The following is a 72,089-nucleotide window of genomic DNA, read 5'->3' on the forward strand; positions in this document are numbered from 1 at the left end:
AACCTGAAACCTAAAGAAAGAAATGGCTCCAAGAAACCTAAGTGTGTGGCTTCTTCCCTGCTTTATTCTTGCATTTCTGTTCTCCCACAAATCTTTAGGAAAGGTCACCAGCGCGACATGCTGTAGTCACAGGATAAGTGAGATGGCCTCTTGCTCTCAATGAGTTTAGGATCTAAGAGTAACAGAAATAAATGCAAACGCAGGTAGCACTTCCTGCAGCAGAGGTGGGTCCTATATTCAGAGTTAAGGTTCAGAGAGAAAGGCAATAAGGAGACCAGTTTGGAAGAAGGTTTAGGAACTCTTTTGTATCAGAAGCTTTTTAAGTCATACCCCAGAGATTCTAATGTAATTGCTCTACTGCAAGACCCTGTACTAGAAACCTAAAGACTTCTAGATAATTCCTGTGTGTAAGCAAGACTGGCCCTCACTGCATCAGTGGGTAGTTGATTTAATGGATCTCAAATAGCTACGCATGGGACTTTTTTACTGATGGATGGAGGTGGAGAGAGTGCTTGGCGCAGGACAAGGCCCTTGGCCACAAGCTGCTGTTATTAGGAAGGGACTAGGGGACAGTCTCCCCTGCTCACCTTTTCCTGTGCCTGCCAACCACAGTGAGGGTTATGAGTGTTTGGATAAAAAGACTGACAGCAAACGTGTGCTGCCTCCTCAGAAGCCTCCGGCTTGGTCGCAGAGAGACATGGAGCCTCAGTCCCACAGTGGAAATGAGTGGAGTGGAATTGTTCTGCCTGAGGTTCGGGGAAAGTCGCAGAACTCCCAGAAGACTTGCCCTGGCTCGTGCTTCTCCACCCTGCTAGCAACAAGGTTGAGAGATATGCTACATTAAAGAGAGAAATCCTGGGGAAAGGAAAGTGGAGTTGAAACTTAAGTAACTGCCAAAAAAAAAAAAAAGATGGGTGGTGCTGGCTGGGGCGTGCCTGTGCCTACAACCCTCCACAGAGCAGGCTGGCTGGGGCCTAAGCCTACAACCCTCCACAGAGCAGGCTGGCTGGGGCGTGCCTGTGCCTACAACCCTCCACAGAGCAGGCTGGCTGGGGCGTGCCTGTGCCTACAACCCTCCACAGAGCAGGCTGGCTGGGGCGTGCCTGTGCCTACAACCCTCCACAGAGCAGGCTGGCTGGGGCGTGCCTGTGCCTACAACCCTCCACAGAGCAGGCTGGCTGGGGCGTGCCTGTGCCTACAACCCTCCACAGAGCAGGCTGGCTGGGGCGTGCCTGTGCCTACAACCCTCCACAGAGCAGGCTGGCTGGGGCGTGCCTATGCCTACAACCCTACACAGAGCAGGCCAGGCTAATCTCTGAGCTCAAGGCCAGCCTGGTCTACAAAGCAAGTTTCAGGATGGGTAGGGCTACACAGAGAAACCTTGTTTCGAGGGGAAAAAAGTTAGGGATGACCCTTCTCTGAGGTGTCTAGGCAAAATACCCAAAATACTGCCTAGAAGTACAGGCTGGCTTAGGTTAAAGGAAGAACACAAGACCTTCCCTCACTTCCTTCCTTACTTTTGTTCTTTCTCTCTCCCTTCTTTCTCTCTTCCTTTCCTCTTCCCCTCTCCTCCCTCAGTCCCTCCCAGTCTTCAGTTCTCTTGCTTAGCTTTAGTCTAGAGAATACTTCAGGGATTATGATGTGCCAGACGTAACCTGGACATCAGTAGTTCACAAAACTCCACCCTGTTGTTTATAGTCATGATTTTTTAAAAATATTTAAGCTATACTCTTTCACATTCTTCTCTCTTTTTCTAGAACCAGAACATATCAAACTCTAGACAACATGAGAATCACATGACTACCTAGCCTCATCTACAGTTCTTGCCTACAAGAGATTGTATGAAGATTTTCCTAATGCAGAGTAAGCTCAATCCCCCATGATAGCGTATACCTGGCAGAAAATGGTTCAGAACTGACGTGACATGTGGTAACAAATTGACCAGCAGATCTTAAGTCTCCTCCCTGGTCTATGAGCTCTATTTCCAGGCACACATGGCCTTACTGAGGCCGCTCCTTTGACTTCTTACCATAAACCATAATGTGAGCCCAGTTACTTATCTTGACATTTGACCTTTTGATTCTTATAGCAAATAGAAGAGAAAAAAGTTTAAATAACATGTCTATTGGGAAAGCTGGGAGTTTTTAATGTTTTCTTTTAAAGGTTGAGAACTGCCCACTGTGAGGCCAGTCTGTAATTTCACATGAAGCACTCCACCTCAGCCAGTGGGACAGCAGACATCTCAAACTGGAACAACCAGAGGGTGAAGAGGAGCACCTCACAGCATGCTGAGTGAGGAAGGAAGCAAAGCAGTTTATCTCTTTAGCGGTTTCTGAAGATGCAGCTCAGTGAGCAAAGGTATGTGCTGCCAAGTCCGACAACCCAAGTTCAATCCACAGGACCCATGCAGAGTAAATGAAAAAAAGAAAAAGAACAAACTCCCTCAAATTATCCCCTAACCTACACACACACACACACACACACACACACACACACACACAAATAAATGTAATAAAAGTTACCTGTAATGGTTTCAGATGGTGAGAAGGATTGCAGGTCAAGGCCAGGGCCATGATGGTTTCTCTTCTCTGGTTTGCTTATATACACCATATGTGTAGAAAACAAAGGTGTGTAAGGGAAACCTCTCTCTTTCAGCTCTCAAGACAAGACCTGTGGGTTGATCAAGATCCCTTGTAAAGGGTTAATCCAAAGTGGAAAAAACTGTCTAAATGTTTGAACATCTTCAACAAACTTTCTATACTGAGAATACTTTTAATTTTAATATTTCTCGCAGAGAAGCCCCACACCCCTGGGTTTCATGTAACAGGGCTCTCACCCAGCAGTTACAGCACAAAGGACCCTGTCAGCACACTGGTGACAGTCCTGACGAGGCCGGGTTGTCTGTACCATAGGAAACACTGTCTCTGAGAAACTAAAAGTGTACCGCAGTATGCTTGGTGAACATCTTACATGCCTGTTTCCTGTGTGGCCAACTGCACTGCCCATCACTGGGGTCAGTAAGTGGGTGAATTAGGAAGCTGATTCAGTTGTACTTAACCACAACTGGATATTCAACCAACAGGACCCTGTTAATACAGTTAGACTTAGATAACTGCTATTTTAGGACTTTTGGAGCTGAGAAGAAAATAGATTATTCTTACAACAAGATGAAATCAGGTGGAAGGGGGAGAATAAAAGCCATTGGCTGTGGTGTGTGTGTGTGTGTGTGTGTGTTGTAGAGGAGATGTTTCTGAAAGAGGAAATAATACAGGGTCTCATGGTCAATCTCCTCCTATAGTTCAATGACAGAACTAACAAAGCTCAAGGGGATGCACCATAGGCAGCCATAGTGCCTTCAACAAGAGCAGAGACAAAGGTGGGGGCACAGAAACGTCACTGTGATGCCCTTTTGGTAGCAGAAAGGTACTATCAATTATTACTTCCACCATGCATAAGAGACCACTATCCACAAACCAGGCATTTCCTTTGTACATCAAAACTACACACAGAGTGGGTCAAAAGATGACCTCATTTCATAGGTCCCTGGGTAGCAGTCACAGCCATGTGGCTTGATGCTCACCAGTAGAGAAATGAAGGAACGGATTCGACTAGCAGCCTGCGCATGCCTGGGTTTGCCTGGCCTCCCCTCAGTCTGGAACACAGATGAACCTCTGACCACCATGGACATTAAAGCAAGGCTAACACACTGAGGGATGAACAACAAAGTAGAAATCTACAACCGTGAAAGGTGACATGGAACAAAGCTAACGGAGCATGAACTCACAAAGGTTATAAACCGATGTATTAAGGGGTGCAATGAAAAGAACAAACTCACAAATACAGAGTAGGGCTGAAACCACCTCTGATCCCGTTTGTCTGCCGCTTGGGTCTCCAGCCACACCAAGCACCAGCCAGAGCGAGAGAGCCAGCAGCTTTCCCTTACAGTTATCAGTCCTCAGGTAGCAAACAAGGCCACACCCTAAGGCCGGTACCCCAAAGCTATTGGCAGAATGAGTTCCCACAACAGCTAACCTAAACTAAGATAAGTGCATTATTCTCTCCTTCCACGATGTGCCTGAGGTCCTGTTAAGCCCAAGTTCCTGGTCCCCAAATGAATTCACAGAGCCGGATTTCCAATGCAAATTACATGAGGGTTTTTTAATAATATTCAAACTCGAGTTTGGGCTACACTTCTACCATGCCAACAGTGGGCGAGGGAAGAGGAGCTCCCCAAACCCTGGGAAGGAGCAAACTTTTAAAGGGGAAACACCATCATCAGGGGAGTTCAAGTTTTGTCGTCTTGGGATTGGGTGAGGAGTACATAGGATAAGGTAGTTTCTGAAACCATTGGTCAGGTTTTGGGCACGAGAACCTAACAAAGAGCCACAAATTACTGACAAAGTATCTTCAAGAACAGGATGCATCCCAAGAACATCTGGACCGCCTTAAATTTTATGGCCCCCCCCGCTCCCTGTCTTCTTAATTGGCCATTTTTAGGGTATCTGTTCAAATTTCTGTTATGGCAGCACATTTTTGGAGATGAGATCACCCCCCTCAGCTCATTATATGTCTTAAGATGAAGCGCCCTCTTTAAAATGGAGTTTGCGACCCACCTATCCTCCTGCCACCTCAGTGGAACTCTGAAACACAACTTGCAGGGGGGACCAAGAGGTAAGTGACCAGCCACGCAGCAAGACACCCCATTCTCTAGAACCTCCATAGTGGGGCAAAATCCCGGGCCCCTGCCCCAACTGTCTCCATTTCTCTAGCCAGCCAGCAGGAGTTTCCTGCAGGTAGAGGCTGCCCCAATACCCACCCTCAACCACTGGACCCCCACAAATTAGAAGCCCCATCGGGACCCCAAACTCACCTATTCCCCGGCAACCTCAGTGGAAATCTGAAGCACAGCTTGCTATAATACTGAGAGGACCAAGAGGTGAGTGACCAGCCATGCAATGGGTCTCTAGGCCCTCCATAGTGGGGCAAAACCCCAGGCCCCTCCCCGAACTACATCAGCTTATCTAGCCAGCAAGAGAGTTTACGGCTGAGAGGACCAAGAGAGAGGACAAAGGGAGGAACTATAAAGCACAAGCTGTGACTGCTCAGAATGGACAGAGACAGCGAACCAGGAGAGAAGTCTGCGAGAAAGCAGACTAAGAGAGACCTCAAACACAGACATTGACAATACAGAGCAGACCAAGAAGAATTCACAAAGACGCAGACATTCACTGCAAAGATTGGACCAAGACACAAAGACACTGCCAGCATCAACTGAGGGAAGAGATTGGAAGGCGCCAATACAAGAATTCCTCCAACAACCTAAAAAGCAACATGGTAACACCAGAACCCAGTGGTCACACAACTGAAGACTTGACCATCCTAGCCCAGAAGAAAACGACTTTAAACGTAACTTTATGAAGATGATGGAAACCTTTAAAGAGAAAATGAAAAACTCCCTTAAAGAAATAGAGGAAAAGACAAACAAAAAATAGGAAGAAATTAATAAATCACTCAAAGAAAATCAAGAAAAAAAAATCAAACACATGAAGCAAACAGTTCAAACTTGAATACTGAAATAGAGTGACTAAAGAAAACACAAACCGAGGGAATTCTGGATATGGAAAATCTGGGTAAACAAACAGGAACTACAGAGGCAAGTATAACCAATAGAACACAAGAGATGGAAGAAAGAATCTCAGGTGTTGAAGATACTGTAGAGGAACCGATTCTTTGGTCAGGGAGCGTGAAACCAAATCTCCAAGCCACAATGCCAAAGCTGCTTGAGTTTTATTTAATTGATAGCCTAGGAAAGTTAAGAGACAGGAGAATATATTCGCAATATCTGAAGCCAGAGATTAGTAACTAAAATCTACCTGCCAGGAGACCAATAAAACCTGTCAACTGACAAGAAAATAAGGCAAAAACAAACACAGAAATGACTGTCCATAGCTAAAATTCAGTTGTCTGGCATGTGTATGAATAAAAGTCCAACACTATTATCATCAACAACAAAAACCTGAGGGTCTCAACATCAATGGAATTCTATGCCATTCATTAAAATGGTAAATTTAGAATATTAGACAATAAATGCTGGACAAGTAAGGATGGCAGAAACTGATAGGTCCCAACAGAGACAAAATAAACTAGTCCAGGAGTTCTAGGAAGCAATATAGCAGTGTTGCAGAAATTAATATTGGGGAAATTAATTTTGAGATTGTCCTACGATCTAGAAGTTGACTTCTGGTATATATAGAATGGTTATAGTTTAATAATAACAATAATAATAAAGAAGGAGGAGAAGAAGCAGCCTAGGCCTGGAGAGAGTGCTGACTGCACATCCATGAGGGTGGGAATTCAGATCCCAGCAGCACATAAAAGTCAGTGTACAGACCCACAATCCCAGCTTTGGGGCAGGAGGACACAGGAGAACCTCTGGGACTGAGCTGACCATAGCCAAGGATCTCCAGGCTCAGTGAGACACTCTGTCTCAGGGGAACAAGGCAGAGTGACAAAGGACACCACAGCTCCCTCTGGCTTCCCCACAGAGTCAATGGTGCTGACGCAGGAGCTGATGCAGGAACTGGGCATGTCGTTATGCCGTCCACGGACATAAGCTTCTCAGGTCTTTCGGTCACCAACACTCACCTTTCAAACTCCCTCCATCCTGGCATTACTCTCATCTTTCTGTCCGCTGTAATCTGTTCATGCATCGTCTCCTGAGTCGTTTCTGTTGTAGGCTGTTAGCATGTTTAAATGTCGCTCATGTAGACTGCGATGGGATATCATGACTGAGCTTGCCCTAATAACAGAAAGAACGGCTGATAAGCAAAAAAGCCTCAATCTCCTTTTCCTTTCCTCTCTTAGACATTTTCCTCCAAGTCTCCATAGTCCAGCTTAAATTCACTAACTCTCCATGATTGTGCTGAGGGAACTGAGCTAATGAATTTTCTGGGAGATCAACTTATAAGAAGGAAAAAAATCTGGAACGCTTAAGTTAGTCTAAGGCAGAGTTTGGGGTGGCCACTTCACAGCAAAGAACCAGAGACCACATGAGAAAGGGTTTCCGAACAGTGGGAGGTATGAGGCCCACTAATCAAGACAGACAGGAAAGAAATGACAATTTATAACTTTTTATTATATCCCCTCTCGTGTTGGGGGTGCTTGTGTGTGGGTGTCCATTGAGGCCAGAAGAGGGCACTGAATCTTCCGGAGTTTTGTTGATTGTCCAGTATGGGTGCTGGGAACCAAACTATGGTCCTCGAGAGTTGCAAGAGCACTTGAACCCCGGGCATATCTCCCGCCAGGGACAGACGTTTGAACTTGACTCCCACATTCTTTGAACAGAGAGGGCACAATGCATCCCAGGTAGGATTTAATTTCCAAAAAAAACTTTTCAAACAACCACAATGTTAAGGCCTGAGATGGCTCTCCATTCTTTGTCCTTATTTTTTAAAGGCTTCAAAATAGTATTAGAATTCAATTTAGGCTAAGAAGCAGACTAAATTTCCTAAGAGCAGAAATTTGAGTTTTTGCATACATTTCCCGATGTTTTGTCCACCTGTCACTTGGTGCTTTGTCCCCAGCCTCCACAGTGCCTCGAAGAAAAAGTGTCCCCAAAGTATTTAACTCAGCCTGTTCTACAGTGATAGTGCAGGTCGCGTGTTTCCTCCATGATCACGTCTGTGTCTCCTTAGAAGCGGAATTTAAAGGTCAGAAGGTGTCTGCAGAGGGAGGGTGTTTAGATTTGAAAGCAATCCTTTCCTTCTGCAGGTAAACGGGGCTTCGAACTCCTGGGATCTAAAACTGAATCTGCTTTCTTTAACAGCGTGTTTATAAATGAAGGTAGTAGGAAAGTGAGGCCCCCATCACCTCTCCCACGCGGGAAAAAGCGGCAGAGAGCACGTTGTCTTTAAGACGCTGAAGTCGGGAGGCGGGCCTCCGCCTCAGCGTGCCTGCTGATTGGCCAGGCAGACAGGAAGTGGGCGGCGAACGCGCTGAGTCTGTTATTGTCGGCACTGCGCGGGTGGCGAGGGCCGCTGAAGAGAAGCACCGACCATTTCGTCTGCTGTGCCTCCACTCGTGGGCGTGGGACGTGGGTGGAAAACGGGCCCCCTTCCTCCCGCGGGGCTGAGGGCCGCCGCCGTCCCGCGTGCGTGCCGCGCCGCCGTGGGCCGGGGTCCGCCAGCGGGCAAGGGGCTGCCGGCGTGCCCGCCGTCGCGATCGCGTCCCCGCGCCGAGCCCCGGCTCCACTCGAGATCTCTCTTCCCCCTCTTCTGCAGGTTCGCCAGCGGCGTCATGGCTCAGAGGGCCTTTCCGAATCCTTATGCCGATTATAACAAGTCCCTGGCCGAAGGCTACTTCGATTCTACCGGGAGGGTGAGTTGACGCTTGCCTGCCTCGCCGTCCACCCCTTCCCCTCCCCGGGGCTCCAAGGACTTCACTCCCGCCTGGGAGATGGGGGCGCTCAGCCATCCCCTGCCCGGGATGCGCGATCCGAGCAGACTTACATAAGGGTCTAAGTCAGGATGTACTGGGTAGGGGATAAAAAGCCTTTGTCAACCTCGTTAACAGTGGAAGAAATAGCCTCAGGTATTAAGAATGTCATTTATAATGGTTGTCCGCGAAGTTCCCTCCCTAAGTGGCGCTAAGGTAGGCGAGGGACCTGGTTGTATTTCTTCTATTCCTTAGTGAGCGTGCGCAAGTCTGGACGGAATAGTTGGAGCAAATGGGCCTGTCGAGAGGATGTCCGTAAAGGGAGGGTGCTGAGAGACATGTCACCGACAGGCCTGAAATCTTTTGTAATTTTACGTTGTTTTTTTTTTTTTTCGAAGCCATCTTTAAAGCCGAGAGTGGGGAGCCAAAGTTTAGAAAGATCATTCGTACCTAAAACACTGGTTTGAGCATCACGGGACTCTTGGAGAGGAGAGCCTGGCGTGCGTCACCAGGGGCTTGTTTCCGCGTGCCCTTCTGGCGATTGGAGTATTGGAAGGAATACCTAGTTTTGGCAAGTCCCAGAGAGGGGTCTGAAGAGTGTGCGCTCACTGTGTAACTCAGGCTGGCCTTGAAATCACTAACCTCCCACCTCAGCCTCACAAGTTCTAGGATTAAAAGCGAATGTTGCTGTATTCAGTGGCCATAGATTTTTAAAAATTTTACCAGCTTATTTCTTTGAAACTTGTCAACGCTGCAAAGATACATTTTTAGGTGCTGTTATGGTAGCTGAGTGGGGTTCACACCTGTCGGGTTTAAGAGGCTCTATCTCCTCACCTCTGAAAACACCTTAGTCAGCCATTCCATAGGAGGAGCAGACATTGGAGATGCGGTGTGGGAGGGTGCTGACAGATGTGTGGAGCTGGGGTCCCTTATTTAAGGACTGGATTGGCCTGCTGGGACAAAGCTGTGTGTACTCTGGAGCCCCATGGCCTTCTGTCGCCGTCTGGGCCTGTGTTCTGCCTCCTTTGCACATCTGAAGTTAAGGTGTGAGTTAGTCCTATCTGGTTGGAGGAAGACATGCTGCTTCATGTACACTTGGTAGAGAGAGCACTTGAGAAAGCGTCCTAATGATGGAACTCCACTCCTAGGCCTTAGGCTGCTCGTAAATCTGTGCTTTTATACATTTAATTTGTGTGGGCTTGAGTCTCTATTTGTCAGTATCTCGTATACATTATACGATCTCTATTCATGAATTTTTTGGTTTTGTTTTACTTTTTTTGCTTCAAAAAAGTGTATCTACTTGTGTGTGTGATGGGCAGGCTTATCCATGCTACAACCGTGTAGAGATGGGAAGAGTCAGCCCTTACCTTCCACCTCGTTGAGGCATGGTCTACTATTTCTGTTGCTGAGCAGAGTATTCCAGGCTAGTGGAACCACAGGCCTCTGGGTGTCTCTTGTCCCTACTCCTCATTTTGCTGTAGGCATACTGGGATTAAGGCGTGGGTTACTGCATTCAGCGTTTCATGTGTTCTGAGATCAGTGCTGATTGTCAAGCTTTCTTAGCTAATGCTTTGGTGCGCTGAAACATCTTGGCCCATTTTCTTTAGATTTTTGAAATGCTAAGCCAAAACTTACTTTGTAGCCCAAACTGGCTGGTCTTTAACTCAAAATGATCCTCCTGCTTCAGCTTCCTGGGTTCTAGTATCAGGTGTGAGCCACCACTTCCAACTCTCAACATTAATTCATTCTTTTATTTCTTGAAGTGTCTCACTATGTAGCACTGGCTGGCCCAGAACTTACTGTGAGGTCTGGGATGGCCTCACACTCACCCAGGTCCGTCTGCCATTGCCTCCTAAGTACTGGGATTAAAGGGATGTGCCGCAGAAGACAAATCCAACTCCAAACCCGAATAGCAAGGTGACATATGTAGAATACAGTTTGGGAATCTTACAAAGAAATTGGCATTCATTTTTTGTTTTTTAAAAAGTTCTTTAATGTTGACTCCAAATGGTCAAACCCAGAGCCCTGGCTGCCTGCTGTTAACCCGGGACTATGGGAAGAGCTTCCTGTCATCTGCAGGGACTCTTCACACTTGCAGTTTCAGTGATGGGTGCTGGCCATAGTCAGTGTCTTCAGGCAGGTCACCTGAATGTGTGTGCCAAGGAGAAAATGACTCCTGTCCCGGGGACACGGTGTTCTCACTAGCTTCGGGCCAGCCAGGACCATGAATTATACATAGCCTCTGTTCAGAAGATGGCCTTGGTCACGTTGAGCTACCCCTTGGCCTCTGTGAGACTCACAGACCTTTTATATTAACATTCAAGTCCATTATACCTTACTGAATGGGTTTCAAGTCTTGTTGGAGTGCTAACCTTTCGGCAAAGATTGTTAAATATTAAGCAAGTATATGTTCATGTGTGCGCAGGGAGGCATGCATGCGTCAGGGTTAGAGGATACTGCCTGTTGCTCCGTGTGCTGCCCTCTGTTTTGTTTTGTTTGTTGTTGTTTGTGTTTTGAGATAGGGCCGCTCTGGCATGGAGCTTGCCAGGTAGGCCATGAATGGTTGTCCAGTGAGCCCCAGGAATCAGCGTGTTTCCTCCTCCCCAGCTCTGAGATTATAAGCACATCCCAGCATGCCCCGCTGTAAGCATGTGCCATCTTGCCCAGCTGAAAGTACATGACAGCATGCTCCATTATAAACACGCGACAGCATACCCAGCTGTAAGCACGTGCCAGCATGCCTTACTTTTATGTATACTGGTTCTAGAGGTCAAATTCAGGCTTTCATGCTTGTTAAGCAAGTACTTTACTATCAGAGCCTCTCCCTAATCCAAGATGCAAGATGTTCTTAAAAGTGAGCTTGTAAGGCCCTTGACGTGGCTTTGCTGAGAAACGCTTGCCAGGCCAGGTAAGGACGCAAGCAGGAGAGAACTGACTCCTGCACTTGTCCTCTCACGCACCCACGTGCTTGTCATGCGTGTGCATGAGCAGGACACACACCCAGACTCAGAATAATAAAATGGAGACTTTGGTGGTGCCTGGTGTAGGTTTGATACTACCGCCTTTCCCTGATGAAGCATGTTTCTGCACCTGTAGTGTTCCTCAGCTCTGTTTTGAAATCTTACTGGTTTTGTGGAATCCCAGTATGAAGTCATAGCAAGTTCCTGCTTAGGTGATACATTGAAGTGACTTTTTAAGGCACTCGGTCATTAACGTATACAGTACTTTGAAAATGCGTTCCAGGTCCTTCATAAAGAATATGTCTTTGCGAGAAGGCAGAAAAGAGGCTCCACAATTAAGAGTACTTGTTGCTCTTCATAGGACCTGAGTTCTATTCCCAGCACCCACGTGGCAGCTTACAACTATCTGTAACTCCAGTTCCAGGGGACCAGACACTGTCTTTGGCCTCCCAAGGCACCAGACACACACACACACTGCACAAACTATCACAAACCCATACATATGTAATAAAAATAAATCGCATAAAATTTAAAAGAATGTGCTGTTAGGAATATGACTTGTGAACCTCGGCTTGCCCATCAGTTGTATAGTTCTATACATAGTTGTATAGTGACATGGTGTCACTAACCCCAGGACCCCAGCATTAGGGTACACCCTTGGCACAGAGTGGGTGGCCTGCAAGAAACCATGGGGCAGGTGTGTCCCTCCAACTCCAGGAAGGTAGCTGCGGTATAAAGAAGTCAGGAGCTGAGCAAGGTCAGTCGGCCAGTAACAGGTGAGGAGGGACACAGCCAGGCCTCTTCTGGTCACACTCCATGCTGGGCAAGGGCCTCATAGTCTTGACATTTGTCCTTGTGGTTTCTGATCATCATGAACATGTTTTGCTTTTTAAATGCTGCAGCTTTATCCATCCTTAAAAGTAATAGAAACAAGTAGACTATGCCTTGTGTTAAGAACATGACTTTTACCTGCCACAATGAAACACCTTTCATCCGAGCACTCGGGATTAAAGAGGAAAGGGGATCTCTGAGCTCAAAGCTAGCCTGGTCTTTTCTTTTGACACAGGGTCTGACTGTAATGCCTAGGCTAGCCTCAAAGTAGCTGACCTTCTGCATCAGCCTCCCAAATGCTGGGCTTGCAGACATGCACTGCCATAACCTGACTCATTAACTTTTAAACATGTTGGTTTTAATAGTATGTGCCCCCTATGTGGTTTCTGGAAAACCTAAACCTTTAGGGCTGCTTTAAGTTTTACATGATAATATTTTATTCCATAAATAGAAAATGTCATCATGAAGGTACTATTAACTCTGTTAACGTGATTGATTTCTACTCTTTTTAAAAATGTTCTTTAACTTCTACAGCTGACTCCCGAGTTCTCGCAGCGCTTGACCAATAAGATCCGTGAGCTCCTTCAGCAAATGGAAAGAGGCCTAAAGTCAGCAGATCCTCGGGATGGCACTAGCTACACCGGCTGGGCAGGTATAGAGCGCTGACTAAGCCAGCATGTACACTGGTGAGAGCCAAAGCAGGCCCTTCCCTCAGCAGTTAGGTGTGGGCACAGCCTGCAGGCCCTCCTGTGTGTACGTCCTGGGGGTGCAGTGTTCCCAACCCACAGTCACCTTTTGGTGTGAGCATTCTTTAAGCGGTGGGGGGGAGCAAGCACACTGTGGGTATTCATGCCTGGCATTGGGGTGTTTACTGTTCTTGTGAAGAGAAAAACTGGAAGTGAGAGAGAAAGCAAAGGAGAGCCAAGAGACCATGGCTAACCTCCCTGCTGTGGACAGGAGGGTACTGTCAGAATATCGAAGGACACAGTCTAGGGGCACAGTGTCTCCCATGCACTTTTAATAGTAGGGAAGCTCCATTTTGAGCGTTAGGACTTTGACTCTGAAAATACAGGTTCCTGGGCTCCACAGCAGAGCCTCTCAGTGATTCATAGCTGAAGCTAGGAATGTGCATTTTGCAAACACATATGGAAGCTGACGTGGACTGCTACCTAGAGCTGCTGTCTGAGAGACTGCTAGCAGCAAACTCACAAGATTCTGTGCAAGTGGGGATGACAGATGAAATCTATAAATTAGAGGGAGGGAGCATTAGGGCAACTTTTTTTTTTTTTTTGAGACAGCATCTCACTGTGTAACAGTCCTTGCTGTCCTGGAACTCACTATGTAGATGAGGCTGTCCTCAAACTCATAGTGATCCACCTTCCTCCGCCTTCCAAGTGCTGGGATTAGAAGACATGGCCTAAAGCAAGATAACGTTGGGCCAAACAGTTGAGTTTTAAGTTTGTTAAGTGTTTCAAAGGTGAACATAGGAAACATTAGCAGAGAGTAAGATGAAAGTGTGTTGTGTCAGGAAGTTATTGACGTGTCATCTATTACCTGCTGTAATTTCAGCTTTGCTGTAATTGACAGACTCATCTCTAATAAAGACCTTTGCCATCTTATTTTAAATGAACAGAATTTGGAGGAAGCAGAATAAGTCCCCTGCACAGGTGCCGTGGCGTGGCCTTCCCTGCCAGGTTGTGTACTAAAGGCCTAGGCTCAGATGCTTTCCTAAAACATTAGAAGTTTCCATTATTTATGAAGTTTATTTTATTGTCTCTGGACAGAGAAAGAGGCATGGGCTGACCTAAGACAGATGGCTAGACATAGTTACAGGGCAGATTACATAAGGGGACTTAAATCCCTAAGTCACCCATTCCCGTGGGCACATATCATTGTAAAGAACTTCGCTTAGTGAAGGGGAGAGATGGTGGTTGACTGGTTTCTGGATTGAATGACAAGCTTGACAAGGTCAGGAGAAGCCATCCATCGAACACCCTGAATCTCCAGGGTTAGTTGAGACGCTCGAAGTCACACTTCCTTCAGCAGAGTTTTTTCTCCAAAGTGAAATGGGCCTGGTTTAAGATTTTTGGCTGTTTGTCACTGTCTTAGTCTCAAGCAGCCCACTCTCCATGCTGACTTGGGGAAGCAGCTTTCATGGCAAGCGTCTGAGTCAAGATTGGCACACTGAGCAGTGAGGATATCTTCAGCTGCTGGTGGGTTTCTGAAGAGGCATAAATCTTGTAGATAAATTTGCTAATGGCTTTTGAGGCAAGGTTCCTAGTATCCCCTCATCGAACGCTGTTACAGTACCATTATCCCTCATAAAATAAATCATCTCCAGCGTTCTGATATATAAAAGGCTGTCCTGTGCCGGAATTCAGTCTGAGTTGATTAAGTTAGAATGCCAATTTGACCACAGGAAATCGTCTAAGCCTTCTATAACCTTACAATTTATGGGCTACTGTCTAGTGACAGCTAGTTTCTTACTGAGCACTGCATTGATGAACAGCGTGGTACTGTGTGTCGCAGCAGTGACTACCTGATGGCATGCACCCTTCTTTGTGATTTGTGTGTGCCCGGGTATTTTTCTAAAAATGATGTTTTTTAAAAAACAAGGTACTTTATTTTGGCTTTGCTCAGCAAGAAATTTGCAACTTAGGACCTTTTGTAAACACTACCTTTTTGCTGCTTGTTTTGCTAAGTTATCCACAAGTTTCTTTAACACTGACTTTTATTGAACATCAGTTGTCAGTGGACAGAGAAAACTGTTAAAAGTTGTCTTTATGTTACAGTGTTGTTTATGTGAGGCAAGAGTTATTATAATTAATTAGATTATAATTAATATCTTATTTTGTAATGGAAATATGGCTGGTACCCAGTTCTGATTCAGGTGGAGTTGGGATTTGGAATGGATTAGATCATCAGTTCAAACACTGCTTGTCCCGTGGAGAAGGCATGAGGGAAGTTGAAGGCTGACACAGTAGCCTAGGGTGTTCACGGCCTGGCTCCTCTGCTGCTTTGTCAGTCCTCAGCCACTAGTTCCACCTCTTGGTCACCATGGCTGCTAACGGCCAGGTGGTACTTCAGCTTTTCTGGCTGCTCCAAGGAAAGGGAGCAAAAGGAAAATGCATTCCCTTCCCTTAAAAAGATTTCCTGGCTGCTCCACTCGGCTCAGAGGTCCTGCGTAGTGTTCGTTGGTTGGTTTACCATCACAGGGTCACTGCTGTTACAAAGAGGGTGTGGCTCATGTAGTCTGCTAGCTGGATTTCCTTAGAGAAGAAGAATATAGACTTCCAGATAAAAGATACTCAGAGTGTCTTAGAGCAGAACTCTCTTAGTTCTGTCATACAGCCAGTTGGACCTGGTCCTCCCTTTTATTTTTCCATCTGCAAATTCTCTCTAAGGTCTGTCTACTTTGGTCAGGAATTTTGTAAGAGTGAATTTATGAATGTCTTAAAATACTTTTAAATCGGGTAAGCAATATTGTTCCCCTCTTCATTTACAAAGGAACCCAAAACAATTTTCTTCTTTTGGAAAAAAAGTCTTCATTTCACATGTAGTGTTTTTTCCATAAAGCCTATTATAGAGAAATATTTCAGAGTGTGAAGTCCTAAGTAGTCCCTAGTTCTCAGTGAAACTTGAGACTAAAAAAAAGGACATGGTACTTCAGCTTTCTGCCAGGGCACCTCTGTGTGATGCATGCTTTGGAAGATAACCATTATAATTACAAGCTTTCCATCTGATCCTAATAGTGCAGTCTGATAGTCAATTCTGGCTCACCCAAGAGTAAACTTTGGAGTATCCACATGTGTACAAAATAAGTTATTAGTAAGAATTACTATGTCCTTGGTTAAACGAAACTTGAAGTAAATAAGGGGCTGGCAAGATGGCTCAGGGTAAAGGGCATCTTCCCAAGCGTGGGGACTGGAGTTCCCCAGCTCCCAATATAAACCGAGAGAGCATAGCAGCCTACTGGTAATCATCCCAAATCCAGCACTCTCTTGTAATTCTAGCACTTGGAAGGTAGAGATGGTATCCTTAGGCATAGTGGCTAGCTAGAATACCCAAATCTACCAACTGTAGGTTTAGCGAGGAACACTCTCTCAGCAAATAACGTATAAGGGGCCAAGAAAAATGACTGCCATCAACCTGTATCCTCCACACACAGGTGTACATGCGTGCAAACACATGCACACTCCACATAGATACACTAAAGAAAGTGGGAGAGGAGGAGGGTGGGCAGGCCTCACTTTCCACCCTGTTCTGCTCTGCAAGGACTATCTTGGCTTTAAAATGGATTGAGAGTCTTAACTGTGGATTCAGTTGAATTAAATGTACCCCCATGAGATGCCATCATTAAGCCTCACACCCCTGGCATTTATCCTTCTACACTTGTGGTAGAGAAGTGGGGAAAAAAGAGTAAAGGTCAGAGCAGTGCTACGAGTGTCAGTCATGTGACATTCGCATGACAGGAGTGAGAAGGTGCACGGCCATCAGTGCCTAGGGGAGAGCAGACCCATCCCAAGAGCTTTCCTTTAATCCTCTGCTCTGCCCATGTGTCTCCCCAGTGTGGAGTCTATAGAGGGCCTCCATGTCAGAGCTGAGAAATGGAAGCAAAGCAGGGCAAAGTTCCTGGGTTATAGAACCAGCAGGCGACTTCATGTGTCTTCTGCCTTTTGAGTGAGTCTGTGCACATATTTCCTACCAGCTACTACATTTGTATTCATTGTGCGCATTTGTAAGGGGAGATCTTCTTCTTCTTCTTCTTCTTCTTCTTCTTCTTCTTCTTCTTCTTCTTCTTCTTCTTTTTCTTCTTCTCTTCTCTTCTTCCTTTTCCTCCTCTTCCTCTTCTTCCTCCTCCTCTTCCTCTTCCTCCTCGTCCTCTTCATCTTCCTCCTCTATTCTTCTTCCTCTTCCTCCTCTTCCTCTTCTTCCTCCTCTTCCTCCTCCTCTTCCTCTTCCTCCTCTTCTTCCTCCTCTTCCTCTTCCTCCTCCTCTTCCTCTTCCTCCTCTTCCTCCTCTTCTTCCTCTTCTTCCTCTTCCTCTTTTTCTTCCTCTTCTTCTTCTTGTTTTGTTTTTTTGAGACAGGGTTTCTCTGTAACTTTGGAGCCTGTCCTGGTATTTGCTCTGCGTCCCAGGCTGGTCTTGAACTCACAGAGATCCGCCTGCCTCTGCCTCCCGAGTCCTGGGACTAAAGGCGTGTGCCAACACTGCCCAGTGAGATTTTCCTAAGATATCTGAGACAGAATAGTTTGAGCCATGACAACCTGATACCTATACTGTACAACATTTAGAATTGCTTATGACAAATCAGAGTTCAGTATTTTATTTTTAAAAAATATGAAAATAATTTGAGAAACAAGCCTTGTTACCAAGGCAGCAGAGGGAAGGGTAATTACTATTAAGCTTGCAAGTACGTAACTAATGATTGGACATAAAGTAAATCCTGGAAGTTCTTTTCCGCATTTGCAGCAAAATATTCTGTAGTCTGGCATTCTTTTGTATAAATGTGTTTTCCTATTTCTTGACCCTACAGGTACAATTACTTAGTGTAGATTCAGAATAAAACATTAATTGATCCAAAGAAGATTTTTCTCATTATGGCTTGTATTTGGAAAGGGTTGTTGTGAATCTTCTCAATTGAGTGCTCATCCATCTGAACTCAGATGGTCGCTGCTAAAAAGCAGTGTTTCAAGTGAACAGCCTCAGTTGTTCCACTGGGTCCCCTCTATAAAGTATTACACTGAAGGCTAAAGCACAGTGGTTGAGGTGGGGCTGTGTCACCAGGCAGCGTTGTGTTGTGTGTACAGTTGCCATCCCCTCCCAGCACACCGACTGTTTGGGAAGCATGTAGGTTACTTAGGTACAGAAAACAACAGGAGGGGAACCATACAACCAGACCCATGGCCAGCTGCTGGCTCTGTGATGGGCCCAGCGATGTGTGGGACACTGCAAAGGACACAGCTCTACAATACATGTCTCTGGGCTGAGCTGCCTCTTGTTCCAGGGAAGACTTTAGATCTTAGAATGGCGTCCAGAGTTGAAATCACAAAAGACTAGTAAAGTGTCACTGTTATAACGGGTTAATGAACAGGGACGAGTGTCTGTTAAAAGTAGGCATTGACTGGGAAACCCTACTTCTCTGACAGATGCAGCAGAGAGTTAAGTAAACCCAAAGGAGGGCTGATTCCACTGATGTCTTTTAGGAACCATGGCTAAAAGTGCTAGCCTTCATGAAAAGTCACTTCCCCCACTCCTCACTGCGATGATTCCTCAGAGAAATAGTGATCAACTCTACACTTTAAAGGAGAAAAAGCCATTTGCACAAAGGACTCAAGGGAATTCAGCTCTGAAAGCCATGGGCTAAGCTCCTGTTAACCAACTCAGCAAGTCAATGAGGCTACAATTGGCATGCATGTCCTCTTCTCAACCATTAGACAACGTTTTAACTACGAAGAGCTGCAGCGCGATCCCTAGAGTAACATTAACTTGGGCTCTAAACGCAGGTCATTAGTATTTCAAGATGCCGTTCCTCTGATCTGCCAAGTGCAGAGCTGTTAGCTGCCACATTAGCATGTAGCTCTCAGTTACCGCTGACACGAGATTTACTTGAAAGAAATCATTCTGGCCAGTTGTCTTCTCTTTGCAAATTGGTCTTTCTTTATTTGACGGTCACGTACCAGAGCCAGCGATTCAGCGTCTGAGCCCTAAGCGGATGTCCCCTCACCTTCATGAGAAATACCCATCTCTAAGCCAGTGAGTGCCATTGGTATGGATGGGCACTGGGTTCACTAGAGCCCTTCCTACCAACCACTGGCTAGGTTCCTGTGCCAGGCGTGTGGTCTGTTGCCTTTCCAAGTTACACATCGAAACTTATGATGTTGATGCCGTTGTAGTGTAGGTTATGTTACTAAGGCACACCTTGGAAACAAGTGTAGGGTTAGATGCCCAGAGGGTGCTAAAGTGGAGCACAGAGAGCGGGGACAGTGTTCATAAGCAAATCGGAGTACATGGTAGAAAGGGAACTGAGGAGGTGGCTCGGTGGGATGGATAAAGTGCTTGCCGTACAAGGATGGGAAGCAGAGTTCAGATTCCTAGCGCTCACGTCAATTCTAGGTTGGTGTGACGGCTGCCTGTAATTCCTGTATTCGCAGTGTGGGCACAGATTACCAGAGCAGTCTGGGAAACTCACCTTACGGGTTCAGTTAAGAGGCCCTGACTCAGTGAATAAGGTAGAGAGTAGCTGAGGAAAAACCTCTGAGCTCAGCCTTGAGCCTACACATGTACACACACACACACACACACACACAGACACACACACACACGGCAGAAAGGAAATCAGGCTGACATAAGCAATGACCATTGCAGACAACACTGCAAAGGCTGCAGCCGGGCCTGCCATTCCCATTGCAGGGAACTCCACTCAGCATAGCGCCGTGCCCATAGTCGGTGTTTATTAAAAATGCCTGTAGGGAGTGAAGCTCCAGTACCACTCTCTGCCACTAACTAACCCAATCTAACTACTTAAACTAGGTGCCAGACAGAAAGAATGAAAATTCAGTTCCGCTCGTATCTGTTAGAATGTGTTTCAGTTCATCACAGCCCCAGGGTCGGGTCAAGTTGAGACAATTCAGGAATTAGCTGACAAGTTTTACCACGTCTGCTCTGCTCATCACTGAGACCTTGGCCTCTCTCACTGCTGACCTGAGCTTCTCCCCAGACTCACAGAGCACACCTGATAGTCCTGGTTAGCATGCTTGCCTGGTGAGCAGGAGGTGAACAGATGAGGTCAGAGGACTCCAGAAGGCTCGTGCGAGGCCAGAGGTCAGAACAGGAGGAGTAATGCTGAAATGTGGGAGGAGGGAGACCGTACCTCCTCTGCACTCTGTCCTTCAGACGAGAGGTCAGCCATAAGATGCAGTGACTCCACATCCTGTGCGGTCACTACCTAACGGGACTGGACACGAGTCAGGACGAAGCTGTGTTGCCACGCGACTCAGTAGTTCTGTAGAGAGGCTGCTGCTGCTTCCGTTTTCAGAAGAGTACCCAGCCATAGTAAACGAGCTGCATTTTATGCAGCGAGGACGGGGGGGGGGGGGGGGGGGGGGGGGGGGGGGAGCCCGTGCTCTTACTACTTGAGCTTACTCATCGTCTGTCACGCCAATCAGATGAAAGGCTAACAGTGCTTCAGTATCTGACCTTTGTGACGCAGAGCGCTGCTGGACCCTGGAAGGAAGGATGTGTAATGTTTCCTTTGTTCTTAAATCCTGGCGTATGGCAGCTGTGGAAGTAGCTAAGAGGAGAAAAGTCCTTGCTTGAAGGGCTCATTTGGCCTGCTCACTACTCTTTATTTGGGGTAATATTAAGTGACAGGTGCAGAACCATGACTGCTTTCTTCCCGGATGGCCTGTGTAGAAAAACTCTGGGGATTTATGCAGCCAGGAGCGCACAGTGGGCAGCCCTGGTCTCACAACTGAGCAGATCCCACCAGGCCGCTCTACTGACACTCAGGTTTATGGATACAGCTGTGCACAGTAAAGTCAACAGAAAGGAACTGCTGCCCTGACAGCAGCTAATTTTGTTGGTGAAGCCTGTGTACATGACCAGTCGTTGACACAGAAGTTCAGTGGGAACAGTTCTGAAATCATAGTAGAAACTGGATACACAAAGCCAAGTGGTTATGGGTAATGGGTGTTTATCGGGGTTCTCACTTATATTCCCCAAATCTGAAAGGAAGAAAACATAGCAATAGATGATGGACTTTTAAAGTTTCAGTGAACACTTTCAGTTAGTTTGGAATTCTCCCTTGCCTCTCCTTCAGTAGTTACCTGACTTTCCAAACTCCTGAGTGCTAGCAGACCGCTCCCTAAAGATCTGCACTTTTAACAGCAAGTTCCTACCATAACTGACTGTATCTTTCAGAGCCCCTGACCTGAAGGGAACTGACATACCTTGGCAAAGGTACCACTGCCGACTGGTTGTTGAATAAATAAAAAGTTTCAGAGGTAATCTCTAGCATTACAGAGCCATGTTTGGGAGACCCGTGTGTCTGGAGATTTTATCATCTCTCTATATTTGAGATGCAGTGGTCTTGAGCGGTCAAGAACAGAACTGATGATCCTCAGAGACGCAGAGGCTAGTGCCAGCTACTCCCCAGCAGCTGGCCGTCCTTACAGCTGCTGAGGACCAGCAGCTGAGGAAGGAAACCGCATTTACAAATGCCGTTTAGCACATGGCCCTCCCCTCACCCCCAGAGTGCCAGCAAAGTAGCAGCATTGATACCTCTTAGAGCAGTCTTTTTTGACCTCACAGTGTATTATTTTTTCTTCTTAAATTAATTATAGTAATCATAGAAACAGTAATGAATTATAAAAATTATAGAATTGCTAGTGGGCACTCATTGGCTCCTAGACTGATGGAGAACCTGCATAGGACCAAACTAGGCCCTCTGAATATGGGTGACAGCTGAGTGACGTGGGCATTGGGGCCACTGACCATGTAACCAGTATTTATCCTGAGTGCATGAACTGGCTTTGTGGAGCCCATTCCCTATGAAGGGATACGATGCTCATCCTAAATACAGGGGGGAGGGCCTTGGTCCTGCCTCAAGTGACTGACTTTGTTGACTCCCCATGGGAGGCCTCACCTGCTGAGGTTTGGATGGGTGGATGGAGTGAGTAAAAGGTGGGGGAGCAGAAGGAGAGGAGGAAAACTGGGATTGGTATGTAAAATAAAAAAGATGATTAAAAAAATAAAAAATTATATAAAAGTCTTTCCCAGGCGGCTGCCGAAGATGGCGGAGGGGCAGGTTGTGGTGTTGGACGGCCGAGGCCGTCTTCTGGGTCACCTGGCGACCATTGTGGCCAAGCAGGTACTGCTGGGCCGAAAGGGGGTCGTTGTTCGCTGTGAGGGCATCAACATTTGCGGAAATTTCTACAGAAACAAGTTGAAGTATCTGGCCTTTCTCTGAAAGCGGATGAACACCAACCCCTCCGGAGGCCCCTACCATTTCCGAGCCCCGAGCCGCATTTTTTGTGCACTGTGTGAGGCATGCTGCCCCACAAGACCAAGCAAGGCCAGGCTGCCCTGGAACGCCTCAAAGTGTTGGATGGGATCCCTCCACCCTATGACAAGAAAAAGCGAATGGTGGTCCCTGCCGCCCTCAAGGTTGTGCGGCTGAAGCCTACCAGGAAGTTTGCTTACCTGGGACGTCTGGCTCATGAGGTCGGGTGGAAGTACCAGGCAGTAACAGCCACTCTGGAGGAGAAATGGAAGGAAAAGGCCAAAATGCACTTTCGGAAGAAGAAACAGCTCTTGAGGCTGTGGGAAACAGGCAGAAAAGAACATGGAGAAGAAAATCTGCAAGTTCACAGAGGTCCTCAAGACCAACGGACTCCTTGTGTGAGCCCAGTAAAGACTTATTTGTGCCTCATGCCTGCCTGGCCTGCTCTTCCTCCACCACCGACTAGGGAAGTGGGAACAAAGATGCTTTAGGCACTGCTCCTGTGGGAAAGAGGGTGTTTTTATAAAAGGTCTGAGAGCTGGAATTACTTGGGCCTTAGTGTTAATGACTGGGCTGCTCAGCCCATCAAACCCAAGGCCATATGTATTCTGCAGCTGTGAGGATGGAGACCTAACATCTGGGCTGGGGTTCAGAAGTGCACACTGGGAAGCCACTGCCTTTTCCCCTTCCCAACCCTGCTCAGAAAGCAATTTTACTTTCTTGCTACAGCATTATGTTGCTAATAATAAATTATTTGACTGTTAAAGAAAAAAGTTATATAAAAAAGAAAATTCGTTATGAACATTTCAAAGCCACATTTTCAGGGTGAGTTTAAGGTGGCCCTAGCTTCCCCAGTCCCTGATGCAGTGGAACACTTAGCCCTGCTCGTTAGAGTAGTCGCGTTAGACCAGTTTGCTTCAGTAGAAATGGTAGTTTGCTGTCACCACGGCAGCTGCTGACCCAGCGCAGGTGCTGGACGTTGTGAATGTAGCGGAGTGACTAGAAGTGTGTTTCCTGTTTAATGGGCTAAAGTGTGTATAGTTAGAGCAGAGGCTGGCTCCATCTGCTGCAGGACCCGAGCACTGATGTCACCTGCTTCGCTTGCTCATGGCCTCCAGACCACAGACTGGCAAGTCTGCTTGCTTTGCCCATTATCCTGCTCCTGCTGCTCCTGACAGTTCCACGGATGTTCCCCGATCTTACTCTAGATTCTGAGTGTAGATTTATAAACAACTGTTGTCTCACTAGATTTTGCTTTATCCACTTCTCTCAGATCATGCTCTCCTTTAAGGTGCCCACACTCTAGCTCTGTATTTTAGCAAAGCTGCAGAACAGCAAAGCTGCAGCCTTAACTTGTCCACTTAATGACACTGGTTTTCATGGAGCAGACCAAGCAAGACAGGAAACGAATAACTCTGAACCTAAACGCTAACATTAATGTTGGGCCAGTGATGCAGAGGTGCTGGGAGTAAAGGTGTTTGCTGCTGAGCCTTACACCACCTATGCGGGGTAGCAGGAGAGAACATATGCCCACAGTCATCCTCTGACCTCCACGTGTGTGCCATGGCAGACAAATAAAATGTCATGTTTTTTTTAAAGATTTATTTATTTATTATGTATGCAGTATTCTGCCTGCATGTGTACCTGCACCCCAGAAGAGGGCACCATTATAGATGGTTGTGAGCTACCATGTGGTTGCTGGGAATTTAACTCAGGACCTCTGGAAGAAGAGTCAGTGCTCTTAACCACTTAGCCATCTCTCCAGCCCCATAAAATGACATGTTTAAAGGAAAATTTTAAAGATTTTTTTTAAAGTTTTGTGTTCACGAGCATGTCAAAATTTACTTGGGTTCATGAGAAGGAGGCTTATATTTTTAAATAAAATACTTGTAAAGTAGAAAAAATAGATGGCAATTCTTACAATTAAGTATGTTCAAAACTTAAATTATAACTAAATATTTTCTGGAATAATACAAAAACTTAAAAGATAGAAAAAGGAAGCCTATCTCTATCTCTCTAGTCTTTCCTTATCAAATAGGGTACACAGAAACTATCTGATGTTCAAGTGTAATTTGAAGAATGCAGTTAATTATAAATGACTGCTGTCTCCTTTAAAGACGTTGCGTGTTCTGTGATAGATTTACACATTGAAAGATGCAGCTCCATGCTGACACTCTTGTGATATGTCTTCGGATCTCTAATGCTGCAGCGAAACACCATGACCAAAAAGCAAGTTGTGGAGGAAACGGTTTATTAGGCTTACATTGCTGTTCATCACTGAAGGAAGTCAGGACAGGAACTCAAACAGGCAGGATCCTGGAGGCAGGAGCTGATTCAGAGGCAATGGAGGGGTGCTACTTAACTGCCTTGCTTCCCATGACTTGCTCAGCCTGCCTCCTTACAGAACCCAAGACCACCTGTCTAGGGTTGTCGCCACCCACCATGACCTGGGTCCTTCCCCATTGATCACTAAATGAGAAAAGAAAATGCCTTACAGCTGCATCTCACTAAGGCATTTCTCAGCTGAAGCTCCCAAAACCAGTCAGTACATGCTGTTATCATAGAGGTAGTTTTCCTCATGACGTTAAGTGTCCTTTAAAGACCTGAAGTGTATTTGAAGGTGTGTTTCTCCATGGACACAGTGGTAATCTTGTATGTGCTGCCATGCTGGTGGTGCCCATGCAGTTGTGGAACTAGGACATTTGGGAGCCGTCATAGAATCTGCTTGTCACTCATCCCCTATGAAGTTTTGCTGCTTTTACCTCCAGGCAGGTTCATTCTCACTGCAAGTCTGTCTTGCCCTTGCCCTGTGTCTCACCCCTACTCATGTAGCATCCTCCTAGCTACACTTGGCTATCCTCTGTTCCAACCCCTACGGGGCAGCAATAATAATTTGTTTTTTAAAATAACATTAAGCTGTTGTGTTTAAAATGATGCATTTCAAATTGAACTGCAACCATCAGCGGCTAAACCTGAGATAATAGCTTTGCTACCTCTAGCTTTGAAAAAGAACTCTGTTCTTTAGAACTGGTCTTACAAACGTGTGGCAGTACACTTAAATAGTAGTGGCTTTAATAAGACAGAAGTTTTCCCTCTTGTGTTACGAGACAGACTAGGGTCTGTGTGGCATGGTCAGATTTTAGCTTTCAGGGCAGCAAGTCACCATCTCTGCATCACCAGCGTCCTAATAGAATTTCCAGCTCATGGTCTACAGTTCCTGCATTGACCAAGCCGTCACATCTGCATTCCAGGCAGGGAGGAAGTAGAAGGAAGCATGGCTAGTGGTGAGAGCCTAGCCAGAGGCCTTCCCCTGCTGCACACTTATGCTACCTTGAAATCTAGGGTATGGTGTTGAGCGGAAATGAGTATACATTAAAGAACCACTTCTGTCTCTGTTACAAGAGGTAAATCTCCCTGTTCCAAATGGAAATTTAAAAAACAGTTTTCTGAAATGGAAAGAATTAACAAATAACACATAGGCTTTCTCAGAAATTCGGAGGCAGAGAGAGAGAGAGTCAGACAAGCAGATGAAGTTATAAAGGTGGCAGCCTCTGCAGGCAGGAGTGGGGCGAGGGAGGGACCAGAGTTGTGTGCTGAGCCTTGCAGGGCTCTGGGACTCCAGAGCAGCATTTGCCCTTCGAGAAGGAGGCTTAAGGCCTCAGCCAAGGCCAGACCTGTGGCTGTTTATCATCGGGGCCACAGGTTGCGTCTTGGGGCAAAGCATCCACTTTGCCTGCTATCTTTGAGTCTTAGCTATCTGCCGACGCCTATGCCTACTGTCTGAGGATAAGGCTCAAGACATTTAGCCCCAGAGAGTTCATTTACCCACTTTTTCTATTACTAAATTTAAAAACGTTGACAAGAAATGAAATATATCTGACTGAGCCGATTCACAAGCAGGCCCAAGGACATTAGCAGTATTCAGCACAAAAGCCCTCTCCATCCATGGCACCTTGTGTAAGAAGAAACCACACACTCTAGGAACAGATTGCTAATCGAAATATGACACCAGGGCCCACCCAGAACTGGGGGAAGAGGGAAATGGAACCTGAGGCCATGGAATCCAAGAAGCTAAAGAAATAATTCTGTGCTCATCAGAAAAGAACCATCCAAAAGATTGCCAGATTTTCACGAGGAGTGCATCAGGTCTTTCACTGTGAGGCATAGTAGGTTTTGTCTGTTAATTGTTTACGACAAAAGGAACTAACGGATCGTGAGACAAGAATCCAAAAAGGAAAACAGTCACTGAACTTGTATTCAATCATCTTATATTCTCATGTTATTACCTGGCTTTGGTGCTTACATTATTTAATTGGAGGCGGCGGGGGGAGGGAAGGTCTTGAGGCAGCAGTGGGGTAAGCGGGGAAGTGAAAGGCCAACAGCTTAAGTGGATTGCCAGCAGGTGCGTGATGTGGGTGGCGATGAAGCCCATTAAGGATGTAATTCTGGAAGAAGCTCTTGACATTGATCATTTGTGAAAAGGAGATTTTTTTTCCTCCCACATACGTGGTTCTGTACACTTGTCTACAGACCTTGAACATCGTCGTTCCATCTGCTCATCAACGTTGGAATTACTAACGCCGCGCCACTTTGAGAGAGCAGACAAGGTTATTAACTTTGGCAAGAGGCGAAAATTTGGCTTTAATATACATGTGAAATTGAATTGTCTGTAACACAAAGCTTTGGAGATTACCCATGCAAAATGAGAAAAGAATCTGAATTTAAAGTTGTTCTCAGTACAGTAAAAAGTAATTCTGCAGACTGCATTTTTACTGCTTTGAAATCCATGAAAAGATTGGCTCTATTAATTTAGATTTAAACATAGGCTGTGTGTCTTCTAAAAATGGTAAATGAGATGGAAAATGTACTTTACAGGAAAATGTTTCTGGAAATGCTTTAGGCAGACAGACCCCTTCTCCATGTCTCTGATTGCTTCTCACTGAGCTGGGAGCTCTGTCTCCTGTGACAAGCACTTGTAATAAGGACACACAGACATTGCCTCAGTTACTCTGTAGGCTCTAGGGGTGCACAGGAACGAAGAAGTGGGGGCCAAAACAAAGTTATTGGCACCCTTACATTAGTCTCCAAAGTAGCATGGTGGCAGAGGAGGCAACCCTTGACAAGTAAAAATATTACAAGACTTGAGTATATTTTTGCTGGTGTCCAAGGCCTTCCTACAAGGAAACCAGAGTGTAGGATATGGTGACACAAACTAGCTTGTCACACACAAAAGAATTTTCTTTTGTTTAATGAGAAGTTGGCTTTTTCATCCCTTGCTCTAAATTGCTTTATGTCACAATGATCATATTTCTTGTTCATTGTTAATTAACGTTGTTAATTAATAAGCCATCAACCAAAAAAGATTAATAATGGTCACTGTGTCTATGTGTCTGTCTTGGACAAGTCTTAAAAAAAAATCTTCATTTCTTAATAGAATCTAACAGTGAGGAATCCAAAGATAAGTGATTCCCTCTGCATTTTTCTTAGAGCTGATTCACAGTAAACAGAGCTGAGGCTAGAAAGTCACCTGAACTTGCAGATGATTTCACATAGCTTATCCAGTTCACCCCAGATGAGTGGTAGAGCAGCAGAATATCACAGTGCATTGCCTGTCCTCATCTCCACTTGCTTTCTCTTGCATTCCAGGCATCGCTGTGCTTTACTTACATCTCTATGATGTGTTTGGGGACCCTGCCTACTTGCAGATGGCGCACGGCTATGTAAAGCAAAGCCTAAACTGTTTGAGCAAGCGTTCCATCACCTTCCTGTGTGGCGATGCAGGCCCCCTGGCTGTGGCTGCTGTGCTGTATCACAAGATGAACAGTGAGAAGCAGGCAGAGGATTGTATCACACGGTAATCATGTTTGTTTGTGAGAATTGTTGCTGAAACACCATTAGGATTCTGCGTATGTTAGCAAAAGAAAATTCTGAGTTTACTTGTCTCTCAGCAGATAGATCTTCCTCCTGTATTTGATCAGTTCTTATATTCCTGCTATAATTAAAGAATAGCCTTGTAATCACTATCTTAGTACAAGATAGAAGACACCAGCATGGTGCAGATCAAGTATCATTTCCCTAAGATCAAAACCCTGATCACGGGATGACTAATTCACTGTGTTCCCCAAAAGTCAGCATCTGAAAAGGAAGTGGATCTCTTCTTGTATGCCAGGGACCAAAAACTAATTCCAGACTGCCATTCTAAATGGGTTGCGTGAACATCTATAATCCCAGCACTCAGAAAACCAAGGTGGGACAATCCTGAATTTAAGGCCAACCTAGGCTGTGTACTTAGACCATCTCCAAAATCCAGTAATAATAAGGATGATGACTATGACAGTAATGACAACCATGATGGTGACTGCCTTTTTTGTGGGCAATGACATACAAATCTAGATTATTATTATCATCATCATCATCATCATCATCACTTTGAGTATAATTCATGGCAAACTATGCACTGGTGGCTTTTAAAGAATTGTTAAACTTTTCTCCAAATAGACAATATTTATTTCCTTTGTAAAAAGTTATTGAGCACTCATTTGAACTCTTGAGAAATGTGACTGGCATGCAGCTCCATGTAGGAATCTTGGGTTCTCACTGAGCAAATGAAAGTCAGCAGGTAGAGTTGCATTTCTGACAGAGTGATCATCCCCGAGTCAGCTGTGGCTTTTATATGCCCACTGTTCCTTCTTATAATTGCTACTAGACAGGCATAATTATTGATTTAGTTTGTTGAGGCATCCCTATATTAACATATATTATCCTTCTATATCAGTGGGTTTACATCCATAGGCTCAGCCAACCATGGCTCAAAAGTGTTGGGCAAAAAGTTTATGTTGTTATTCCCTAAACAGTGCAGCTCTTTACAGAGCGCTTTATTTACAACAGAGATGCTCAAAGTATAAGTGAAGATGGTCATGGGTTGTATGCTAATCCCCCATTTTATATGAAGGGTGAGACTGTCACTATAGTATCTTTTGGGGGTGCCAGAACCAATCTCATGGATGCCTAGCGATTACTGGTCTGTGTGTATAATTCCTCAGCAGGCTTTTTGAACTGTTCAAGTTACGATTGTGTTACAAAGACGGAATTATTCATGCCTGTGTTGGTTAATGTATGTATAACTTGCATAGGCGATCACACACAAGTTTTCCATTCTCCCCAAATGCCCTGTACAATGATACTTTCTCCTTATAGCAATATTTTTCTACTTGAAATTATAAACACAATAAGGAAGCCAAAGAATTTTTTGCTCTACTATAGCATTATATGAATCAATATAATCAATCATTTTCTGCATTGACATTTTAATACATAATTATGCTTATAGCTATCAAAAGCTACAAATGATTATAGTCCAGCTTCAAATGAAAAATGACATTATCTAGTATGAATAGAAAAAAGCTATAGCAAGAATCATTTAATATAAAACTATACAAGACTTAGAGAAATCTCAAGCTGGTCCCCAGCTAAAATCGTCTCCATGCTGGCTAGCCGTCATAGTGCTGGAAGATGCTGCACAGGCTGCTGGAGTAATGACATTGTAGTCATACTCCACTGTGACCTGTATGCTGTACTCCTGGCCTACAGAGCAGGATGCGCCCACTGCTGCAATAGCGGCATGACTCCAATAGGGGTAGCCACCTGTTTCTGATGGACTTGCGCCCTCCTCACCAGGAGGAAATTCTTATCTGGAGGAAATCTAAGCCTGGTCAGAAGCCCATGACTGGGAAGGTCATATGTCCTTTTGGGGAAGCTACTGCTGTTATTTGTAAGGACATGATGTGCCCGTCACTTGCCTTCTAAACACACATTGAACATATGTCCTGTTGAGCATTGAGCCCTAAATGGGCCACCATGTCATACCATGTCGTCCTCCAATCCCAGAGACGACCACAAGAGCTGGGAAGAATGTGAGGGCCCCAGGAAAGGCTGGAGTGCTGTGGAATTCTGCCTAGTGACGTGACGTGACCGTTGCTCTCTTTAACTCTCAGCAGCTGTGATTGCCTACAAGACACCTGCAGAGCAGCGGTCATACCTCCCCTTCAGCGGCCTCACTAGCCCTGAGCATCTTCTCCGCGGTCAGTGGCTGTGGAGGGCAGAGAGCTTTTCAGTGGTGTGGCAGCTGATAAGATGCCAGTGCATTTGTGAAGGGCCACACCCACGTTCCTGAGGGTAACCTTCATTAAACTCGTGGGTTCGCAAAAAGTAAAATTAAAATATAAAATTAAAAAAAAAACTCACCAGAGGGATAGGTGATACAAAGCAATAATTTCTCCTAAAAGTTGAAGTAAAGTGTGTTCCTCCCATGGCTGTTTACTGATTATGACTAGCTAGTGCAAAACTGTTAGATGCTCTCTTATGTCTGAAACACAGAAACTGTCTTTTTTATTTTTAGTTTTTGCACAGCCAGTGTAAATCCATTAGGCGTGTGAGGTCCCTGAGCTCATATTCTTCAGATCACTGTGACTGGACATCAGATAACATAGTGGTTCCAGTGTGTCACACACAAGTCATCTTCCCTGAAATACCGTGGCCAAGTAGAGATCTGCTTTAAGAACTTTAATTGCATTCAGTGGAAACAAGGTGTTGAAACAGATTGGAGTTGTGCTCAGTCCTGGTTACATGAAATGAAATACACACCTCTCTGCGTGCAGTCCTCAGGACTCATGTGTAGGGAAAGCCCTCCAACTCTAGGCTGCGGTGCTTTGCTTGCTAGTAGCATGCAGACAGCATTACTAGATGAGTAAACGAAGACTTGTCTGTTGGTTATTTGATTCCTTGGTTATAAGCACCCTTTGTGATTTACATATTCTTATAAAATTTTACGACATTTTAAGAATATTTTATTTATGGCCAGCAAAATCATTACATAGAATTAAAATACAGAATGTGAGATCAGGCATGGTGGGTCCCATCCATAATCCCTAGCACTTGGAAAGTTGAGGAACGAGGATTTCTACAAGTTGAAGGCCACTCTGGGCCACGTAGTAAGTTCAGGTTAACCTCGTCTATAGCATAAGATTGTCTCAAAACAAAAGAAAATGTCCGTGTGTGTGTGTGTTTGTCTGTCTGTCTGTCTGTGGTTACTTCTATACTCACATACGTATGCAAATGTGACTGAAGGGAAGTCTGTTACAGTTCGTGGCCACAGCTTTGACTGCCTGGCTTCTTACTGCTTCTCTCTCTCTCTCTCTCTCTGGACTTGCCATGCTTGATCACTTTCTACATCTCCTCCCTTCCTCTGTGTGGCAAAAATTCCTCCACTTGAGTTTCTTGTCCAGGATTATTTTATACTGTCAGGTATTGAGTCCGCATGCCTGCTTATTTGCTGTCTAATGAGCCTTTTTCCTGGTGTCGTCACACCCATTTCTTCAGCGATGTCTGTCTTGTGCCCATTGACTGTGCTGTCCATTTACCTTTCCAGCCTCTCTGTCATGAGCTCTCAAAATCAGGGTTTTGAGTTTGAAAGAGCAAACATGCCTTTAATATACAAAAGTAATGTTTCGACAAAGAAACTGGAGTCCAAAGAAATAGTTTGATTAGGTTTTAGCTCTTAAACTTGCCTCTGAGGATCTTTGGCTTCCAGAAGTAGACTGTTGGAATGGAGGGGATGAGTGACAAGCGGTGACTACAAACAGTCCTGTTGTATTGCAAGTGGCCTGGGTGAGACAGCACCTCTCGCTGGCTCTCCGCTGTCCGGTAAATACCCTGTGGGTCCTTTCTACACAGTTCGGTGTCAGGAGCACGGGAGAGCCTCTCCTGTCTCACAGTTAGTCACCAGCCTGGCAGATCTCAGTACGCCGAGGCCAGTCCCTAAGATGGTGAGGAACTGACTTTTTGGACAGGGGAGGTGATGTGTGCTGCAGTGTGATAAATCAGAAATTATTATCAGCTTATCCAAACAAATAACCAGAGCCTCAGAGATACACTTGTGGGCCTGAGAGTTTCCAAAAAGACGTAAAATAACCGTTACGATTTTCAAATGACCTCATTATTTTATCTTAGAATGTAGCATGTGACGCGCACAGCTTCAAGCCCTACCTTTAGTAACCAGAACCAGCTAATGTGTGCTGATAATCTGCTTTCAGATCCAGAAAAGAAATGCACCATGTCCTTTGTTAGCCTAAATGCTAACAGGGTGTAGTCTGTAACCATTTAAACTGTAGTACCATTCGCCTAGTGCAAATGAATTTGGTTTTACAATGTTAATTATATATTGCCACCTAGTGGTAGTGTGGGTAAGAACACTGGCATTTTTGGAATTCAGTAGTTCAGTTTCTAGTTTAGTAGGATCATTGGTGGATGCAGTAATCTCACAATACTTCCTGGAGCAGAAATGACACCAGAGTTTTCCTTTTTGAATAGTTTCTTCAGTCCTTTTGCAAAAAAGTAAATCAAGTTGGTTTTTATTTCCAAAGTCTATAGGATTGATGCATTTGTATTAGAACTTGATAAAGTATTCTGATCTGACCTTGAGGCACATGTTGTGGCCACTACAGCAGCAGATTTTGTATGTAGCAGACAGATTTGGTTCTTTGGCCCCAGTGTTATTCGGGTACAATTTCTGTTGGGAGGAAAAAAATATGGTGTTCTTGGCAAATGCTTTTAAGTTCTTTTGAGATTGAAGGGCTGGCTCTGCAGAGGGAGCAAGTGTGTAGCCAGATGAGAGTGACTGACACCGCCTCCCCCGACTGCTGGGCTTGTGCTGCAGTGTGTGCCAGCGCTCGGCCCCTGTGAAGCCGCTGTTCCTAACAGCCTTGAATTGCCTGACTGCTAGGCATGTGTCATAACAGAAGAACGAGGCCTAAGAATCTGCACAGCAACCTTTGTAGAATCACTGGAGAGTGATGTAGAGTAGATGTGCCAGTCATTTGTGTCACTCACAGGTCTGCATGGATATACTGAGAGACCCCCGGAATCAAAACACATAAGACACCTTAGACAGATCCATCTAGAAATAGCTCACCCCCAAGAAACGAAAACAAACATGCATACATACATGCGTACATACATACATACATGTATATCACATGCAGCCTAGCCAACACTAGTATTTGTAGTAGTAACCTTTTTCAGTAGCTCAAAAATGCTGTCAATTTTTCTTTTAGTTTGTTACTGCCAGGATTGACCTTGACACACACCACACACACACACACACACACACACACATACACACACACACACATACACACACACACACACACACACACACACACGCTGCCATTTGTATTTTCTTTTGACTACAAGTAAAATTGGAGGCTGAGGATGTAACTCATGATGATGCCCAAGACACTGGGTGCCCCCAGCACTGCGACAATAAGGTGGTGGGGTTGGGGGGGTGGTGGGAAGTCTAAAACAACATATCCCCTGCTCTGCCACTCAAACAACCCTGTTAGCATTGATCAAAGTTTTGACAGTATTACAGTATATTGCAAGGAAATAGAAATTTCTGGCCATGGTAACCCTGTCACTTTATTTCCTATAATTATGAAAAGGAATAAAGAGAAAATAAGAGCTAGCATTTATATGTTTTGCTAATTTGAGGTACATCAATTTCTTGCAATATGCCATTCTTTCGAAGCCCCATTTTTTTTAATCAAATAACAAATGCTCATTTTTAAAAAATGTACCAGAAATGGAGAGATGGGTCAGTGGTTAAGAGTAGAGCGAGCTCTTGTTGCTCTTGCATAGGACCTGGGTTCAGTTCCCAGAGGTCACACTCTCCATGATTGCTGCTCCCGGGGATCCATACCTCCTCTGTCCACTGTAGGTACCAGGCACAGGTGAGGTGCACAGGGGATCCATACCTCCTCTGACCACTGTAGGTTCCAGGCGCAGGTGGAGTACACATGCATAATTCAAGTGAAACACTTAGAAAATGAGTAAAGCTTGTTAGAGTTTTTGCTTAATTTTTAAAAACACAAATCCTTTATGCCTTCCCTGAACCTTTGTCCCATACCTGTCAGCTATTTTAGTCACAAACTCATGTCATTCTGGCTACAGGACAAGTCCTTCTCATTGTAGGCACCATGTGCCTCTCTCTCCCAGCTCATAATGGAAGTGGTAGAGAAGGGAGGTAAAGGAGACATTTGCTTCCTCACAAACAATCGTCCTGCACAGCTATCGCCCCTTCCTGTATGTCCTGGTGTGCATCTGGCCTTATGGGAGCAGTTATCAGGGATCCGCGTGCATTTCCTGTGGTCTTGATCTGGTTTATTATTAGTCTCCAGAGGCATGGCTGTATACCACCTCAGCTGTACCCTGACTCCTGACTGTGTGAAAATAAAAGCCTGGGTAAGGGCCTCATTCTCCCAAATGGGCCAATCTTTATTAGGAAGAGGAACACATGGTAGCTTCATGACCTGCTCTTACAGCTCAGAGAAAGCCACAGTGTCCTCTAGTCTAAGTGTTAACACAAGAAACGTTGTACACAGCGTGCACCTTGTCAGCTCATTTTCTCACACACTTACTGCTTTTGTTAACCAATTCTTCTATGGATTTTGATAGAAAGGGTTGCGTCCCTATGACTATTGATCCCTGGTTACAATATTTCAGATACAACCATTCGCTCCTTGTGACTCGTAACACTACAAACTTGTTCAAACATTTGAGTGTAAAATCAAGTTAGGCACACACACTAAGCTCACAATCCACCACAACCACAGATAAGAGACTCATTTTTAGAGATGAGACTAGAGGAGCAAAGATGAAATGTGCTTAGTGTATTATAAAATACCGGATATTATTTGATTTTCCAAAAAATCCCTGTGTTTCACACTAATATCACTGTGTCGAGTTTTGACAAAAATTCAAGTGTTTTAATAACACTTTATTAAGTTTGTGGGATCACATTGAAATTCATAGACTAATTTAGAGAAAATCAAGTTATATTTTCAAAACTCCATGTGATTAGAAAGTTTAAAACAGCCAGACAGTGGTGGTTCATATCTCTAGTCCTAGCACTGGGGAGGCAGTGGCAGGCAGATCTCTGTGGGGCCTACCTGGTCTACAGACCAAGTTCCAGGACAGCCAGGGCTATACAAAGAACCCCTGTCTCAAAACTTAAAAATTAAAAAAAAAAAAACCCTCTAAAAATCTCACAACTCATATAAAGGTTAATTCTTAAAGTTGAATCTGTCTCTAATCTGTGGAGCCTTCCAAGCGTATTTCCCTGGGGTCTTCCCCTACTTCCTGGTTGCCTGGCGTATGGTTGGCCAGCTGTACATGTTTCCTCACTGAGCCTGCTTCTGGGCCGAGTACACAGAAGTTAGAGGTGAGGGGTTTAACCCTCTCCCGGAACCACAGTGCCTCTAGTCTTCCTCAGAGAGTCAACTCCTGTGGGTTCCCGATGCTGTTGCTTCACCTTGATACTTAAGATGCCTGTTTTCTGGGCTATAAGACAACCAGATAGAGAAACTAGGCCTTGCCCACTCTAATCCTTTATTGACGACCCTCCCTTCCTGTTGAGACTGAGACAAAACTCCTCTGGGCTCGCTGACGCCCACTGCTGCCCACTTCCGTGTGTTTGGCTGTACTGAGTTCAGGCCAAGGGAATACTGGAAGGGGAAATACACCCCCGATCTGTTATCCCAGCTTCTGCCCCAGCTAGCTGCTGCTATTTCCTTTTAAAGACTTTTAAGTAGCTGCCATGTGTACTTTGTCTAGGTCTTTGGAGCTGTGTTTAATGAGAGCAGGAAGGGTAGAGTCTACTTGCTGCTCCTTAACTGGGAACAGAACCCATTAAAACTTTGAGAAGCTGCACTGAGTCCGTCAACAAGAACCTAATAAATTATAGTACAACTTTTAAGGAATGAAACTACTCTGTGTGTGCTCAAAAGGGAAGGACTAAGAAGGGTGTTATAGAACATTGCTGGTTAAATTTATATTGATACATACATGTATTTGTGCTTGTATGAACACAAATCTAGAGATACATACATTCTCATATATACAGCTTGGTGGTCAAGGTTGTTTCTAAGAATAAGAGCTGAAGGGCTCTGTGCCATTTGCCTCATGCAGTCTCCTTGTGGCAGATGAGGCAGCAGTGGAGATGAGTGGGATACAGCCAGTGTTTGGTTAAAGCCAGTGGCACTCTAAATGTCAGTTAGCTAGCTCCTAAGTACAAGTCTGCGTGTGTGAGAAGCTAGGCAAATTCAGATAGCCTCAGGCTACTTGTGCTTTCCCGTTACGTTTTACTAGTTCCATTGTGAACTTAATATGGGGCTAATCTTTAAACTGATTTTAGATGTGTATGCTTATGTATCGGTGTACATATTTTTTAGTGGACCGCTTTACGTGCTAACGTCTGATCCCTGTCAGATGATCACAGCCACGTGTTTCTGTTTCTAGGCTCATGCACCTAAATAAGATTGATCCCCATGCACCAAACGAAATGCTCTATGGCCGCATAGGCTACATCTTCGCTCTGCTTTTTGTCAATAAGAACTTTGGAGAGGAGAAGATCCCGCAGAGCCATATTCAGCAGGTAATACAGCTTCGTGGGCTTTAGGGGTGTTTTTTTTTTTGTTTTTTTTTTTTTGGCATCTTCTTACACACTCAGTCTCTCCAGTTAGCACAGCCTATGTAGAAAGACCATGTGTATTGACCTCTGTAGGTCAGGCACACAGAGCCAACGGCTTTACAGTCAGTATGTGGGAAGCCCTGTCAGGAGCAATAGGAGTCAGAAGGCTGTCCTGCTCCATTTGATACTTCAGAGGCCCTTTCTGGGGGAGATAGAGGGCAGATCTCATCTCTCAGATGCAAGGATCTCCTTCGGTGTCTAGAGGAGTTTGTGGTTTTTTGTTTTTGTTTTTTGAAAAACATGTAGCTTTTTTAAAATGATAGTAAAAAGAGTTGAGGGTCCTCCTGAACCATCTTCTAGGCAGGATATGCGTTCACACTTCTCAGAAGGGAGCTGTATCCTTCCTAGTGGAAGATGCTGTCTTATTCCCTACCAGTAATTCAGTTCTTCTTAACGAAAAGTTTCTTGCCTCTGCCAAGCACACTTTTTGTCTAATTGTCTTGTTACTTTGTTTGGCGTTCTCCCTGCAGATTTGTGAAACAATCTTAAATTCTGGAGAAAACCTAGCTAGAAAGAGAAACTTCACAGCAAAGTCTCCACTGATGTATGAGTGGTACCAGGAATATTACGTGGGAGCTGCTCATGGCCTGGCAGGAATCTATTACTACCTAATGCAGGTAAGGGATGCCTAAGGAGAGACAGCACTGTGTTGGGTAGGGAGCAGGTCCTAGTTCTGTCTTTTCTTCTGCTGGTCACTGTGTCACACCCCACAGTCACCTGACCTCAACAAAGGTGTGAAAGCATAAAGACACCATCCTGGGGGAGGTACCAGGTTCCCAGATGAGCGTGAACTCACCGAGGGCCCCTGGAGCAGTATCTCAGCTTCTAATTCCATACGAGTGCTTTTGGCTCCTCTCTCAGAAAATGCCTTGAATTACAAATATCATTCCCTATTATTATAAAGAACAACCTAATGACAGAAGTTCTAGGAGTAACCAAATGAGCACACACTGCCTAAGGTTCACCAAGGGAGTAAAGCCAAGAAGACTTTCTGGTAGATTTTGTCTGATTTGCCTGAAAAATAGCGGAATGTGCTGTGCCCCATAGTTCCTACGTGCTGACAGTCTTGGGAGACGTCAACCAAACTTAGAAAGACTGAAGAAAAATAGAACTTAAGGGAACAATTGGCATTTACAAATGAGAATTTGTGGCAGAAGAAAATGGATTCTTGATGGCAGCAGAGGTTTGTGGCTCCCCTTGACAAAGTGCAGCGTCACATAGGGAAGGTGCTGCAGCATGCACTTGTGAGCGTGCACGGTGCTGTCTGGCTGGAAGCATGCACGTGTGGGCGTGCACGGGGCTGTCTGGCTGGAAGAATACAACTGAGCTCAGCCCACAATGGCTTTTAAATACAGTCACAGTTTGGGAGCGACAATCAGAGGACAACCTGTATTTACTCATTTATTTGTTTGTTTGTTTGTTTGTTTATTCTGTTTCCCATTAGAAGTTGTATAGTTAGCATTTTTGACAACCAAAATTTCTTTTTCTGGACTGCTCTCTCGGTGACTCTTATTTCTAGAACTACACATAGATTAATCTCTTAGGAAGCTTTTGTGAAAGGCAGGCTGTGTCTCCTAACATTCAGGCTGAGTTTTAAATCAAACATGACAGGGAATGGGTGGCCCTGTTGTCCTGTCATTAAACCTGATGTCAAGAGATGTCTGCCCTGCCTCTTTTTGTTAGCTCTAATAAGAAATCTGAAAACCACAGTATTGATTTTTCAATTTCCAGGTTGTTATCTTTTCGAATAGATGGAGCTTTTAGTAATGAAAACCCATTTGTGAACGTGCTAGATAACAATGTAAAATTGGACAGTATTACTTCTAGGCCATGTTGGATAATTCCTGGAGAGTAATTTACTCTGCTTTTAATACTTTCTGTTGAATACTATTCTTTATGTCCAGTATATTCTTACATATCTTGAAGAACGCAGAGCCCTGAGAACACTGCGTCACGTATTCTAGTACCGTATCCAGAGAGGAGCATCCAGTGCTGTGTACCCCTCACCCTACATACCCTACCCCGTGCCTGGAGTGCATTACCTTGAATGTCTCTTTTAAAGAATGAGCAAGGCATTAAATCAAGAACAGGATCAAAAAGAGAAATAACAATGTCCCAAATGATGTCTGTGTGCCCTGCATCACACTGCCATATAAATCTATATATCATCATAGTAGAATGATCCATATACAAGTCATTTCCAATTTGGTGTTGAGCCACACTGCAGTTCTGCATCGGGTCTCAGGTCTCCCAGCCCCATGCCCTTCCCTGTTGTAGGCAGCACCCACCACCTCTGTCAGAAAGAGGGAGCCAGAGTTGGTGGTCAGTGCTTCTGTGCACATGACAGGCTTCTGTTTCACTCCTGTTTACAAGCACTGGCTTAGGAAAAGTACTTGTGACTATGTCTATAACAGCGGACACTGGAAATGGTGTGTACAGAAGGCTTTAAGACTTCATTAGCAGCCCAGTTGTGGTTTGTTCCATTTACAATTCTAAAACAGAAAATGAAAACAGTATCCAGCAACTGAAAAATAATGGGAGAGATATAAAGCCTTTTAATGACTTCAAATTTCCTATTAGCCATGGTTTTTTTTTTTTTTCTTGTTTAAAATTCATTTTGAGGTCTGGGAATGTATTTTTCTTCAGCAGAACTAATAATTCTGTTTCTCCTTTTTAGCCCAGCCTTCATGTGAGCCAAGCAAAGTTACATAGTTTGGTGAAGCCCAGTGTAGACTTTGTCTGCCAGCTGAAGTTCCCTTCTGGCAATTACCCTCCATGTTTGGATGATAGCAGAGACCTGCTTGTCCACTGGTGCCACGGTGCTCCCGGGGTCATCTACATGCTCATCCAGGCCTACAAGGTACCCCATGCCTTCTCATTGAACAGGAAGTGAAAATACATACCACACGCTTCTGTAAGTTAGCACAGTTCTCATAATCGTTAAAGGATTATGAATCAGCTGCTAAGTCTAAGGTCATTGTGCTGACCTATGGGTTGGCATCCATTGTCACTGTGTCTGTCCCACCATAGTGGGCACCATCTCATAACACTTCACTACCAGAGTAACCAAGGTGACAACAGATAACTACCCCAGAAGCATGGCCATAAACAGAATGTTCTTACACTTTGCTGCAAGAGTGGGAAATGCTCCAACTGCTGAGCGGATAGATTGTTGACCCTTCAGAGATCGAGCTCTGAACATGTAAGCTAGGCATTCCTCTTCTAGGCTTATGCCTAAAGAAAAAATTTCAAAATAATTGAAAGAGAGACATGCAGCTGCTGTTCCTAAAAGCTCCTTTAGGGCCAGAACATGAACATATCAAACCATCCGTTATCCATCAGGAGACGAATGTACAGATGAAGTCCAGTGTGTGCATTGGGTGTCCGCTGAAAGGACAGTAGAATATATGCCATAATACTCTCAACTTTGAGAAGATGCTAAACAAAAGAGACACTCAGAGATGCAATGAAAAGAGGAAATTACACTTATATGGAGTGATAACCAGTAGGAAAATTTATAGAAACAGGAAGTAGAAGGTATCAGGGTCAGGAAGTAGCGAGCAGGGAAAGAGGGCCTATTGTTTGAAGTCTAGTGATAAAGAAGGAAGTGATGCTGTGTGCACAATTTCATGATTGTAATTAATGTCACTGAATTGTGTGCATAAAATGCAATCCTGATGCTGGGAAGTTGGAGACAGAAAGATTCCTAGAGCTTACAGACCGGCTAGTATTGTCCAGTCCTTGACCTCCAGGGTGAGTAAGAGACCCTCTCTCAAAGATTAAGGTGGGGAGCAATTAGAGAAAACACCTGACTTTGGCCTTTGGCCTTCATCGGTACCCACACATGCACTCATATAACACGCACACACACACACACGTATAGTAGCTCATAGATTCTTCCCTAATGGTGAAGGTGTCACAGTTCCTCAGCAGCTGTTGTGCATTCTTCGGAGAGGGACTGGTGATGAGAACAAGTGGCCAGTTGGGTACAGCTGCTGCGTCAGTCACACACACATTTATAAAGCATGATCCAAACACACAAGATCAGACCCAGGGACGTTTAAAAGCAAGCTAGTTGTGTTAGTTTGCTCTTCTGTCTGTGTGATAAAACACTGGCTACAGGAGCTTGGAGCAGGGAAGGATTTGTGTGGCTTCTAGGTTAGTCCACCATAAGGAAACCAAGGTAGAGTCCTGGAGGTGGAACTGAAGCAGAGTCCCTGGAGGGATGCTGTTTACTACTTCCCCTTCCCTAGCTTGCTCAGCCTGCTCTCTATACCAGCCAAGACTACCTGCCAGGATAGTACCACCCACGGTGGGCTGGGCCATCCACACCAGTCAGCAGTCAAGGAAGCACCCTACAGACATGCCCATGGGCCATCTGATTGGGACAGTTCCTCTTCCCAGGTGTGCCTAGGCTCGTGTCGAGTGACAGAAACCTCCCTGTGAAACTGGTCAATGCTAAGAACTGTCTGGCAGCACCACACTTTCTGTCACTGCAGTCCTTATTTCTTGTCGCCATGCCTCCTTCTTTGATTTCCCGCCTTTGCCGTTCCTTCAGAAAGGGCTACCTGGAGAGTTTTCCTTTATGCCCCAGATGATGGGACTCATATGCGTCCCTTGACTCTGCAGGTGTTCAGAGAGGAGCAGTACCTCTGTGATGCCTACCGGTGCGCTGATGTGGTCTGGCAGTACGGACTGCTCAAGAAGGGCTATGGGCTGTGCCATGGAGCTGCAGGGAACGCATACGCCTTCCTGGCTCTCTTCAACCTCACACGAGATGTGAAGTTCCTGTACAGGGCCTGTAAGGTAAGGGTCGGGTCTATCCGAGTCAGTTCCTTTTATTATGTCCAGGAGCTTAGAGGTAACAAGCATGTCCTTTAAGAAAGGCCTTCAGGAAGGATTCGGTCATGTTCACATTCCTATAAAGGGTAGGTCCTGCTGGGATGTCTGTGGGGGAAGACGAGGAGGCATGTTGCTCACTGTTACCATCGACAGCAGTGGCTCGCCCTGCTGCTGAATTCCTCCCAAGCTGGGCACCTCCTTGAAATCACCAGTTTCTCAAAATTACTCCTCATCTCTGACTTGGCAGTTTTGGAATTTGTCAAAGTAACCCAGATTTTTCACGAGTTTCTAGGGTTTCTGAGGAAATCACTGCAGTTATTGAACTTCATCTCATTTTCAGTTTGCTGAGTGGTGCTTAGATTATGGAGAACACGGATGCAGGACACCAGATACCCCCTTCTCCCTCTTTGAAGGTATTTTTCACACATAACTTACCTTCTTATATCATTAACTACTACTCTCCTTGGTGATAATGTGTTTGAATTCCAGTTGTAGCAACAAACTGGTTTTTACAGTTTATTGTTAAACATATACTTCCTTATTTCCCGATAGTAGATCAGTTAGCAAGGCTGGGATGTAGCTCACCTGTTAGAGCGTTTGCTTAGTGTCCGTGAAGCCTGAGTTCGTCCTCCACGCTGCATAGATGGGGCATGTTGGTACACACTGTAATCCCAGCTATAATCCCAGCACTCGGGATGGAGACAGTAGAGGCAGGAGGATCGGCATTCCAAGGTCATCATCTGCCGTTTAGCCATTTTGAAACCCTGTGTCAAAATTTATTAATTAATTAGGCATGCCACCTCAGACTTGAATATTCATAGCTGTAATGGTGACCACCATTTATGAAGCCAGGAGGTATGTGCTAAGTCATGGATGCAGAGCCTCAGAGAGGGCAGTGGCCACAGTGCTGTGGTGAAGGAACTCCCACATGGCCAAATGGCTTGAGCTTGTCTGCCTCCATTCTGTCTCCTTGTAGAACCCCTCTAGGGGTCTCTGATGGAGAATGCACCGCATGTCTTAGCATAATGTTGATACTAAAACAGAAAAAAATAAAGTCACTTTATAAAATGAAGCCATTTGGTGTAATAACTTGTGCCTTTTTCTCTCCCTCTAGGGATGGCTGGAACAATCTATTTCTTGGCTGACATGTTAGTCCCCACCAAGGCCAAGTTCCCTGCATTTGAACTCTGAACGGAAAGCGTGTCCCCTGCAGCATGACCCCTCTGTGTCTTCCAGCCTGGGCTAAGTGTTTCTATTGCTTCTGAAGGAGCAGAATGAAACCGTCTACTTGATGTAGTTGGGTTTTTATTTCCATAATTTGTCTTCAGCAGTTCAGCGCCTTCCTTTTATTATTTACTTTTATTTAAAAGTATAAGTGAAGCCGGGTGGTGGTGGCGCACGCCTTTAATCCTAGCCCTCAGGAGGCAGAGGCAGGCAGATCTCTGAGTTCAAGACCATCCTGGTCTACAGAGCGAGTTCTAAGACAGGCTCCAAAGCTACACAGAAAAACCCCGTCTTGAAAAACCAAAAAAAAGAAAAGAAAAAAGAAAAGCCATCTTAATTTTCTTCCAAAAGGAAGGATGATTGACAGGTATAGTATTTTATTGTGATTTACATGTAGTGGAGGAAACCTTACTCTTATTTAATTTTATGAATGTAACTATGCATCAGTGCTCTGTTGGCATACAGAAGAGTTCTACAAGAGCCATGAGTGGCATATAACAAAGGTTTATTTATTTGAGGATAAACTCAGAGGAAGGGTAGCGATCCACAGTCCTCTGTGTGCGCTGGAAACTGCAACCAAATCCAGCAGAATAAAGGGTCATGCATGCTTTTTATCTGCATATATAGTACAGAGACCACGCCCAAAGTGTGCCGGTGAAGGAGTTCCCACAGCACCGTTCCTTAAAATGTTTTCAAAAAACTCAGTAAACCATGCCTGGTAGCATGCTATCCCATCTGCTGAGGAGACTGCGGCAGGAGGATTACAAGTAACAGCCAACCTGAGTAGCTTAGTGGGCCCGTGTTTCAAAGCGGAGAGAAGAGAGAGGTCTAGGGTATAGCTGAGCGGTAAACACTTTCCTGGCGCACAAGAAGCCCTAGGTTCTGTCCCAGCACACAGGCGCGCGCGCCCACACACACACTAAGTGCAGGTAGACACAGATTCTATGTTGTAGAAGGAGCAGCGGGCTGTGTCCCGCCACCCAGCTAGCTTTACACCTGAAATAACAACACACAAATTGTATTCATTTAAACACTGTTTGGCCCATTAGTTTTAGCCTCTTATTGGCTAATTCTCGTATCTTGCTTTCACCCATATTTAGTAATCTGTGTAGCACCACGAGGTGGTGTCTTACCAGGAAGGATCTTAGCCTGCGTCCATCTCGGAGAGGAGAGCTATGGCGTCTGCCTGCCTGACTTGCTTTCTCTCTTCCACAATTCTGTTCTGTCTACTCCGCCTACCTAATTTTCTGTCCTATTAAAGGGCCAAGGCAGTTTCTTTATTAACCAATGAAAGTAACACATAGACAGATGACCCTCCTCTATCAGTATGTAAATAGCCATTGTTGAACATTGCCTTCTGTCTCTTCTGTTGAATATTTTTCCTCCTACAGAGAGTAGTTTTATAACTTGGTTTTCTCCAAATGGTTGGTTATTAAAAGGGACAAAAATATAACACATGCTTCTGGAAGAAAAGCTTAAGAATTGCAGATTAGACTTGGAACTATGTCTATGCCATTTCTTAATCTTCTAGTTTCCTGTCTGAACTGGAAATACCACTTTCAGTGAGCCCCATGGACACTGTCTTCTAGCAATGTTACCAAAACTTAAAAGTGGTTCTGATGCGTGTCCTGACCTGAAAGCTAATTCACCACAACAGTTCCCTGTTTTCTGCTAATATTTGGAAATGTTTAGTTTAAAAGAGTTTATCCTTCAGTGTTCATATGAGATCTGGAAAAAGATTTCCTGTGCACATTTGCTCACACAGGTTTCCAGCCTGACCTTCAGCTCCTTTAAAAGTTTGGCTTAGGTTCTCCTTGCTTTTTGCTGACTGTGCCTGAGTGCCACCTGTCACCCCTTTCTATCAATTGATATGAACGTTGATTTTTTTCTACTTATGCTTACGAAGAGGGTGGGGAAGGGAGATGCTGTGACCAATAGCTTCTAAGAGAACAGCTTTGGACAGGAGTGCTTGTTCTTAGGAAGCTTCTGATCTACAACCTCCATTCTGGGAATAGATGAGTCTTGCGCGTCCCAAGCACAAGAGCCCGTCACAGAGTCTGAGACCGTGGAGTCCATGAAGACTCCTTGGCTGCTCCCTCCCTCCTCACAGCCCAGGCCCTTTGTAACTGACTTGGGATGTTTTCCAGCTTTAATGCTACAGGGTCTGAGAATATTTAATGTGAATCAAGTCCCCACAGAGTGTGTGCTGGTTGCTATGAGGAATATCTGTTATTTTCCAGTTGACACCAAAAGCTAATATTATGAGAAATTTTCTGTCCCTTTAAAGGCTACTACAGTAGTATCCAAAGAGCAGCTCAGTTCTCAATTCCTAGAGTTGGACTGCTTCTTCTGTGGCCGCTGTCCATCAGGGCTTGTGTGACGTCATCCTGTGAAGTGCTGTGGAAGCCGTGTGCAGACTGCCCTGTGGTGCCAGTGTTGGTAAGGAGGAGCCTGCAGCAGCGAGCACGCCCGTCTGTCAGGTTGTCCAGCTTTAGAGGAGAAAGCCCACTTGGTTTAGTTACATGGTGTATTAGAATCTGCCTGTACTTTCAGCTACTGTGGTTACTAATTAAAACAAAAAGAACCAGTGTTTTGGTTAGTAGAGACACTGGATCACAGTGCTTCCCAGGCATCCTGACGAATGCAGCCCCAGAGGAAACTCAAGTAGGAAGTGTCAGAGTAACAGCCTTGTTGCTGTCTGAGCTGTCTTCTGCACATGGCCGTCCATTCACGTCCATCAACGTGAGCAATTCAGCTTCCCGTCTTCACCGTAGCTTTTAAGACTCACGGCACTGACAGTATCTGTGCCCCTTTTGTACTTAAGACTCACTGCACTGACAGTATCTGTGCCCTTTTGTACTTAGAGCCACACGAGTTTTCTGGGGCTTTTTAAGTCAAGCACAGTACAAAGCCCCAAACAACACCTCCCCTCTGAGGAAGAGACTGTAAGAGATGTTTAAAAACCTTCCAGAGAGGTTAGTTCCCGAGAACCCGGTGGCATTGCTAATCTCCATCCAGAGCCTGTCTGCCCGTGCGTTTCTTCCACTGTGCACTTCTGTGCTTAGCTTTTCACCATGGCTGCCTGACCGTGACTGGTTCCGTAATTCCTGCCAGGCCTTCATCTCATCCCATCTGTCCGTCTTTCGTGCTTAGAGATTCATCTGGCTCCTTTTTCGTAAGTCATGTCACATCCGTTGGACATCAGAAGTCCCCATGAAGCTAGAGTTAGCTAAAGGGAGCCTAAGGGTATTTCTTTTCCTTGTTCCCATTTCCATGAGTGACTGAACTGCGGCAGTCTGCTCCTGTGTCCTCGGGTCAGTGTGTCTGGTTTTATGGTGCCGTCGCCCTCTCCCGTCTAGTTCTGCAATAAGCAGTGTGAGTGTTGTCCCTGCTTACTCATTCTGAACTCCAGTTTTAGCACAAATAATAAAAACCCAGGGACAGATATTGAGGTTCAGCCTGAAGACCAGAAAAGCAAAGCTGCAAAGTCACTAGAGAGCTCTTACCTCTGTGAAATCTTCAGGCTGAAAGGGAGAGTTCTTGTTGCATCCCTCCTTACATTCCTCTCTAGTGCTGGGGTTAAAGGTGTGCACCACCACTACCTGGACTGAATGACTGGCTAATGTGGCTGTTTTGCATTCTGATGTTTAGGCAAGCTTTATTAAAATACAAATGAAATATCACTGCATCCAATTCCTTTTCTGCTTCCCTGAAACATGTCAGAGCATGTTTCTGAATCCTCTGTACCACTGGGCTGTAGGAGACCTGTTTACATCCAGTGAGCCGGAATCAGTCTTGGGGACATTCAGGGTTCACCCCACGGTTACATTGCCACTTACCGGGAAGGGCTGGGATTGTATCTGTATTGACTGACTGACCTTCAATAAAATGTTATAGGCCTGAATGTCGCCTGCTGTTCTTTACTTCCATTTGAACATGAAAATTATTTCACTGTAATGGTAAGTAGTGGCTTTTCTTTTTTTGTATAAACTCGCTCACTCCCTGGGATTTGTTCCTGTCTTTACTTGATGGTTCACTCCTTCCTGGTAACGCATTTATAGAAAGAAAATGTTATCGCATCTGATCAGGATACAATTAGGAAGACTCCTAGGTTTTAAAGTGTGCCGTGCATTACCCTCCTCGTGCTTCTCTGAGTCTACCTGTAGTCAGTGACTCACAGCCCTGTTCTGGAGTTCTCCCTGCTCACAGTTCTAAGGAGCTGTGAATTGACCTCAACGAGTGAGATCTTCCCAGTCACCTGGGAGACTGCCATTTCTCGTGACACAGCAAACTAGCACATCAGAAGGTTACCAGCGTTCTCATGAAACACATTTTCATGAGCTACAAATGCTAACATGACCGCCATCTCTCCCCCTGTTGGCTGAGTATCAACACCAGGGATAGGCGTGACCACGTTTCTCTCCTTCGAGTGAAATGAAGGTGTACGTGGTGGTGTCAGGTCTGTAGATGCTGGCAGTGAGGCATGGAGGGACAGAGCCTCCAGCCATCACCAGATTCCATAGTGACCCTCTTCTCTGTTTACCTCTCCCTAGAAAGTAAAAATACACAATTATTAAATTTATTATTAAAAATAATAAAAAGTAATTTGGCCCTTTCCACTTACCTATAACTTGTTTGTTCGTATGTTTTAAAGATCCTTTGTCCCTCCCACATTCTCTGATCATTAGAAAATGGTAATTTATGTCACTTTTTCTTTTCCCACAGTAATCCCCACTGTGGACTCAGGACCCCAAAGACCTCATATGTCCTGTCCTTACAAGGTTTATGTAAACTTAACCTGTAAATCTCCCTGGAGAATTGTCTGCTTCGTTCTCTTTTGTATCCACACACTCTCCTGGCCAAAGCTGTGGTCAGTTGAAGCAGGATGCTGGCTTTCTTGCAATGGAGAATATACTGGCTTCACAGTTCTGTGAGCTGATAAACAATTTTTCAGCCTGTGAAATGCATCCTTGGGGACATATTTTACAGTTTCGTTAGTAATGAGAGAAAGCACAAACAGGAAGCCAAAACGTGGACTAATGAGGATAGAGAAATGGATCTTAGCAGGGCCACTTCGCATAGCCAGCCAGCTTAATTTCACATCTCCGCATTACGTTAACTCTCCATCAACATGCAAATTGCAACCATGGTGACATTAAGTCTGCACCTAATGTTCTGTCACTCCACAAATAAATGTTGGAGAAAGCCTTTATGTGGCATTTAATGGTTATAGGGTGGGGGAAGGAGAACTCCTTATGAGTCAGTTTGTAAAGTACTACCAAAATTGCCTGATTTCTCTGGTGGACCTGGGAATGAAGGGAAGTATTTGATCTGAAAGAGCTGATAGGGGCTCGCTCTAAGCATTTGGCTAACACTGGCTCTTTTCTCAGGAACTGGCGTTCAGCAGTTTCACGTGCACTCTCACGGGTACGTTTTGCACTGTTGGTACTGCCAGGTTGGGTGCTGTGGGCATGCCTGTGCCATCGTGCTCTGAGCAGTGGGTTATCTTGGTCGCTGGCATGTCTGTAAGGTAGGTTCTACATACACAGAGCAGCCCCCGCTCTGGCAATTCTAAACTGAAGAACAGTGATTAGCCAAGCAATCGCAAAATGTTCTGATATCTGCCCTGGTGCCCGCTGTTCTCTCCGTTGCTTCAGGAAGCCTGACATAAGTCTGGCTCTCGTGTACTCTGTGGTTTCACCATATTTATGGAAATACTGAAGTCACATGCCTTTGTGGGGAGAAGACACACAGTCAGCCCAGATGCATTTGCTGTTAGTACATTTGGACAGCCCTGGTGATGGGCAGGTGGAGAGAAATCTGAAGACAAAGCTACTTTAGTCAAATTCTAGGAAACCCTCAGGATTATCATTGTTAATAACGTAGATTTTGCACATGATAAATAAGTCAACATCCCAGCATGAAATGACTGCTGAGAGTTTCCTCTGAGTGTGGATGCCACACCTATGCAATTATGAGCAGCACGAGCTGGGCTGTTAGAAAAACAACAGCAGAGGGAGGGCTCAGCCAGTAGTTTGGAAAGGGTTGTGAATATGATCAAAATGGATTGTGTGCATGACACTCTCAGTAAAAATATTTAAAATAAGGTTAAATTCCAGATGCACATACTTTAGAAGTCCTTAACTGTTGAACGAGTTCTAATCGGTCTTATGAATAAAAACCCAGAACCAGAATCAGGACAAATGCTGAAAGATAAAGGAGCAAGCCACAGCCAACTCTTGCCTTGCTAACTCCTCAGCCGTATAGGGCCAACCTGCCTTGTATTTCTCTCTCCACCCAGCCATACCACTTCCTTTCTGTCTGTACAGATCTCCAGACCTCTGTGGTCAACTAGTGCCTAATTCTGTCCTCCGATCCTCCAGAAAACTTTGTTAGAGTGCAAACAAGATATCACCACACTTCACAGATCCTTCCATGCCTCTTAGCGATCGGCTCATGGCACAGGTTGCTACCAAACTTGAAAATGTGAAGGCCACTGCTAGCGTGCACCAGTCGTACCCTCCCGTGAGGGCTGGGACGGCAGCTGCTTGCAGAAGAATTTCTGCGGTCGCTGTATCTATGAACAAGTGAGCTCAGTGTGAAATGGGACTGGGAGGAACCTATAGTGAGCAGAGGAGATGAAGTGAGAGGTGTATGCGAGTCAAGAAAACTGGTTGTGAAAGCAGTCACGGCTTTGCTCAGTCCATTGTGCACGCAAATTGTGTAAGGATCTCTGTCAGGTACTACATGAGTTCAGTCATCTGTCATGGATCTCAAGTAGAGAAAAATGAGTCAGAAGTGGGCTGGTGGTTTTCAAGAATTGACCGCAGCCAGGTGATGTTGGCACGCGCCTTTAATCCCAGCACTCAGGAGGCAGGGGCAGGTGCATTTCTGTGAGTTCAGGGCCAGCCTGGGCTGCAAAGCAAGTTCCAGGACAGCCAGGACTGTTAACAGAGAAACCCTGTCTCAAAAAACCAACAAAAAAAAATAAAAAGAATTGAGCACACATGAAGAGTGTGAGCCAGCAGGAGTCTGTCATGGTCATTTAAGATGGAAGGTGAAGGATATGTCTTGTGACCAGCATATTTTGTGGTGGTGTTTGCAGCAGGTGAAAGCAACAGATTTGGAGAAAACATTCCATTTAGATGGGAAAATCAAGAATTTTTGTTTGAGTTAAAGTATCACAAAAAGATACCCAGAGCAAAGGGTTAACAGGAGTCATCTGGAATCAGGAACTCATGGGGACAACTTAGAGTCCTCTGCCCTTGATTCAGTATATAAGGAGCCAGAATGCACCATCCTTAAAAATACTATTAAACGCAGATCAGTCACATTCTTCTCCCAAAGCCTGTCTCAGTGCTCTAAGTAGTAGATGTCAGATACAGGTGCTGCTGGCCGCCTGCCATTGACACGACTCAATGTCGGAACTTCATAAAGGTGTGGGCTTGTGGGTTTCAGATGTCGTCCATCCAGGACAGGATAAGAACCCAAAACAATCTGATCTAGGAAACTGGGAAACCTAATTAGAAGTGGGCAGTGGGGAGGTGGCCAAGCCTGATACAAATGAGTATGATCACCACTATCCCTTCTGTCAACGTGAGCATGTCCCTGGACATTTGACAGCAAGAACTGTTGGGATGACTCACATCCAGTGGATCACACTACTGATAGTGATTGTTCTGCATGTTTTCTTTTTCATTTTTATAAGCCTTCATAGGCTGAGTTAAAACGGAATTTGCCAAGTTCATGGTGGCTGCCTCAGACACCAGCAAGGACAAGTTCATGGTGGCTGCCTCAGACACCAGCAAGGACGAGTTCATGGTGACAGCCTCAGACACCTGCAAGGACGAGTTCATGGTGACAGCCTCAGACACCTGCAAGGACGAGTTCATGGTGGCAGCCTCAGACACCTGCAAGGACAAGTTCATGGTGGCCACTGTAATGGTCTGTCCTCTCCCTTGAAGAGACAAGCCTTGCCCACTCCCGCCCCTGTCCACTGAGGCAGATGGATCTTCTTTCTGCTTCCAGTCTGAGTCTTTCCCTTTCCAGCTCTCTCCCAAAGAGGTAGCTGTTGCCATGGCTCCTTTCCCCGCCTTTCTCTCCCTCCCTCCCTCCCTCCCTCCCTCCCTCCCTCCCTCCCTCCCTCCCTCCTTCCCTCCCTCCCTCCCTCCCTCTTTCCCTCTCTCTCTTCTTCCCTCCCTCTCCCTCTCTCTCTGTTTCTCACTCTGCTTCTTTCTCCTCGTTCCCCTTCTCTCTCCCTTTCCCTTCTTTCCCTTTTCCCCTTCCCTTCCATAACCTACTAAATAAACCCAACCTCACTCTGAAAAAACAAAAACTGAATTTGCCATAGTGGTGATGTAAGGTGATAAAATGACAAGTCCATCCCTTGTTCACTTGCAGAAAGTAAGATTTCCTAGTACAGTTTCTGAGAATTCCAGAGTCTAAGAAGGTAGAGTGTACTAGGTAAATCAAAATGCTCCTCTCAGGATGGAACAGAAACGTGGACTGTGTGGGTGACACCCCAGCTTCAGGAGGATTTCCTGAGAAGCTGCTGTTATGTTGTTTGTCCCGAGACAGCACAGGCAGGAAGCTGGCTTACCTTAGAAAAAGGGTAAACGGGACAGATTGCTATCGTAGAACCCAAGAACACACCACACATCTGGGCATGGTGGCTTACACCTCTAGCCCCAGCACTCAGATGGTAGAGAACCAGGAGGCAGGGTTATCCCCAAGTATGTAACAAATCCAAGACCAGCTCAGCGTTGTGTAAGATACTGTTCCGAAACAGTGAAAACAGGGACAAAACCATATAACAATGCAGAAGACAGACACCAGAGGGAGCAAGATACTACAAATTCCTGGAAAGGGAACCTGGCAGGCATGTCTAATTGAGAAATTAAGTCACAGAAGTTATGTTCCCCTAAGCCAAGGTTTAATAGCCCTCCCTTTAATATCTAGCTGGCTTTAACACTAAGTGTATTCCATGTAGAAAACCCACTTGCAAACACTGGGACAAGGGTAGATGCTTACTATATAATAGAGCAACATCTATGCTTTATTAGAATTCAAGTATGCCGTGTGTGATAATCACAGAGAAACGGGCATTTCTGTCTCTTTAGCCATTCTTTTGTATTGATAAATTCATACTCTTCCAGTCACTTAAAAATACATATTTTTGATTGTGAGCCTAGCCTTTAACAGCTGAGTCATCTTGCCAGCCTAGCAATAGCGGATAGATAGCCTTAACTGGCTTTCTCCTGTGACCAGATTGTTGCCTAGCCTAATTGCCGTCAGAGAGGTTTCATCTGGCAACTGATGGAAACAGATGCAGACACACAACCAAACTTTAGGCAGAGTTTGGGGAATCCTGCCAAAGAGAGAAAGGATTATAGGAGGCAGAGGGTTCAAGGACACTCCAAGAAAACTCACAGAATCAACTAACCTGGACTCACAGGAACTCACAGAGACTGAACCAACAACCAGGGAGCCTGCATGGGACTGACCAGATAGACACTGCATAGTGCTATCGTTGTGTAGTTCGGTCCTCTGTCAGACTCCTAACAGTGGGAACCGGCTGTCTCCTACCCTTACTGGCTTTTCAGACCCAACTCCCCATACTGGGTCGCCTTGCGCAGCCTTAATACATGGAGAGATGCTAAGTCTTACTGCAACTTGATATGCCGTGTTTTGTTGGTACTCAATGAGAGACCTGTCCTCCCTAAACAGAAATAGAGGAAGAGTGGATTGGAGTGGGAGGTGGCAACAGAGGGGGTGTCCAGGGAGGGACCAGGAGAAGAGGAGGGAGGAGAAACTGCAGCAGGTTTGTAAAATTAATTAACTAATTAAGAATTTATGATAACTTGTTAACTGTGCTGGGCAAACCAGAAGTGGCTACTTATCTCTGTTTTGACTGTACTGAACTTTACCCCATCCTCCCTCTCTCCGTCTCTCTGTGTCCTTCACTACCACTGCTTCAAATGCGTCAGTCCTAACCCAGAGTTATCAGTTACATGAGAAGCCTAGAAGCAAAGTGTATCCGTAGAGCAACCCAAAGAATAAGCGATGGGAATTACCTGCTTCTGCAGTCAATAGAACAGAGGGTGCTAGCAAACAGACAAAGAATAGGAAGAAGAGCCAGACGATTGGGGAATGAAAACCACACTAACTGAAAATGACAGAAAGCCAGTGAAAGAGTTCGATAAAGTGGAAGAATCATTGAGTTGAAATATAAATCTTTGGAAACCGTCCAGTCCAAGAGAAAATAATCGTAATGAGTGGAGGAGAGAGGATGGCTCAAAGGCCATGTCTGTTGCTTTCAGGAAAGCCACCATATGCACTATGGGAATTTGTGAACAATACAGGGGAGAAGAAAACATAGTTAAAGAAAAATGGCTTAAAATGTACAACACTGAGAAAGAAAACTGACATCCAGGCTGTATACAAACCAATCTTTCCTCAGACATGTTATGAACAAGTAAGTCATCAAAAGCATGGGTGAGACTTCTGAAAATGGCAAAAGAGGTTTTCACTCACAAGGGGCGTCACTCTCTGCGGCAACCTTGCCTGCCACCATGATGATCTAAAGTGCTAAGCAAGATGAAACAACGGGAGAAGTATCTTCCAGTCAAGAAACATTGCCCAGAAAACTACAGAAAAAGAAAAATATGGAGATGAGAACGAGGTGGCCTTTGAGTGATTCTAATTCTGACATAAAAATTAAATATAGAACGCTGATACATAATATAAAAGGGTGTGGTTTCTGGTAATAAAAATGTGGGCAAAGTAAATGTCCAGAATATTTCTGTCAGAATATTTGACATTAAGTTGTTACAGACTTAAACCATTATCACAGCAATAAAGTGCGTTAGATAATCGTAGTACTGAAAACCATATACACCTATAGAAGACACACACAAGAAAATAAGAAATTGTATCACTACCCTAGCCAATAAGGCATGAGAAGAGACACAGAGAAAAGCAGCAGGAGACAGACCCAGTGAACAGAATGGCAGAGGCAGTCTACACAAGAATGGCTCCTAAATGTGGGAGGATTTAACATTGCAACCAAAGACAACATTGCTGAACAGAGCTTTTCAAAATCAAACAAGATCCAATGATGTACTGTATATGAAAGATTCATTTTAGATTTAAGGGCACACATAGACAGACCCCCCCCCCCATGAGAAGAAAGAGATTCTATGTAAATGGTTATTGTTTTTCTTTTTCTGTTATTTTTTTTCTTTTTTCTTTTCCAAGACAGGATTTCTCTGTGTTGCCCTAGCTGACGTGGAACTCCCTCTGTAGACTAGGATAGTTTTGAACTCACAGAAATCCACCTGTCTCTGCCTCCTGAATGCTGCGATTAAAGGCGTACGCCTCCACACACAGCTCTAAAGGGTAATTGTAAGGAGTGTCCATGTGAAGCACAATTAATAAAAACTCAGAGAGAAGATCTGAAAAGCAAAACAGCCACAGGCTCTTACCTCAACCTCAGTCTGAAATGGTGAACCTGGCCTCCAGGAATCTCAGAATGAGACTGTGTGTGAGAGCTATCTTGCCCTGTCTTATATTCCTCTCTCTAGGGCTGGAATCAAAGGCATGTACCACAGGATTAAAGGCATGCACCACCCAATTTCTATGGCAACTAGTGTGGCTACTGGGATTAAAGGTGTGTTTTATCATAACCTGGTCTGTAAGGCTGACCAGTGGAACCATTTTACTTTGAGATCTTCAAGCAGTCTTTAATTAAAAAATACAATTGAAAAGACACTACATTCACGTTTACAATAGCACCCAACACTGACTATGTCCAAATGGGTCAACAAAAAGACAATATAGTGGTAAAATGATCAATTCCCCAGCGATATAAATATGCATCCAACTTCAGCGTGACCAAATATATGAAGCAAACACTGTAGGAATGGAGGGGGAAACAGATGAAATATAATGATAGGTTTCAGTGTCCCACTTTTAATGAAGACAAGATCAAATTAAAACATCAGAATCAAATTCATTAGATGCTGCAGAAGCAGTACTCAGAGGGATTTTATTTTTTTTTTCCTCATGGTTTATTTTTTTTATATTTAAAAATTTCCATCTCCTTCCCTCCTCCTCCCCCTTCCCTCCCCTCCTTCTCCCCCTTCCCTCCCCTCCCCTCCACCCATACCTCCCCTCCCTCCCTCTCAAGGCCAAGGAGCCATCAGGGTTCCCCACTCTATGCTAAGACCAAGGTCCTCCCAACTCCCCCCAGGTCCAGGAAGGTGATCGACCAAGCTGAGAAGGCTCCCACAGAGCCCGTCCATGAAGAACAATCAGAGCCCAGAGCCATTGTCCTTTGCTTCTCAGTCAGCCCCCGCTGTTGGCCACATTCAGAGAGACGGGTTTGGTCGCATGATCCATCAGTCCATTCCAACTGGAGTTGGTGATCTCCCATTAGTTCTGTCCCACCGTCTCCATGAGTGAACGCACCCCTCTCGTTCCTGACTTTCTCCCTCATGTTCTCGCTCCTTCTGCTCATCAGGACCTTGGGAGCTCAGTCCAGTGCTCCAATGTGGGGCTCAGTCACCTTCCCCATCTGTCGCCAGCTGGAGGTTCCCTCACGGTCCTGACTTTCTTTCTCATATTCTCTCTCCTTCTGCTCCTCATCAGGACCTTGGGAGCTCAGTCCGGTGCTCCAATGTGGGGCTCTGTCATTTTCTTCATCTATCGTCAGGTGGAGGTTCTATGGTGATATGCAAGAAATTCATCAGTATGGCTATAGGAACTGGCCTTTTCAGGCTCCCTCTCCTCAGCTGCCCAAGGAACTAACTGGGGGCGTCTCCCTAGAAACCTGGGAACCCCTCTAGGGTCAAGTCTCTTGACAACCCTCAGGTAGCTCCTTAAATTAAGATATATGCTTCCCTGCTCCCATATCCACCCTTCCTATATCCCAAGCACCCCATTCCTCCGAGCTCCCCCCCCCCGTTCTCCCCTTCACACTTTTCTCTCCCCATCTTCCCTTGGCCCAGTCTCGCCCAACCCTCAAGTTCCCAATTTTGCCTGGCGATCGTGTCTACTTCCAATATCCAGGAGGATTACTATATCTTTTTTTGGGAGTTCACCTTCTTATTATCTTCTCAAGGATCCCAAATTTATAGGCTCGATGTCCTTTAATTATGGCTAGAAACCGAATATGAGTGAGTACATCCCATGTTCATCTTTATGGGTCTGGGTTACCTCACTCAGAATAGTGTTTTCTATTTCCATCCATTTGCCTGCAAAATTCAAGATGTCATTGTTTTTTACCGCTGAGTAGTATTCTAGCATGTATATATTCCACAGTTTCTTCATCCATTCTTCCACTGAAGGGCATCTAGGTTGTTTCCAGGATCTGGCTATTACAAATAATGCTGCTATGAACATAGATGAGCATATGCTTTTGTTGTATGATTGGGCATCTCTTGGGTAGATTCCCAATAGTGGAATTGCTGGGTCCTGGGGTAGGTCGATCCCGAATTTCCTGAGAAACCGCCACACTGCTTTCCAAAGTGGTTGCACAAGTTTGCATTCCCACCAGCAATGGATGAGTGTATACCTTACCCCACAACCTCTCCAGCAAAGGTTATTATTGGTGTTTTGGATTTTAGCCAATCTTACAGGTGTAAGATGATATCTCAAAGTTGTTTTGATTTGCATTTCCCTGATAGCTAGGGAGGTTGAGCATGACCTTAAGTGTCTTTTGGCCATTCGAACTTCTTCTGTTGAGAATTCTCTGTTCAGTTCAGCGCCCCATTTTTTAATTGGGTTAATTGGCATTTTACCGTCTAGTCTCTTGAGTTCCTTATATATTTTAGAGATCAGACCTTTGTCAGTTGCAGGGTTGGTGAAGTTCTTTTCCCAGTCAGTAGGCTGCCTTTGTGTCTTAGTGACAATGTCCTTTGCTTTACAGAAGCTGCTCAACTTCAGGAGGTCCCATTTATTCAATGTTGCCCTTAATGTCTGTGCAGCTGGGGTTATGCGCAGGAAACGGTTCCCTGTGCCCATTTGTTGTAGAGTACTTCCCACTTTCTCCTCTATCAAGCTCAATGTGTTCAGATTAATATTGAGGTCTTTAATCCATTTGGACTTGAGTTTTGTGCATGGTGATAGATATGGATCTACTTTCATTCTTCTACAGGTTGACATCCAGTTATGCCAGCACCATTTGTTGAAGATGCCCTCTTTCTTCCATTGTGTACTTTTGGCTCCTTTATCAAAAATCAGGTGTTCGTAGGTTTGTGGTTTAAGATCCGGGTCTTCTATACGATTCCATTGGTCAACTCCTCTGTTTTTATGCCAATACCAAGCTGTTTTCAATACTGTAGCTTTGTAATAGAGTTTGAAGTCAGGGATGGTAATGCCTCCAGAAGTACCTTTATTGTATAAGATTTTTTTGGCTATCCTGGGTTTCTTGTTTTTCCATATAAAGTTGATTATTGTCCTCTCAATCTCTGTGAAGAATTTTAATGGGACCTTGATTGGGATTGCATTGAATCTATAGATTGCTTTTGGTAGAATTGCCATTTTTACTATGTTGATCCTCCCAATCCACGAGCAGGGGAGATCCTTCCATTTTCTGGTATCCTCAGAGGGATTTTATAAGGATGAAGAAGAAGAGGGTTCTAACACAGTACCATGCAAACCTCAGTGACCTGGAAAAAGACTACCTACTCCAGCGTGATACACTTGAGATTCGCCAGGATATTCTCCACGTGTTAGGTACAAAACTCACCCTGAAAATGTGAGCTTTTACCAGCTACAATGAAATGAAAATAAAGATTAATGCCAGGAGGGAAACTGGAAAATTCAACATAAAATTAACATAGTTTTGAATTTGTGGATCAGAAAAGAAATGAAAAGGAAAAGCATCCCCCTCTTCCCTGCCACCAATCTTCCTTGATTGCATGTTCACCCAACTCTTCTTCTTGGCTTGGTTCTTTATTGGCTCCATTGTAGGATCAGTAAGCAATCATAAACTCTATCACATCATCACAAATAAAGCCAACTTAACTTTAAGTGTATGCAGAGTACACTTTAATTTTATTTATAATGATATAATATATTTTAAAGAAAAATTTATATCTAACAATTTCTGAAACTAATTTAAAGCATTTAGCAAATAGCTTGTGTTTCTTTTTTTTATTTTTTATTATGTATACAATATTCTTCCGACAGGCCTCATTACAGATGGTGGTGAGCCACCATGTGGTTGCTGGGAATTGAACTCAGGACCTTTGGAAGACCAGACAGTGCTCTTAATCTCTGAGCCATCTCTCCAGCCCCCTTGTGTTTCTTTTTTAGAACTCATCACTACCCAAGTATTTCTAAGAAGTAGAGGGCTCTTACATAAAATACAGAACTTTTCATTTTGATGGAGTCTGTTAAGGGTGCACACGTGTGTGTGAGTGTACAAATATGTAGAAGCCAGAAGAAGGCATAGTGTATTTTCATCTATTGCTTTCTACCATACTCTCTGCCTGAGACAGCATTGCACTAAACCTGAAGCTTACCTTGTTTGGCTGAGGTGGTTGGCTGCCAGGCTCCCAGAATCTGCCTGTCTGTTCCCATGCTGGGGTCACAGACATTCACAGCTATGCTTGGTGCTGGAGACTCGAATGCAGATCCTCAGACTTGCATAGCAAGCGCTCTCCCCCACTGATACATCTCTCCACACCGTATTTTCCTTGAGATTCCACAAAGATGGCCCAGCCAGCCCCAAGTTGGGATCAAGTGTTTCATCAGAGCCTAGACTGTGGAGAAAAAATAAATGAATAAAAATATAAAAACAAAACTATGGCAGGGGTCTCCTTTAAAAAAAAATACCCAAGCAAGAATGAAAAGTTAATGTAAAAGCTAGTGATGTTGCATCTGCTATTATTGTATTTTAGAACCTCCATCTATACCTTTAAGCCCATGAAAAAATAGCTTAAATGCCAGACCTTGCATCTTTGCAGTTTCCTCCCCAAAGACGTCCTGATGCAGAAGCACTACATTGTGTGGACAGAACACTTCCTGAAAGACCTCTGCATATGAATGTCCTCACCAGATGAACCAGCCCCCTTGCAGAGGAGACCCTGCTGTCCCTGGAGCAGGTCAGTTTGCACAGACACTAAGGTCGGGGGAGGCACAGAAAGCAATCCTAAAGCACTAAGCTGAAGTGCAGCTTTGCAGCTAGAAGAGGGGACTTGGGAAGAGCTGGAAGACTTAGTATGTACTAATTGGAGTCACACGCTTGTCTTAGCTCTATTTTCTATTTTGCTTGCTGGAGCTTTGTCCCTGAGCTATCATAAAGTCACAAACACAGGTTTTGTCCACCAGATGTCAGTAGAACTCAGTTCATTAATTTCTTTTGTTAATGAACTTGACAAACCAAGGGAGATAATGGGAAGGAAATTATTTGCACCACAAATGACATTATTATTATTAAGGAAGTGGCATGGTCTAAAAATCTACATAATTAGGCATGTTGAAAACACTGCAGGATTGACTATAATAAATACAGTTTTGGTACTAATGTCTGCCGCTTAAAAGTTCGAAGTGGTTTCACTCGATGTCAGGTAATTAACCAGAGTCCATGCAAGTCATGACTGATGAAGAAAGACAGACGGATGTGAGCTATGATGTCGGGGGAAGCTATCAACGTGTGTGTGTGTGAGAGAGAGAGAGAGACAGACAGACACACACAGACAGACGGATGTGAGCTATGATGTCGGGGGAAGCTATCAACGTGTGTGTGTGTGTGGAGAGAGAGAGACAGACAGACAGACAGACAGACAGACACAGACAGACAGACAGACGACAGACAGACACAGACAGACAGACAGACACAGACAGAGACAGAGACAGAGACAGAGACAGAGACAGAGACAGAGACAGAGAGTACGATGTGAGCTATGATGTCGGGGGAAGCTATCAACGTGTGTGTGTGAGAGAGAGAGAGAGAGAGACAGACAGACACACAGACAGACAGACAGACAGACACAGACAGACGGATGTGAGCTATGATGTCGGGGGAAGCTATTAACGTGTGTGTATGTGAGAGAGAGAGAGAGACAGACAGACAGACACACACAGACAGACGGATGTGAGCTATGATGTCGGGGAAGCTATCAACGTGTGTGTGTGTGTGTGTGAGAGACAGACAGACAGACACACACACACACAGACAGACAGACAGAGGAAGAGTACGTACACTGTGCACACCAGCGGTAACCTGAGGTTGAATCTGGAATCTTCCTGTCATCCTCCACCTTATTCTCCCCTGAGATGGGCTCTCACTGGACCTAGCACTCACGTTTAGCTAAACCAAGGATGATTCTTCTGCCTCCACACCCTTGAATTGGGGTGACAGGAGTGGACCATCACATCCGGCTTTCTGTGGAGTTTTGGGGATCTGAAATCAGGCTGTTATTGATGTGGGACGCCCTTCTGTAGGCTGTGAATATGTTTTATTACCATTGGTTAATAAAGAAGCTGCTTTGACCTATGGCAGGACAGAATAGAGCTAGGTGGGAAAATCAAATTGAATACAGGGAGAAGGAAGATGGAGTCCAGGGAATTTCCGGCAGCTGCTATAGAAACACGATAGGAGGTAAGAAGCCACGAACCTCATGGTAAAATATAAAATAATAGAGATATTACTTTTAACTTAAAAGTAATAACTAGTTAGTAATAAGCCTGAGCCATTGGCCAAACATTTATAATCACTGAGTGTTTATTTGGGAACTGGTGGTCAGGAGAGAAATCTCCAGTTACAAATAGCACCTAATGTCTGGCATTGATCCACATAAGACTTGAAAATGTTTTTAAAAGGCTCTAAATGCACAAAATGGAGCCACCCTGGGCTTCCTAGTCTTACAATCTCATCCCAGCGGCAGCACAGAGATATGTCTCCTAAAAACTGCCTGCATGATGCAGCCAGCCACCATGAGCTAAGCTGTGTGGTGGTTTCAAAAGTCTCACACAGGCCTCAGTACAGAAAGGCTAATCAGCCACAGGCTGTGTGACTAATTTAGCTTTTACTCTTTACTCGTACAGACAAAAAAGAAGTTTGAGGGCCAGCTGCATGCTGCCAATGGCAGCCCTGGGGGAGTAAGTGTGACACTTGTTCCTACCTTTGCCATGTTAGAAAGCCCGGCAGGTGGAACCTACAGCCAAAGCTTCTGCTCTGGCCCTAGCCACGCCCACTTACCAATTTAAAACAGTGATCAAAAAATGATTACAGATATGCAATAAAGACAGATTGAGGAAAAAATAAACCTCTAAACAGGTCACAGTGTGTTTTTCAAAAATGTGCAGGGCTGGAGAGATGGCTCAGTGGTTAAGAGCACTGGCTGCTCTTCCAGAGGTCCTGAGTTCAATTCCCAGCAACCACATGGTGACTCACAACCATCTGTAATGAGATCTGGCGCCCTCTTCTGGCATGTGGGCATACATGGAAGCAGAATGTTGTATACAAAATGAATGTTGGATAGATAGATATATATAGAGAGAGATGATAGATAGATGATAGATAGATAGATAGATAGATAGATAGATAGATAGATAGATAGATCTTTAAAAAATGTGCATAGGCTTGAGAGAGAAAGAGGAGAAGGGATAGAGACAGTCATAGGTTAAAAGAGTAGTTTAAAGATAATAAGGTGAGGGCCTTAAAGAAAACTAAAGAAAGTATAAATAGCCACATAAAAATGGAAAATACACAGAGTCTGGATTATGTATACTATTGTGTTTTCTTTGAATTTTTGACTGCGAATGAGCTAACTGTAGAGAGAGATTTGATTGTGTGGACTGCTAAGTTAAATTAACATAAAGGTATCTTGACTTCAAACTTTGGGTCTAAGGATCTGTTGCTTTGGAAAACTCTTCTTTCGTTTCCAAAGAAGAAAAGAAGCTGTAGACTCCTCCCAGGTTAATATGGTTTGATCAGGAAAGACCCCCCTCAGAGGTCACCATAGGAGGGATGGCCTAGGTAATCCTTGAAGGCAACTGGCTGAGATGATGCAGCCTCACAGACTGCTACAGCCAAGATTTAACCATAATTCTAAATTTTCTCCTTATAAGATTACCAGAACCCCCAATCAGCAGGAAGTAATATAGAAAACCACACCCACATTCCCAAAATATTATTTGCAAATGTTTGTTTTCATTTAAAGGAGATTTGTTTCGAATGGTTAATGGTCATAGTCAATCCCTTTCTAAAGATAAAAGGGAGCTATGATATAGAAATGATGAAAAAAAAGGTAGATTATTGAATCTAATCCAAAAAAACAACAGGTTAATCTCAAAATACTTTACATTGGTATGGATTTTGGTTTATTGATAGAAATGTAAGGTAAATTTTGTTATTTTATATATATATACACACATATATATGTATATATGTATATATATATATTTCTGCTCTTGTTTAAGGTATTATGTTTATGCAGTTCATTTAAAATGTAACATATAGTTAAGAAATACAAATTAATAGTCATTTATAATAGTCAAACTTATAGTCATGTTAGGTTTTCTAGATATGCAGAGATATATTTCAAATAGATAAGTAATCTTCAAACACTTCAAAGACATAAAGAATATAACATTTTAAAATGTTTGAAGAACTTAGACTTTTCTCTACAGTGAGACACAACTGCTCCTGGCAACACTAATTATTTCAAGAGGATAATGAGCATCAAAGAAGCTCCTTATGGAGTTTGCTTTCAATATGGCAAGACTATCAAGAAACTGCTCTTGCCTGGACTGCTTGACAATATGTTCTATAAACTGGACATGCAGGATCCACAGGAAAATGACTGCTGAACTTGCCAAAACAATTTGAGACGATCCTTCAGGGTTCCTGCTTCATGAAAAAGTCTGCCAGACATTCTACAGAACGCAGTAGAAAGCAGTTGAAGAATTTTGCCAAAATAGGTGGGACAGTCCTTTAAATTTCCTACTTCACTGAGAAGTCTGCAAGATACTCTTGGCCTGTAGGCTGAAGATGGATGCCCCAATGTTACAGATCTTTGGGCAACTATCCAGGCAGCCAGATATCTCTGATATTTCTAGAGTTTTGGAAGTTCTTACAATGTACTTCCTGTTTACTTAGATAATATCATATTCTTCTGAGGCCTTTGCTGGAGTTGAAGACTAGATAGTTATAATTCTTTTCTTTAGTCATGATAAAAGATAAATTATATATAAAACTTTAAACTTACAAAGATAGGATAGATGATAGAGTATTTTCTTTAATTTTGCCAAATATAACTGTAATTCTTGATTAATAACTGTTTTGTTATATGTAATTTTACTATGCTAAAGTTAAAACCTTCCTTTTTGATTAGTCAGTAAAGAGGAGTTGGTGTGGGACGCCCTGCTGTATGCTGTAAATATGCTTTATTGTCATTGGTTAATAAAGAATCTGCTTTGACCTATGGCAGGGCAGAATATAGTTAGGCAGGAGAGTCAAACTGAATACAGGGAGAAAGAAAATAGAGTCAAAGGAATTGCCAGCAGCTGCTGGAGAAGCAATATGTGAGGTAAGAAGCCACAAGCTTCATGGTAATTATAAAATAATAGAAATGGGCTAATTTAAAAGTAAGAGCTAGTTAATAATAAGCCTGAGCCACCAGCCAAACTTTTATAATGAAGATAAGCCTCCGAGTGTTTATTTGGGTACTGGCAGGTGGCAGAGAAACCTCTAGTTACATGTCATGCTTACGTAGCAAAACATTTTATGCACTAAAACATCTGCCCAGCTTCTGAGACAATTTTCTGGAGGCCACAATATTACTTTACCAATTATTTAAATTTCTTTCTCTAGAGCAGTGGTTTTCAACCTGTGAATCACGACCCCTTTGGGGTCAGATGCTCCTTTCACAGGGGTCGCCTACGACCATCAGAAAACAAGATACTCACATTACGACTCATAATAGTAGCAGAACTACAGTTATGAAATAGCAACAAAATCATTTTATGGTTGGGGGGTCACCACAACATGAGGAACTATATTAAAGGGCCGCAGCATTAGGAAGGTTGAGAACCACTGCTCTAGAGTGATAGTAAGCCATCCTTTATGTGTAGAAATCCAAAGGCCTCTCCACAATCTTAAGTTAAAGAAGAAGAGAGCACAAAGTAAAAGGGAAGCCTAACTTCTTTTTTCAATTGAGAGGAAATTTACACACACACTCACGCACACACATGCACACATGCGCATGCACACACACGCACGTGCACACACACACACACACACACACACTCAGAAATCTGACCCAATCTTCATGCTCTCCGAAGTTCTCCACAGCCACAGTCTCACCTGGCTGCAAGGCCCACAGAGCAGCCAGGAGTCCCTGGTGCACCATGCGCAATGCACAGTACTTCCCCAAAGTTCATCTCCCTCTGGAGCAGACATTTGCTGTGCTTTTACATTTCCACTGCCGTATGATAAAGGGGAGAAAGAACGTTTGTACTCAGTAGTGTTACAGGGTTAAGAAGAAGACTAGAAGTAACCGACTTTTATTAATAACACTGCTGGAAAGCAGCAAGGCAACATCTGGAATACTGATTCCCCACTTGGCATGCCATCCATCTCCACGGCTAGGATTGAACATGACAAGCACTGTCACAAGGAAATAAGCTTCATCTAGTTCAATTAGAATGATTAGGGTCATTTAGACAGGGGAAGTTTAATTTGTATGGATCTAGAAATTTTATATAAACTTGGATACCTAAGTATTTAATCTTCCCTGAAGCTCAATTTAAAATTGAAAGAGACTGTTGCGCAGATCCATAATGAGATGAGACACATTAGAAATTAATTTAACCATTACAGCACGGGGAGCATGTAGCCCACAGAACAAAAGGATGTTTCCATTGCAGTTTGAACACAATGGGAGAAGCAAATGTTCTGATGCAGTTCATTAGCCAGTTTGTTATTTCTTGAGCTCTTAAAATAAAATACAGCTTGGATAGTTTTCGACTTCTTCTAAAAAATTCTCCTCCCAAATTTATATTACAGAGTAAATTCTGCCTTAACTTTGTATTCTAAGAGGAGAGTCTTTACCTTTCTAGTGTTACAGATAACAGTGAACTTTACGGACCCTTTTGGGAACAAGATTTTAAACTTGCAAAATAAAATGCACATGACTTTTGTTTTCAACAAACACATAACATCTTTAACATGTTGAAATGTAAAATACCTTTGTTGAAATTTCAGACAAATGTGATAAAGTATATGTGCCTCTTACTTGTTTATCTAATACCAAAATATAATAGTGTATTTTATAACTATTGTCATTTTGAAATAATGTTTCAAAAATATATTCTATTTTACGTGTATGTGTGTGTAGGGGGTAAATGTATATGCACCGTGTGTGCAGTACCCATGGATCTCAGAAAAGGGCATTGGAAGACCTGGCACTGGAGTAAAAGATTGTGGTGAACTGCCATGTGAAACAAAACCTGGGTCCTCGGCAGGAGCAGCAAGTGCTCTAACCTCTGAGCCATCTCTCCAGCCCCTTGAAATAAATTGGAATGTGGTATACAAGTGCAGATGATTTCTATCATTGATGAAGTCTTGGGCACTAAGAATACAACCCTATTCATTACCTGTAACACCTGAAGGAAATGTTTCACTATATGTTATTATTTTCCATGTACATATTCATAGACTAGTACTTCTATTTCATAGCTACCACCAATGGTTGACTTAGGATGCTTGTTCTACAGGTAATGGTATAGCTAAGAAGACTGGGGGTGGATGCTGTAGCTGTTAACAGCAAAATTGGCTGGACCATCGTCCTTTCTGTGGTCTGTTAACAGTGACATAGTCAGCATAGACAAGAGGACTGAGGGACCAGTCAGCACCCCAAGAGAGCTGCCGGATTTCTGCCTTGCCTTCTGCCACGCTGCTGGAGGGTAAAAGCTCATTCCAGACTCTGGAGGACACTGGTTTGAACTGCCTGGTTTATGTACACGAAGAATCTGTATGTCGCTGAGCTTGCTTCTCCTGTCCACTCTCTTTAAAGCCATCTTTCCATCTGCAGGGTGATAGCACCACATCCTGCCACGCTCCTGGAAGCCTTTTAACACTTTCTTCCGTGTAAAGAGCTGGTATTCCTCTTGAGGGAGGTTGTTTTTTTCAGCATCGTGTGTTGAGTGCAGCACACTGTGGAGTGTCAGGAGGGGTAGGAGCTGAAGAGCAAAGCTGACTAAGGCCATGGAATTGGTGAGCTGGTGAGAGACCTGAATTAGAAAGTCACTACACCCTGCACCAATTAGTAATCTTCATTATAGATGTGTCACTTCCGGAATGCGGACTTCCCTTCTGAGGCTGGAAGAAGAGGGAAGGCTGGCAAAGGGAGCAGGAAGTGATCTATAACATTTTATTTTTTAAAAGTGGGAGACAAGGAGGACTGAGGGGCTTGTATTTGCAGAAGATGTGCAAAGATATGAGCAGATTAGAGCGTGTGACAGAAGGACAGAGCTATTCCGAGGTGCCGGACCCCAAATGTGAAAGGGTGTTTTTCTTCTTAAACCGTGTGTGCAAAATCTTCTTGCCCCTAACATCAGCATTCCTTGGGGTTTTGTGAAGGGGACGACTCGGTATCAGACTCCCACCCCAAACCAAGTGTCTCTGCAACACAGGGTGAAACCTAGACAACCACTCTGGCACATCCCCTAGCTAGTGTTCATGGGCACTAAGGGGCAAGAACCATTTATCTGTCATTCGCCTGTGATGGTTTAGTAGACTCACAGAAACCTTAGAAGAGCAAGCAATGAAGTTCTGTTTTCAAATGACAGGATTGTTTATGCATCTGTGTGAAGGATGGGGCACAGAATGGAGAGATGAGCACAGAAAGACTCTTAGGAGGTTGTGCCATGTATCGGGGAAACCCTGGGGAAAATAAAGACAAGTAATAGGACAGTCAAGATGAGCAGGAAGGGCAGCCCATGCGACAACACTGACACATGTAACCGCTGTGTGTGGGAGTGAAGGGAGGACAGAGTCCAGATCACCTGCTACACAGCGGTTGAAGGACAGAGTCCAGGTCACCTGCTACACAGCGGTTGAAAGGACAGAGTCCAGGTCACCTGCTACACAGCAGTTGAAGGCTAGAGTCCAGGTCACCTGCTACACCGCGGTTGAAGGACAGAGTCCAGGTCACCTGCTACACAGCGGTTGAAGGACAGAGTCCAGGTCACCTGCTACACAGCATTTGAAGGCTAGAGTCCAGGTCACCTGCTACACAGCAGTTGAAGGACAGAGTCCAGGGTCACCTGCTATGCAGCAGCTGCCTTAGAAGTCCCATCAGATGTGCTGCTGCAGGCCAGCACACCTAGCCTTTGATGCTGTGTGCACACCTCCCCTTTGGGTGCTTGTACAGCTGTAGCTTATAAAAGGTGCACAAGGACCCACTAGTGACTGATAATGCACAAATAATGTGTGTGAGCTCTTTCTGCAAATGACCCATGCTAGACCCAGCATTTTAGGAACAAAGAAAACATACTAACCAGAAAGACCTGCTATCAGGCTTCTTGGGAATGTCATAATGGGGCTAGACAGGAAATATTCAAGCGTGGAGCATCTTGTGTTGCTATAAAAATTTATATAATGAAACACTCAGAAGGAGAAAAACTAGTGAGAATGCATGGCAGTGATCTAGGAGGCAGCCTGGAACAGCTTCTACAGACGTAGCAAAGAAATGGCTAACCATGTGGGACTATGACCCGGGAGCAAAACAGCACTCTCAAAGGATACCTCCCTTATGGTATGTGACCACACTGCTACACAAAAGACCACTGCATGTTCCCCCAAGGTGTCCAGCTCATTGAACTCAGAGGCAGGTGCAGAGACTGCCAGGAACAGAAAGATACTAAGGGCCATCATGACAAAATACAATTGGGATCCTGAGTCGGATCCTAAAACCCAAATAGACTAGAGGTGAAAATGTCCTCCAAACCTGGTAAATTTGAAATAAAGACTGTAATCTAATGTAATATAATAGTGTTGCAAGCATGCTAATCTCTAAGCATCAATGATATACATTGGTAGGTGATGATGACATTATGGCAAGCCGGGTAAGGCACAGACACTTTTAATAAATATTTTTTGCAGTTTTTCTATAAGTCTAATTTTATTTCAAAATAAAATTTCAAAAGAAATCAATTATCATCATAGGAAACCTGTTTCCACGCAACTGCTTCTAGTGGGTGATCTAGTGACCACCATTATAATCCATTTGGGTCTTGGAATTGTTCTGCATGCATCTCAATTCTCTAAAGAACTTGAAGAGCGACATTTATGTTAAAGATGAGGTACAGAGTTGTCCCCTTTTTATGTTCCCCACTGAATGGTGAAAGTTGCTGGAAACTATAGAATATTCTGCCTACATGAAAGAAGCCAGGTTATGAAGGAAAACGTGTTTATGTCAACCATTCTGATAGGAAAGGATTTAAATCTCTAAGCCTCCAGTCACTTGTTACTTCCTTTTCCATTTAAGATATATTTGCCTTAAATGTTCTCTTTGCCTTTGGTTTTACCTTTGCAATTATTTTATAAAGGGCCCCAGAACTGTACAGATTCATGTCCATCTAACCCACATAACTTTCAGTGCTGAGCACAATGTTCAACAAAAGTTTCAGTGAAATTGCTAGAAAAACCATTGCAGACTCTAAGACAGGGTTGATACTCAGCAGTCACAAACAGCCGAGTTTGAGCATGCTAATCTTGGGACAGTTCTATCAATGGCACCTTTAATACTTAAGTGTTCTCCCCATCTCTACAGAAAGGATGTCAGTTAGCACTCAGGACTCTTGGAGACCTTCCACACACTCCCTCTTCTCAGGCAATGACCCTTGAGTTCTGACACCACTACACATGACTTTGGGGCTTTACCATGTAGTCCAAATGATACGCATTCAGCAGAAACCATGTTTTATGTTTTGAGTCTGGCTTGTTGCCTGAGCTAATGAGCCACTCCTTGCACCACATTCTCTCCTGGTGCTGGGGAAATGCTGCGGGGGCATTCAGCTGTCAGTCAGGAGAGCACACCACACATACTATACTGTCCTGTGTTGTCAAGTAATGATGTAGCTCTGTCAGATGTAGTGAATGCATTCTTTATTTAGAACATTTTTAACTTACACTGTGTTTATCAGGATGTCATCTCCCTTTACGATGTAAGAAACATCTAAATTTCAAGAATTCATTTCTAGGAGGCAGAACAGTTAAGGACTGGGCCTCAGGCAGAGTGTAGATTTGGAATAGGTCAGTGGAGGGTTATCAGATGGTCTATACACTGACCTAGAATAAAACTTTTTTAATCTTTTTTTTTCTTATTGGCAACTACTGTTCCAGAGCCTAAAATAGCAACAGAAAGCTTTTTCTTTCTTTATACACAGTATAGTAATGAGTGTAATTTTTAAAAGGACAATGATTATTACTATCCCAGCTTGGTATACATAAACAGTTTCTAAGAGCTTTTAAATCTAAGCAAACATGCTTATTGCAGAGTAAGGCAGAGAGGTATAGGTACGAACTCGGACTGTGTTGGTGTTGGGATTGAAGTAATGTTCCCTCGGGGCTAGGACAGCTCTTCGAAGCAGGCATGTGCTCCTGAGAACACTAGATGCCCGAAGACTTTGCAATGACTGTAATCTGCACCATTACACGGTGGCTCCAGGCTGAAACTGACTCCGCTGTGAGTTCATCCCCCATCAGTCTGGAGCCAAGCCTAGAAATAGCTCTGCCGCTGCCTTAATGGCATCTGGGACAGGAGCAAATGTTCTACACGGTGGCGCCTGTTGGCTCTAATCGGTTGAATTAAGGAGTCGAGCATGTTTCCACCATTTGGTTTAGCTTTATTTTCGTCCCCAAGTTCCTTTGCTCCCATTTCAAGGTTGGCATTTTCTCACTGTGGAGGCCACACTGCTTTATCACAGAAAAAGCTTCCTCAAGCAGAAGGGTCACACGTCTTACATCTTGAAATGCACCATTTCCAGCAGACCCCTTGACAGCTGCCCTTTGCTCTCTCAAAGGCCACCTCTTTGTCTCACTGGGCATGCTCATACCACTCTCCTTCAAAAAGATATGGGTTCCCATGGGGCTTTGATCCCAGCATTTGGGAGGCAGATGTTGGACGATCTCTCTGATTTGGAGCCCAGCCTGGTCTAAATACCAAGTTCAAGGCCAGCTAACAAGCCAAGACCACACAGTAAGACTTTGCCTCAAAAAAAAGATAAAAAGAAAAGGAAGGAAGGAAGGAAGGAAGGAAGGAAGGAAGGAAGGAAGGAAGGAAGAAAGGAAGGAGAGAGAGAGAGGAATTCTCTCAGAGAGTAAGATAAGTGAACTTTAGTAGCACAAAAGGTCCTAAATAAAACGGGACTAAAAAACTTATGTAAATAAAAATATTCACTTATAGAAACAGCATAAGACTTAGAGTTAAAGAAAAATATGTAACATCAACTCTGAAGAAAAGGACTACACAAGTCATATTCTCTTCCAATGCAGCACTTGCTATCTATCTGTCTTACTATTTTTCTGACTATAAACTGACTTTGACCCACATATGCTGCAATTTTGCATGACTGAAACAGCTATTATCTCCAGATAACTGGTTCGGCTCTCTCATTTTTACTTCCCTGTAGATATCCCCCTACTGGCAGAAGACAACCCATAACCACGATAGCTGCCAAAGATGTTATTCTGAGCGTATTAGGAAGCCTCCTCTAGCTGAGCCAGAGCCAAGAGAAGACGCCTTCTCTGTACATGTTAATAAATTTCTCCTCAAAAAAAAGTACTATTAGAAGAAAGGGAAAGGATGGCAGTGCTGTTTGCTCTTAGCTTCGTCTTTCTCCTTCTTATCTACTGAACTCGCCATAAATAGAGGACTAATGAGTGGGAAAACGTTATTCTAACCCAGTGATTCCACCGATCTCTCCATTCATGGCTCTTTACACTTGGAGATGGAAATAACCTGCAAGGGTAAGGATCAATGCGAGAGCAGCAGGATTATCGAAAAGCACAGTATTGCCCTATGACGCAGAACTGATGAGCACTTGTGCCCATGCTGTCGAGCTCATGGGCTGTGACTGTGGCAATACGTCCACCTCCTCTCTACTCTTCATCTTTCTCCCTTGTTTAATGTACTGCACGTGTGGTTAACCACGCCTTAAGACATGCAGTTGGAAAACTCTCATGTGTACTTCATGTTCTTCCAGACGCTGGCTTTGTCTAATGAGCTCTGCATCACATGGCTGGCATTGTTCACAGTAGGGAATCAGTTGAAATTCATTCAAATAATGCAGAAAAGGCAGGGATGTTTTCCGTGATGCATTTGAGTATCTTATTTTATTAACTCATCCAGTACAGCATAATGTGAGAAACACTTGCCTGAGCAATTGGTATTTTCTAATGATGTCCAGTGTTCCTATGGCTGAGAAAACACTCAACTGTTATCCTTACTCACACTCAGGATCCTGCCTGCCCTCCACAAACCCCGACAGATCTTCGTAAGATAGCCATGTAGCCTGCCTTCCAAACTGGCTCTGACAGTGACAATGCATTGATTTTAGAAGAGCATCCAGGACGTGTAGTCACCTAGCTTCTTGATGCTCTACAATGTGTCTGTCAATGTACTAAGTCTTGAGGCGAGGACAGCTAATGAACGTGTTGTTTTCTGTAGTTGAGATAGGGTGGGGAGAGTCTAAGGAAATGGGTGAACGCCACACACTTCCTAATCTTCCTATTAGCACTTCCAGGATTCCCGTTTCCTCTACCATATATTTCTACTCTTGATAGGAGGTTTGAGAAGCAAGTGACTCTGCTTTATTCTCACATTAACAAATTAATCTTTGAGATCTGTGTGTATTTGTGTGTGTGTGCACATGCACATGTGCATGTGTGTGTTTACCAGGAGTTGACACTATGTGTTTTCCTTCATCATTTGCCACTTTATGATTTGAGACAGGCTCTCACATTGACTATGAGGATCTCTAATTTGGCTGAGTTGTCTGGCTAGTGATCTTCGAGAATGCTCCTGTCACTATCTCTGTCTCCCCAATACTGGGGTTATAAACACATAGTCCCATGCCCAGCTTTTCACATGGTGTTAGGGATATGAATTCAAGTCCTCATACTTGCCCAACACCTTCTTTACCAATCGAGCTGCCTCCTAGCCCCCTTAACTTTGAAACATTTTGATATTTCTGT

General features: G+C 44.3%; 1 protein-coding gene and 1 pseudogene across 4 annotated transcripts; both read left to right on the plus strand.

Moving 5' to 3' along the window:
- The first annotated feature begins 7,997 nt into the window (after positions 1 to 7,997).
- Positions 7,998 to 42,945, plus strand: Lancl1 (LanC like 1). 4 transcript variants are annotated; one of them, XM_038340640.1, is made up of 10 exons: positions 7,998 to 8,092; positions 8,280 to 8,376; positions 12,759 to 12,876; positions 27,874 to 28,081; positions 36,580 to 36,715; positions 37,282 to 37,428; positions 39,489 to 39,671; positions 41,441 to 41,617; positions 41,994 to 42,066; positions 42,768 to 42,945. In XM_038340640.1, exons 2-10 carry the CDS (start codon positions 8,296 to 8,298, stop codon positions 42,842 to 42,844), a joined length of 1,200 nt encoding a protein of 399 aa, XP_038196568.1. In that variant the 5' UTR covers positions 7,998 to 8,092; positions 8,280 to 8,295; the 3' UTR covers positions 42,845 to 42,945. The 4 variants fall into 4 exon arrangements, with proteins under 4 accessions (XP_038196568.1, XP_038196567.1, XP_041911489.1 ...); XM_038340639.1 differs by having other exon boundaries at positions 8,015 to 8,149; XM_042055555.1 differs by having other exon boundaries at positions 8,022 to 8,376.
- LOC119821549 lies at positions 22,018 to 22,629 on the plus strand (annotated as a pseudogene).
- Positions 42,946 to 72,089: the final 29,144 nt, after the last annotated feature.

This window comes from Arvicola amphibius, chromosome 8, assembly GCF_903992535.2.
Source record: "Arvicola amphibius chromosome 8, mArvAmp1.2, whole genome shotgun sequence".
Taxonomy (NCBI): domain Eukaryota; kingdom Metazoa; phylum Chordata; class Mammalia; order Rodentia; family Cricetidae; genus Arvicola; species Arvicola amphibius.

Bases quoted from the DNA above. Each gene is read 5' to 3' on its own strand.
- Lancl1 (XM_038340640.1), top strand. From the start codon at position 8,296: ATGGCTCAGAGGGCCTTTCCGAATCCTTATGCCGATTATAACAAGTCC. The intron at 8,377-12,758 runs GTGAGTTGACGC...TAACTTCTACAG, and splicing joins ACTTCGATTCTACCGGGAGG to CTGACTCCCGAGTTCTCGCA. The intron at 12,877-27,873 runs GTATAGAGCGCT...CTTGCATTCCAG, and splicing joins TAGCTACACCGGCTGGGCAG to GCATCGCTGTGCTTTACTTA.